Source organism: Lutra lutra, chromosome 2 (genome assembly GCF_902655055.1).
Source record: "Lutra lutra chromosome 2, mLutLut1.2, whole genome shotgun sequence".
Lineage (NCBI taxonomy): Eukaryota > Metazoa > Chordata > Mammalia > Carnivora > Mustelidae > Lutra > Lutra lutra.
Window position 1 is genome coordinate 73,777,058 of NC_062279.1, and position 72,089 is coordinate 73,849,146.

Below are 72,089 nucleotides of genomic sequence, written 5' to 3' on the forward strand. Positions count from 1 at the left end.
ATTCTTTCACCCCCAGCAACTTCCGTGTTACCTTTTAGTAAGCCAGATATTGTGGCTGATTTTATACTCTACATAACCCCAACAATTATACACACACACACACACACATATATATAATATACATCTTATTTTCAAGGGTACATCAATATTCATGATATAACCATTTGCTAAGCCACCAAAAAAGTCTAAATATAATTTATGGGTATATTAATTCTTACTTTTAATGCATTGATTACAATATATCAATTTATAAATTAAAGGTAAAATATTTATAAATGTTTAGAACTATTTCCCGATGAAGTAATTGAATTGAAGAAAAAAATCAAAGTATTTAGAAAAAAATGAAAATACTGAATAAATATAGTATATAAATACAGAATAAATAAATAAATAAATGCAGTTAAAACATTTTTACTAAAAATAATTTTTAAATTTACATTCTCTTATTATTTAATAGACAATTCAACCAAATTTATAGAAAACTTGTGGTTTAAAATTTTAAAATATGAACAAAAATGTAATAAATTTGAAAATCAAAATGAGAATGATAAGCTTCTGGTAAATTTTAATCTGAAATCTCCAGAATTAAGTTAGAAACCTTACAAAGAATTATTTCAGTAACAAAGTGAAAAAGTCATCCAAGAACTACTCTCAACCACACTTGTGGAAGGAGGTCAGTTAAACCTGACAAGCCCTTTGGAGAAAGCTTTCAAGCTTTCAAACTGATGATTTCCTTGTAATTCACACTTAAAAGCCCAGGAAAAATTCTGAAATTATTTAATTTATTTCACAAAATGAACGTGGTCTTTCCCACCCAAATCTGTTTAATGTCAAAACACTCTATCTCACTTATGAACATAGGTGTGAAAAATCTATTTTTAAAATGATGGACTACCATACAGAATTTAATTATACCATATAAAATAACCCACTATAACTAAGTGTGGTTATCTCAAAAATTCAAGAATTTCCCAATATGAGGAAGTCATTTTAAGTAGCATTTTAGTTCAACAAGAAAAAAATATAATAAATTTCATCAATGATGAAAAGACTTAAGGACAGACTGAGACTCGCCCAAACCCCATCAAGAAGCCCAGGAGAGGAGAAGACTGACGGGAGCGTTCCAAGAGCCTTGCAGAAGAGGTTGCGGACATGCGTTTGTTTCTGAGCACAGGGAACCAAGAAGAAACAATTGCAGAGTCTGTAAATAAAGGCGGCTGATTAGAGCTGGGATAACAGCCAATAGCAGATTGTGCTAAAGAAAGTTGTACCAAGAGGAACCAGAACATGAGAATTACTATTTATGAGATGGGTGGTGGAAATAAAGTAAGGGTGAGCAGACTGAGAGTCAGGAGCCAGATCTACAAACACAGGCCTAGATCACCCAGGTTCTTCCTCTCACACGGTCTTGCAGGCTTTACTTGGCTGGAAGGGGCTTCCTAAAATTACAGAACTACGCCAGAGAAGTTTTCTAATAAGTTCCAATACATCATTCCAATGTTCGGTAACATAATAAAGAATACCTATGTTAAATACTGAAATGGCATTTTTGAAAGCATTTCTTTTAAATAAAAATATAAGCTTAAGTTTATTAATACTGTGATTAAAATTCTAGTTTTGCAATAAATGAAGAAATGAAAGCTCTGGTTATAAAATAAAGAAAATGAAAAAAAAATCCTATAAATACGGAGAGAAAAGCAATCATTTTTATTATTATTTTATCTATAAAACCCCCAAAATCAACTAAAGCAAATTATTAGAGGGGCGCCTGGTTGGCTCAGCTGGTTAAGTGTTTGCCTTCAGCTCAGGCCATGATCCCAGAGTCCTGGGAATGAGTCCCTCATTGGGCTTTCTGCTCAGTGGGGAGTCTACTTCTCCCTCTCCCTCTGTCCCTTGTGGTTCTTTCATGTTCTCTCTCTCTCTCATATCTCTGTCTCTCTCGTGCTCTCTCTCTCTCTCAAATAAATAAATAAATATATTTTAAAATAAAATAAATTATTAGAATTATATTAAAAACTTAATAAAGTGTCCAGATTTTTAAAAAAACAAACACACATCAAACATGAGTCATATGATGGGAAATTTAGGGGATTTTTCTTTCTTGTTTGGAGAAGTAAAGAATTCATACTTTCTTTCTGGATATGAATGCAATGAATATGGATATGAATGAATGAAATATCAGCTAAGTTAATGTATAAGTTTAAAGCAAGGCCAATCAATCAAAAATAGATATGTAGATAGGGATACAGACATACACATAACTATAGACATGGATGTAGTCAAATAAAGATATAGCTATAGATGTAATTTATTTGATCAGAGAGAAGCCAGAAATATCAGATTATTATATAAAAAAATTAGAAGATATTTTAATAATATTTCAGAGCCTAAAAATAAATCTGATTAAATTTAATAATTTATTTATATGATAAAATATCTCCAGAAATTAATAAAAGAAGTCCTTTTTTTTCATTAATTAAGAAGCTAGAAGTTTGGGAGATTTTTTTTTATAATATATGTCATAAAGCAAAACAGAATTCTCTCTGACCACAAAATCCTAACTTCCCACACTTCCTGCTGTTGCTACAGAATATGCCCTTTAACCTCATATGATCTCTAGTCTCCTCATCCCACATACTGGCATGGTTTCATTGCTCCTCTGTGCATTTGGGGGCAACATTTTTAAGGCAGCCCACCCCAACATTACAGGAAAATTCCCACCCTGTCCATTGCCTGTCTTGATCAAGTCCAACTACCAGTTTATTCTGTATGAAAGGACGTGCAAATGAATTTTATAAACTGCAGATCACTCCATAAATGCTCAAGAATATTATTTCTTGAGCAAGGTCCCAGGCATCTGAGAACTGCCAAAGACACTGAGTAATCTGAAAGGGAAAATCGTGCTCTCCAAGATCACATGGGCACATTGTTACCTGGAAATTGTTCCATCTATCTCAGTGTAATGATCTGCATTGTCTTCCCGCAATGATTTTCACGCATCTTTTTTGCTATCCTTAAGTAACCAATCCCACCCATTATCTTTTATTCTAGACAGATGACCATATTTCCCATTTAACCAAGAAAATTGAGACCCTATGAAACAAGATTCCTCAATTTTCCTAATCTCTCACAGTATCTATAAAACCTCCCTGGGTATTTGCAATCCTGTTCTTGTTCTCTTTGCTATCTGAGGGGGAAAAGATACCTCTTCTTTTTGCCAAAGTAACTCACTCTACTCACTTTTGATCTCGTTCTGTATAACATCCCTTGGGAATTTTTCCAGCCGTTTTTGCCTTTCTCCCTCATACAACTTCTTTACTGCTGATTTATCTCCCTGTACCTCACACCCTTATCCTTTCACCATAGAAATAACCCTTCCCAGGCATCAAACCTCTTGAATAGTAGTTGCCTCTTAAACTTGATTCACATCCACACAGTCTAACAGTTTACAACCCAGCTTCTGCTGCCACCAAAGTTTTGAAACTGTAGATAAATCCTAAGCACCAAATCCAATTACCTTTTCTCACTCTTCACCCTCCTTGACCTCTCAACAGCATATCATGTTTTCCTTATTTTCTTGACTACAGTATCTTCCTTGCTCCCATGAAAGTTACTTTTGGGTTTCCTTCTCTGGCTCATTTTCCTTTTCATTTCCCCTAAACGCTGATGTTTTCATCAAGATGACATTTCTTTCTCATTCAGAGAGATTACACTCACTCACTACCTTTTAGCAATGACTTCAGTTGTGCCTCTTTATCAAAAGCTACTGTCACTCTATTTCCACTTTCCTTAAAAATATTATATATGTCATCCTGAAACCTCAAACCCGATATAAACAAAATAAAGTCATTTCTCTTTAACCTGATTAACTTCAGAGAAAATGACTCTTGTCTTTGAAAATATTTGCTAACTGAACTGTTTGTGCATAAACTTGATCAAGAAACTCAAAGCCACTTTGCCTCTACTTATGTGTTGATTGACTAACGCGAGACTCCGATTAGCCAGATACACCAGGGATGCCCAACTTTTCTGTGTTTTCCATGTTCTTTCCTGTCAGTCTCTCTATACTACCTCCTTTAAAAAGACTTTTCTATTATTTTGACCTATTCATAATTTTTCTTTTATCAAACTAATATATATCTATTGCATAAATTTGGAAAATACAAAATCATTTTAAACATAAGTAAACTTGGGGTGCCTCGGTGGCTCAGTAAGTTAAGTGTCTGACTCTTGATTTCGGCTCAGGTCGTGATCTCAGGATTGTGAAAGCGAGCATCACATCAGGCTCCACACTGGGCATGGAGTCTGCTTGGGATTCTTTCTCTCCCTCTGCTCCTCCCCAGCTCCCTCTCTCCGTCCTCAACGAGAAAACAAAAACAAAAAACAAAAACAAAAAACACTTGCCTGAAATCTTACCATCCAGAACTTTGTTCATACACACACATACACACACACACACACACACACACACACACACACACATATATGCATGTACATGGATACATACATATCTATACACATAAAGATATAAATATACATATCTATACATTTATAGATAAATACAGATATAAAATTCCAATCTGTTTTCTCTGTGAGTACAGTTCAACAATAAATTCTGCCAATTACCAACTATGTAATCTCAAAGGACTTAATTTCTTTAATTATAAATAGAGAAAATGTACCTATATTGTAGGTTTATTATGTAGATTTTTTAAAAATATTAAAACCAGCACAGGGTATCATATAGTAATCATTGGAACACATTAGCTTTTTTCCCCCTATTGGACATTTTTATGTCATTAAATATTCTTCAAAATATTATCATTAACTGCTCCATAGTTTTCCATAGCATGAATGACAAAATGTATTACCCTGTGCCCTACTACTTGGTATTTAGCTGGATTCTAATTTTCTGCAACTATAAGTAATACTGAAATTAATATCTCTGTGCACGTCTAACATAGTCATAACTACCATCATTTATTTACTCTTTACTTTGTGCCTGTCACTGGGCTAAATACCCGAGTTACCTCATTTAACCCTCATTGTCATGAGTCTCATTCCATATGTGAGGAGAGAACAGCCTTGAAAAGGTAAGTCACTTGCCTCCTGCCAACCAGTAAGTGCAGAAGGCAGGGCTCCGACTCAGTTCCTCTGACCTACAAAATCTCTGCTTATAACCATTTCACCACACTGCCTTCTCAGATTCCTGACAGACATTCCTGAAAAAGGAATTTCTAAAATGAAATGACATTTGATAAATGTTATAAAATGATACTTCTGAAACTCTAGGCCAAGTTATACTCCCACTAGGCAAGTGTGATGCTGTCTACTTGCTCTCATTTGGGCATTGTTAAAACAACCGTAGCCAGTTTGATCCTGAAAATCGTACCTGCTGTTGTGGGGGTTGCAGGTTGGAGGCTTTCACAACCAAGATGGTATCTCAGGCAGCACCGAGAAATGCCCACATCCTCTTCTGCTGGCAGCACCTTCCTCGCTGTAAGGTTTCTGAGGAGAATGTGCTTCAGGAAATACTGAGTAAGAAGCAAAGTATCATTTTATTACTTCTCAGGCCACTGCCCAAGAACCCTCTGTGCTCTTGTTCTGATAATTAGGGCTTAGAAAATGCCAGAGAGCTAAGCAAGAGTCCTTTCCCCACTAATTGGATGTCTGATCTTGAGATCTTATGATCTTTTGGCTCTCCGTGCGGAGGAAAAAAATTGAAGACTTGCTTTCAGTCATTTTTTCCTTTATTCCAGAAATTTATTAAGCATCTACCTTCTGCCAGGTTTGCTCCAGGAGCTAAGGATACAGCAGTGAATGGAATACATTGAAGTCCTTCCCCTTATTGTGCTCACATTTCACAGATTAGATAAACAGTATTTATTATTTCTTTGTTTATAGTTTATTTTATCTATGGAATAAACAAAATTGTATTTTATGTATTTTGTATTTAATATAAATTCTGTAAAATACCATATATTATATATGGTATACAAGTAGTACACCATGTATATAGTATATATATAGTATGTATGTATATGTAATTCTTTACAGTGTTAGAATTATGAAGGAAGTAATTCAGAGTAAGGGAAAAGAGAGTGATGTGGGCTCCTATCTTATATGGGTGGTCTAGGTAGATCTTACTGAGACATAAACCTGACATGGAGAGAGATAAATTTAAGCATTTAAAATAAATTCTTCCCACTACATTTGTTTTAATTCATATTCCTTCAATTATAAGTGAGGTTACATATGTTTCCATATGTTTTTTGACAATAATTATTTATATGTGTGTGAATCTGGAGGGGCAGGGAAGGGGGGCTTTGTCTATCACAAAGTCATTTTTGATCCCCAACAAAATTGATTTAATCTTACTTGGAAATTAAATAAAATTGTGTCTGTGTTTCTTGTGTGCTTATCATGTTCTACCTTGTATTTCAAATATTTTTTGCTTGGCTTATCTTCAAAGTGTAAATCTTTTGAAGTCTGCAATTACTTATTTAATCTGCATCACCCTTCCTGTGTAGCTTAACGTGTTGTATGTGGTAGGGGTTCAATAAACCTTTCTTGAATTAGGCTGAATCATGAGTGGACAGGGACTTGATCTCAGATAACCTTAGATTAGATTGTCTTTTCCAAGTCTTTAGGTGTTTTTGCTTTACTCTCTAACATGAGTTTACTGATGGTTTGTGTCCTGTGACTGTGTACAGAAAACAGTCACATTATTTTTAATTTTCTTGATATCATACACAAGTTTATTTCAATATAATAGAGTCCTCTGATCTCTAATTATTTCTGCACAAATATTTCTTCCTTTCTATGATTGGCTCTCTCTCTCTCTCTCTCTCTCTCTCGAATTGCATTTGCCCTTTGTCCTCGAACCGACGTTATCTATCTTGGCAGTGACTACAGTATTCAACGACCCAGTCCCAGAGTCACTACTAGGTAGCCCTTGTCTTCAGCAATTCCACCTTTCCCCGAATTTGTACAAAACCCCAAGGAGCCACTGAGAAACATGACTATATTAAAATACAATGTTATATTATTTTTTAACGTAATAATATTAACATCCAATACCCAAAATGAAATCAAGTTGCTTACCCTGGCATTATTCTAACTGCAGCTTCCCCCAGTCTCCGAAAGTAGAGTGTTCTCTGAAGCTTTCATAAGCCAAAACGACCTAGAGCAAAGCAGCAACAATCATTCATTTATATGGAAAATGTTTTGAGCGTTACCAGATTCAGAAGGTAACCTCTCTTATGCTTTTCTGATACCTTAGGAGACGTGTCGCTAACAGATGCACAAACTAAATTGAGATAAAGCACAGATGCTCACAGACACAATTTGAAGTTCTGGCGGTTTGGCACCCGAGTGTAATTCCCAGGGAAGGAGTTTGACGGCGACACTGTGGACACTCTCGGGGTGCGCGCTACCTCCCTAATGACTCACTGGGAAACAGACACCAAACGCTATTTTCACTCTCTGCCTTTTTCATAAAAGCAAAAATCCTCCTCAGATTTCTTTCAGTTAGTGAAAACAGGTACCAACATAGGTCTTTCACAAAAGCAAAAGGCCTAATGCGATCTCTGGAAATGTGAGGGATACCAGGTGTAAGACTAAATGTTAAAATGAAGGAAACATGTTCCTAAATAAAGCCAAGCTACTGTAGTATTAGAAATGGTGAGGTTAGAACCTGTTTGTCTTGTCATGGTGTAACATCATGTCTAGAGAATTTAGCTGTGGTAAGCTGTCATTCCTACTTATGATCCCATGATACAGTGATAATAGAACAGGAAAGAATAGTTGGCTTGAATGGACACAAACCAGTCCCATATATCCATGCTCAGGAAACCGCTGGACCTCAGCAGGAACAAGAGAACCACATTCACTGAGTGTCCCGAGAGTCCGACAAGTCTGTGCAAAGCTGGTTGCACAGTGGCTGCTGGAACAACACCGGCAGCCAAAGGATCCAGAAACAGGAGGTCAAAGGATGCCAAGTGGTGCAAAAGATGTGGCTGATACAGATCTCCTTCCAGCGCTGAACTGTCACTAGTGATGTAGGGTCTACATTCCAGGGTCAGGTTAGGCAAGCAAATCTGTTGCATAGAGAATGCAATATGAATGGGGTTTGTTCCTTTGTCTGTTACACAAGAAAGTCTATCATGAAGAAATTGTTCACTGTTCCTTGCCAGGTGGTCCATCCACCTCTTGTGAGGCAACAGAGGGCCTTTCATACTGCAAATGCAGCATCTCAGAAATGCAGAATCTATCTTGTTTCATGCCCCAAGATTTGACTTTCAGAAGTGAAACCGAAGCTCAGAACATTCACCTGTGGTTTGCTAAAAATCACAGCTACTGAATGGAAGGATTGGGGCGGTCGGTGCTATAGGTGTTCTGACGTCCTGCCCCGGGCTTTTAATAACACACACATAAATACGGTGTCCTCCTTAAGCCTGTCCGGTCCTGGCAGTGAGACAATTGCCTGGATTCTGGGCCTCTCCATCATGCACCCACACAAACTCTCCGGAACCCCAGACATGCCCTGACAACAAAGGCCCCAACAGTTGAAATGCAAAGATCATGCCATGTGTAAAGAACACAGCCAGCATCTGGACTCATCAGAGCTCGCTGCACAGAGTGTAAAGTTTTGGCTGGACCAGGAAGGACACCGGCTGCCCCGCTGCGGGAATAACAAGGGAGTGTGTGCATCATGCTCAGGTTAGCACAAGAGGGCTCCCCTCCAAGCCCCAATGGCAGGAGTGGGCTTCCAGTCTCTGAAGTGGGCTTTCTCCCCAAAGAAAACACCAAGAGGAAAGTTCATCCATGACCAGAAATCACCCTCTGACAAATACAAGTGCTTTTTCTGGGAGTTCAAGATGTCGTCCTCTAATTGGTGTAGGTTCCGGCAATCTTATTCCTGAAACAGAGCTCTGAGCCAACCACTGGCTTTTTCTTCGCTGCTTCCATTTAGGAGACCGAATGTGTGGTTTTCTTTCTCAGAGACTTCAAAGTCATCACTATCCATTGATGTCTAAAATGACATTTCTGATTTTCATTCATCAAGTATTGAAAGAATGTACATTTGTCATAGAGTTCTTATGCTGAGCACTGTGTAGGATACCAGAATATACAAAGCACACAGAGATCACCATTTCCTTCTATTCATAGATAGGTAGCAAAGCAGTTTGAAAGTTCTATAGAAATATAAAGATTTTAGTACACACCTGTACCCAAATTCAATATCTAGGAATGATTAATGTATTCAATTGAGCAAGCGCACAAGTAGGCAGAGCAGCAGGTAGAGGCAGAGAGAGAAGCAGGCTCCCTGCTGAGCAAGGAACCCAACGTGGGACTCGATCCCAGGACCCTGGGATCATGACCTGAGCCAAAGACAGCAGCTTAACCGACTGAGCCACCCAGGCATCCCTAATGTATTCAATTCTGATGTCTGAGAAATATTCTGACAATCTGAGAAACACAGTACGGATATGACCCATTTTTATACACATTCTCACATAAATAGCATATTAGAATTCACCAGAATAGAACTTGTAAAACAATTTTATGTTTTGTTAACTGTACAATTACCAATTATATAAAGACCATCCAATGTAGGTCAGTACTAATTTCAATGGAACCAAGTGAGATAGCAGGTAAGTGAAGAGATAAAAATATGTAAGAAAGTAAACTCTCAGATCAGATATTCTTGACCTCATAAAGATCTCAATGACATACACTGTCTGCACTAACTACAGGACTGAAGTTACCAACATTTTTCTTTGGAAAATATACTCATGGCTCTTTACACTGTGTAGTACACATATAATAAAGAACTATAAAATGTTTTTTAAATATCAATATTAGAAATTACTAGTGTGCTATTCAAACTGTATTAAGAAATAAAATACAGTATTTAAGAACTGTATTAATAGTCTACTTTGATAATTGTGTTGAAAATCATTCAGGTAGTCAGACATCATATAAGCTAAAATCTGCACTAGGTCATTTTTCTACTCTATCTACTTAAGTACAAAAAAAGGCTCAAACATCTGCTCCAAACTCTTCCTAAAATCAAAATTAAAAATTTACATGAAGATTCAGGAAAAAGTCAATAGAAAAGAAAATATGTATATGTGATCCCTTTATGAGTAAGTTCTGGCCTAATTTTAGATATTTGGTTGACCCAAATTTCTATTTCTATTTTTATTTCTTAAGGTAAACATTACTTTAGGGAATGTTTGCTTCTAATGTTTTTATTATTTGCAATTCAAAATTGATTTTCCTCCTGATCCCAAGAACCCCGTCAAGTATGATGGGGTACACATCTATTAAGCAGTGACCTGGAGTCCTGAAAATCTAGAGCACTCCAAAAGATTCTAATTTACCTTTTGGAAGATTTAATTTATAATCATTATGATGGGGTTGAATAATATCATCCCCAAAATTCTTGTCCACACAGAACATTACACTGTGACCTTATTTGGAATTGTGGTCTCTGCAGCTGTAATAGCTAAGGCTCAAGATGAAATCATACTGGATTAGGGTTAACCCTAATCCCAATGAAAATGTCCTTGCAAGAGTCAGAAAATGACACAGACAGAGGGAAAACGTCATGCAAAGACAGAGATTAGTTATGCTGCCACAGCCAAGGAAGGTCAGGAGCCACCAACAGCTGGAGAGGCAAGGAAGGATTCCTCCCTACAGCCTTTAGAGGAAGTGTGGCTCTGTCAATACCTTGATTTCAGACTTCTGGCCTCCAGAACTGTGAAGGAAGAAACTGCTGTTATGTTTGTGACAATTTGCAAGAGCGATCACAAGAAACTAATACAAGGGACATGAACTACTCCAGTGCCTAATTCCACTGAGGGAAGTTTAACCTATAGGCAGACAAACATATTCCCTTTACTACTGGATCTCAAATTAACACAGTGCTAAATCGATTGTAAATAGTGTGTAACAATGGTGCTAAAAAATTAATTATTCTCCTAAGAGTCTTAATTTGGGGAAAAAGTTAGTTCAATAATAAGATGCATAGAAGATGTCTTTATCCACCTCTATTTTATCATATGTTCTCCCATTTAACTATTTTTGAAGTTAAAATGAATATAAAAGTTATCTTAAAGTTCCAAGTTAAATAGACTATAAAATACCTTTTTTCAAAACACTGTGTGTTAGTCTCAATTTAGTCTTCACTTTTTACAAGATGTGATAATTAAATTAGTTTTTTAAAAATTTATATAACAGTATTTTATCTTCTCTTAAAAATCATCAAAAAATGAAGTGCAAATTCAACCTACACTTCCCATAAATGAGGTGATCTCAACTATCACTTTACAAGCTGGACTCAAGAGTGACTTTATTTATTCTTCTCTAATATTTCTTGTCATGTATGAAATGGCTCCTTCAGACTTTGCCATTCCTGCATTCTTTTCCTCCCCATGGGCCAATAAAGGTTGGCTCCATCTGGACTTCCTCAGGGTATCCTGCTCTGTCAGAATGTCAAGGCCAGTAGGGTTCCAGTATTACTTACCCTTTATGAGCTATTGTTCCCACAACTGTATTGTTGTTTTACATTGTCATCTAAAGGGCATGCAAGATTTATGGCTAATTCAATGGTCTTGAGCCACAGTAGCAAAAACCTTTTAAGAGGCAATCATATCCTTTTAAGGAAATTATAAAGATGGCCGTAATTTGCTGCCTCCAAAACCTACTGGATGAGATTACAAGTCCTATGAAAATTAAAAGTTAAAACCAAAGTGACACTGCTTAGCATTTTGAGATTGAGATAAACCAAAGGCATACGCATGGTTTAGCATCTCAGAAGTCAGAGAAATGTCTTTGTTCTTTAAAACAGCTCAGGTCATGATCCCAGGGTCCTGGGATCGAGCCCCGAGTCGGGCTCTCTGCTCAGCTGGAAGCCTGCTTCCCCCTCTCTCTCTGCCTGCCTCTCTGCCTACTTGTGATTTCTGTCTGTCAAATGAATAAATAAAATCTAAAAAAAAAAAAATAAAACAGAAACGTGACAAAGTTTCCAAAGATAATCCTATGGTTACTCTCATAGGGGAACCTAAAGTAGAGAAGGACAACTTTTCAGTTGCAATATTTTATATTGTATGAGACCAGGGAGCATTGTCATCATTCAGTGAAGTGGGTGTTTTAGCAGTGAGCCTCTGAGTGCAGATGCTTGTGTCCATACAAATGTGCTGACAGGGGCAAGGCCAAGGCAACCCTTAAGGTAAATAGTGCCCCTTGCCTTGGAGTCCCCCACTCCAGGAACATGCAGTGAAGAACAAAATGACAGGAGATGCTCTGCAGAGCAAGTACTCACCTCAGCACCACAATCTCTATCTCTCCATCACCTAAAGGCCCATTTTATGAGAAGGAATAACAGCTGGTCCTTGTCCCATAAAACGTCTAAGTATATGCCTAGAAAGGTAAACTGCCAGTAGAACTAAATTGGGGCCCCATGGGTTTCTAGTATCTGCTATAAAATATATTTTTAATCAATTGATTTTTTTATTTCTGCTTTGGCTAAATTACAACATGCTTTAGGATGTTGATGAGCTCTGCTTTACACTGAGTAGATGTTTGAACTAGAATCAAACTCTTTAAGTAAGTTTTTAAGAGGCTTCATAATTGGACCCCTTCGAAGAGCTTTCATGTTTCCCCTACTTCTCCCCCTTGACCCTGAGCTCCAGCAAATTTGAAGATTTCCAGATTTGGAGGCACTATGCTGGGTGTTAGCTTACAGTCATTCCTGTCTTCAAGGAGATCAACAAGGTCTGCAGTAAGTAGAATAAGAGCTACATAGATACAAGCACAGGACACTTGACCCAGTTTGGGGGGCACAGAAGGCTTTCTAGGAAAAATGTCCGGAGCAACATCTGAAAGGTAACTAAGTGTTAGGCAACTTAGGTTGTATGCACAAGTTTTCTTTACAGAAGGAACAGCTTGAGTGAATGCTAAGAGGTCAGAAACTCCTTGAAAACATGACAAACATTCTTTTGCTTATCCTCAGCTTCAATTTGCCAATGGTTTCTAAGTGCCAGTTATTGTGGGTGAATTCGAGATGAGTTCTCAACATGAGTTTTCCCCCCAAGTTCTCCTAAATTTCACAAGTTTCCTGTGCTCAAGCCAATTATGGGAAACAAGAAACAAGCTTACACAAATTAAGAGTGGGATGATATACATATCATTTTGTGAATGATAATGCTATTCCTAAGTACAGTATTCTTCACTAAACTATAGTGCCTGGCCCCCATGTGGCTCTGTTAATTGTTTTATTTCACTCACTGTTCAAATAGTTCTCACTCTTCATTAGACTGAAGGCCTGTGGTCTCCATGAAAGACGTCCTGAAAGCTTGGCTTTGAGTAGCTGTTTCTCTTCTGTAATCTCTTATATTTTATACAATTCAGGCTCATTGGTCTCCCTGATGATATCCTCATTTGAAAACACAAAAACAAAGCAGGAACAATGCTATCAACCATGCGTGCTAAAAGCATGACATCTTCCCACCTCCATTTTGCCCTAATCACTCTCATTTATCATCCCTTGGCCTCCTTCCCAAGTTCTTCCAGTCATCCCCTAAGCTACTAGAAAAATATGTTGGATGAGAATTTGGCAAAATATGGTCCTTCTTTAGCTAAATATACATGTGTAATACACATATATGTTCAGAAAAGAAGTAGGCAAAACTAATTTCACATACACTACAGTGGCACCACATCTGTTCTCCATAAATGCCAGTTAAAGGGGAGAATTAGCTTGGAGTTGGCCCAGAGACTAGAAACTCTTGTGTGTTCAATTCCTAGCACTTTCTTTTGACTGACAATGTGATGCTTCACAAATATTTTACTCTTTGGCACTCAATTTTCCCTTCCTGTAATGCCTACTGGTCTCTATTCTCCTTCCCACCGTGTGTACTTCCCAATTTCTGTGTATAGTTTTCACTGATTTTGATAGGTATTCAATTTAGAAGGAGAAGGGAGGTACATATGCATGAATAAAATAGAGCTCTTTCTGGTTTACAAAACTACTTGATTAAAGTTAAGACATGACGTACAAAATTGTCCATGTGAGTCTATTTTTAATGTCAAGTTCTGACGTTAAAATATGCTCACTTTTTTACCTATCACTTATGGCATGTACCTTTTACTCCAAAAGATAAAATGCTATAATTCTAGGAGTTTTCTAGGTAATATCAACATCCTTTAATTTTAAAATATATTTCCTTCTCTGAGGCTCAGACACAAAAACATAAACCAGTCCACTTTTTTAAACTCCAACAGTAAATAAATTGTAATTCTAATTATCTTTATGTGCTACCTGACTTTTTAAAAATTAAAGTAAAAATTTTAATAGAAATAAAAATGAAAATCTGTGGAAATGCTTGTCTTCAGAAGAGCTCAAAGAAACTTATAAATACTTCTTCAACCGTTTCTGGTTTTCTAATTTAAAATGATGCATCATGCAAGAGTTATAAACAATTGTTTCTTATAAAATTACTTTCCATACAAAGCTTGGTATCAGCTCTTATAAGTCATTTCCTATGATTTCTGAATCATTTGGCGAGTAGTTATGCATCTGTGCATAACTGAATGACCTAAATTACTTTAACTTCTGATTCATCACGCCCCCATCCTATTTTATATTTAGCTGTATTTGATCTCCAAATAGGAATGTCAACAAGGAGCAAGGTCATACAAAAATAGTCTCAACCTATAGTTTTATTGTTCACTTCCCCCAAAGACATTTTTGCATCTTCTGTTCTCCTAAGTTTTTCTTATTTTAAGTTTTAAGCCATATGGTTTTGTCAGGTAAATATATAAAATCTTAAAGCTGGAAAAAAATCTCAAGATTGACTAGTTTCAACCACCTAATAATGCAGAGATATCTTCTTAAACTCTCTCGGAGGTAATTCAGACACTAAACTTCTAGAATGGCAAATCCATAAAGTCACAAAGAAACCAATTTCTTATATTCCCAAATTAAGACTACTTGCCCTTCCCAATGTCTGGTGAGAACAACATCCTGCAGGCCTTTGCATGACTTGCTCCCTACCGACATTCAAGTGTCTGCTTGAATGTCACCTTCTCCAGAGAGGCTTGACATTTCTTCATAATACTTAACTGTCACCTCACATTAAACTATAAGTCTACTTGGGTTTTCATTGATTATCTGACACTGCACAGAAAATAAGCCCCAAGAAAGCAGGGACTGTATTTTATTACCACTGTATCCTCATCTGCTAGAATAATGCTTGGTATATAGTAGGTCCCAGAAATAGTTGCCAACTGACTGAATATTGAGCTTAAATGGGCATCCTTGTATCTTTCACCCACTGATCCAAGTTCTGCTTTTTGGAATCAAATGAGAGCAAACATTCTTCTAATGGCCAATATTCAGATATTTAAAAATACCTTTTATTAAAGATTTATTTATTTATTTTAGAGAGAGAGTGGGAGATCAGCAGAGGGAGCAGAAGAGAGAGAGAAGCTCAAGCAGACTCCCTGCTGAGCACAGAGCCAGGTGCCATGTGCCAATTCAATTTTACAACCCTGAGATCATGACCTGAGCAAAACCAAGAGTCTAATGCTTAACCAACTGAACCACCCAGGTGCCCCAAAAACATTTTTCAAACTCTTTCCTTTCAGAACTATATAGTACATGGCAGTAGAAATCATTTTCAAGAGCATGGTTTTAGAATGCAATTTTATCGTCCCAAAGCAAACAACCAGCAAAGTAAATTTGGGGAACAGGACTTGGGATTCAAGATTTTAGAGGTAATATTGTGATTTTTTATTATGAGGTGGAATTGGGAAACAGGGAAGAAATCTGGACTCTTGCTCTTTTCTCTATTTGAGGGTTAGTACAGAAAATGAATTACCAGGTCAATACAACAGCATTTAGATGGAGGGTCATAAATTCCAACAAGCTGTAGGAATGGCCACAACATTAATTATTTCTCAACAAATGTTTTCTATGTTACCTAGGGAATTAACTCATAGTTCCTTTATCTGTAAATTGAGGGGGTTGACAAGATTGTCTTCAACCTTTCTGATAGCTTTGAACTTATCCTTATAACCAACTTCCATCTAGTTAATAAATGATACCTGCAAGACTTCTGCTAAGATCAGCGATGTGGAGGTGGGGCTGAGAACCTGAGCAACACTGAGAGTTTGGGAATAGCCTTTCTCAGAACTGAGCTAGGGAACTTTAAAGATAAAAAAAAAAAAAAAAAAAAAAAAAAAAAAAAAAAAAAAAAAAACAACAACATTGTGCATCCATGAAGAACCTATTTAGAGATAAGGCATTAGAGTCAGCCAGCATCTCACAGATTGGGGTCTTTCTTTAGTAAGGTTTATGAAGTAGGAGGAAAAGAAGGGAAAGCACATTGTGGGAGTGACCCAGTCTGAGGCTGGTCAAAGTGGGAACCATGAAATTTTAAGATAATCATGAAGGTGGCATTCTGGTCATGGGAATACCTTGTGGGAGAGAAGTAAGTACAGCCAGGTAAGGACTAATGAGTCAATCAAACAGAAAGAATGAAGAAATGAGACAAAGTAACTGAATAAGTTTATTCAACAACACAATACATTATGGGAAGTTGAAATATGCCCTGTAACTATTTACATTCATGCGTATATGGAACACATAGTCGTCGTTCCTTTCCTCACCTCTTTTTTTTCATTGGTCCTGGCTTTCAAAGTACCTTAAATTCTTACAGTAGACTAATATTGTTTCCAAATTCCACTCTTCTTTGGAATGTCGTAACTTCTTATTATACTTTTTGATGATTTTATATTTGAAAAATTCTCTTTATCTCCTATCCAAGTGTCAAGAAAATGTCATCAGAATGACTAAAACTGGGTATTGTGTATTATCCTTTATATCTGATATGTACACCCCAGTCTGGTTTGAGTTTTCCTATGTATCTTTCTTTCTAAAGGAAGTCAGCTAATTTCCAATGATTATGATGGTGGTGGAGGATGATACTAACATGGATAAATTCTATCCACAAACCTCATTTTCAATAATCATTTTAATCTCCTCTTCAACAAGTCTTTTACATGAGTTTCTATGACTAACAAAATAATTTGGCTTTCAGTCTTATCTGCTCACTGAAAAGGCAAGGAGCCAGGAGTAGTGGAAGGCCAAATGTGCAGAGTTGGCCCCAAAGGCTCTCTTTCACACAAGTGTGCCCCACCTTCTTACCACCTATAAAAGCTGCACCCACGTTCTTTGTCCTTCTGAAGGTCAGCTAGTGAATATTATTTAAGCAACTTTCATACTGACCAAATTCTTTTCATTTACCTTGCTAATTTTCTTCTTAGATTACCTCCATTTTCTCTTTGGAAAATAGGCCCAACCTTAGGGTCTCAAACTTGTATTATCACAGCATATTTTTTCCATGATTCTAGTCCTCTTTGCAGATCTCCATTTATCATTACCACTTTCCTCTTTCCAAAACAAGAGTACACCTCTAATGACTAGGCTGTGGCCCAGGCTTCTTCACTTTTCCTTCCTTACAAATATCCACAGAAGGACCCTGTCACCAAAATATTTACTGATTGCAGCAATTCCTTCCTCATGTCCCCAGTGAGCCTTCTTCCCCTCTGCCAACACTACCTTCCACCAGATAAAGACATTGTTACCTGAAGGAAACCGGTTTCCTGTCTGTAATTTGCTGAGTCACATCTTGCCATTACTCTGCTCTAATCACCCAACATGTTTTCTATTCGCACCATATCCTACAAAAAGTTTGTCTTCTCATAAACTCTTTGTAGTTTTCTCAGCCAAAATCTAAAGCTCAACTTCTGCATCATGGATGCTTCCTTCAACTTCTCACTGTCCATCAATCAGATCAACTCTTTTCCCACCCATTTTTTGGCTATTTGCTCTAGGAGCTTTGAGAGTAACACAAGGAAGCATGATCGTCCCACACTTCACAGGTAGGAAAATGGCAGCCTTCTCAAGATAGTTAATTACCTAAGATGGTAGACTAGACAAGCATGGTGGTGACTCACTGCAGTCATGAAAGTATCATTGATGTGTTCAAAACAGAAACTGCTGGATAACATCTTGTGAATGTGTTTTACCAAGAATTTAGGTGCACATATACCTGATTTTCCACTGGTCTCTTCCCCATCTGAACACAGATGTTTATATAAGTTTAACTCCATCCCGAAAAGCCCAGGCCAGAGAATGATAAAAAAACCCGAGGGCACATTCACCAAGCCTCCCTCTCCAGAACTCAAACATCCAGCCTGTCCCCAGGTCCTTGTGAATGAAAATATCATCTTGTCTAGAGGTGCTTGAAAGGGACAACTTTACTATTATTTCATCTACAACATGAGGTGGTCTTCCTCTTCTTAATCTCCACTTCTCTCTTTTTCATTAAAAATAACTTGTAACAAAGTCAGAAATAAAGTATTTCACTTAGAGATCTCTCAAGTAGATGGAGACTATCAGGGTCCTGCCTTACAAAATGCTGAGCCGTGCTTCCATTGTTCTGCTTCAGGTATTCAATTTCATATTTCCTTAGATAAAATGATAATTAGTATCCAACAACATTTCGTTCAATCAAAATTTCATATGTGCATAAGTAATGTGAAAACTTTCAGAATATTTGAAAGAATCTGGATTTCTAGATAAGAACATTTTGTATTAGTTTTCCATTGCTGTGTAACAAATGATCACAAACTTAGCCACTTAAAAGAAGATGACTTTATTAACTCAGAGTTTCCTAGGGCCAGGAGTCCAGCACATTTCTGTTGGATGCTCTGTTTATGGTCTCACAAAGCTGCGAACTGTCAGCAAGTGAGACTTTATCTGAGACCTAGAGTCTTCTAGGCTTCTTGGTTGTTGGCAGAATTCAGCTCCCTGTGGTTATAGAACTGAGATACACTCTTATTTGTGATTTCAGTCTGAGGCCCAATTTCAGCTCCCAGAGACTACACGTGGTGTACTGATATGTTGCCTTCCCTACATTGTGGCAGATTACATCTTCAAGGCCAGTAGGACATAGCCATTCTCACTTTGAATCTCTCCATCCAGACTTCAAAAACAAAGTCTCATATAATATAATATAATCATGGACATGACTAGACCATCATATTCCCAGGTCCTGCCCACAATCAAGCAGAGGAGATTGTATAGGATATGTTCACCTGTTGGGGCAGAGCATGGAGGATGTGTCTCAAAGCCCACTTTAGAATTCTGCCCACCAAAGAGGTTCAGACAGGAGTTGCTTCCTGAAGAGACATGAGTCATCCATTTTTTTCTGAGATTATCAAAGAAGACGATTAATCGAGTCAGACTAGTCACAGACATAGCAATTACTGTTCTTGGTGGTCATTTTCCCAACACTGTGACCCTAGTAGGATGTTCAGCTGGCTCTGAGAATCTAAGGGACTGCTGTTCACAAATCTATCACCACTCTGGAGGTCTAAAAGATAAAGAAAATTCAATAACTTATGGATGGATTCTAAGTACTTTCATTTTAAAGCTTTTGACCATGGGGGATTCTTTCTGCTGATAATTCTAGACGAGCTTCAGGGAGAAAATTCTGAAGATCAACTTTCAAATACTCTAGTGCTTTTAAGGGTGTTTCAGGCATGAATTTTCAATAGCCTGCCATAAACACTTTCCCATAAAAATTTTAAGCTTAGCCTGAGAAATTATGAAGTTTAAAAGGAAGCAAAATAATAATAGTCCTCCTCATTAGTATTCTTAAAACTGCAGGTCAGCAAAGCTTACAATTATCCAGTCTATGATAGCATGCATGAACAAAAATTAATAAAATTGTGCCAGGACAACACATCCTATTTGCAATGTTTAACTTCACATTAAGTAAACTGTAGCATTGCTCCTGTTTAATTTTTTTTTTTTAGTTATTAGATAAAACTTTCCACAAACCTTACTAGATTAAAAGACTTTTTTTTTTCCCACAGTACTTCTATTCTGAGCGTTAAACATGTATGTTTTTGATAGTGCCAGCTGCGTCCTTTAAAACAGGGAGCTAATATTGTCTCCCTAAATTGTGAAGTTGTTTACCATCAATTGTAATGAGGTTTCCCCAGGGTATAGACCCATGGAATTTTCTTTCTGCCAACTGCCAGTCTACACCTACAACAACATGCACAGGAGCATGGTAAGAAGAGGCTGATTCAGCACAAATCCACTATGTACTACCAAGAAATAACTCAATGCATGTAATCAATAGATCCCAGAGCAGTTTCTTCATCTTTGAAAATGAAGGCACCACATTCATATTTGAACCTTAAATCAGATGTTACAGGTTTCTTTTCATTAGTGTTTTCTAGTTTGCACAACTTGTGCCAATTCAGTTAGAACTAAGAATTCTGGCAGTTTTTCTCTTCCTCTGCTTGGGTTTTGGAGGCCCTTTCTGCACTGTGGGGTCTTTCACTGTAAAGCATTTCATTCCAGGCAAGTTCAATGGGGAACACATGAGCCAGAGATGATGCTGGCTCTAACAAGAGCCTGACTTGCTGGCATTGCTCTTGGCTCTTTAGGAACTTCTCAGCAGTGTCCACCATTCTCAAGCAGCATCCAATTATATCCAGGCCTCCTAAGGATCTATGCAGCCTGTCTCACTGCTCTCACTGTATTCCCAGCATTCTCTAATGTCTGTGGCTCTGGATCATGGCAGATCCAAAACATGCCTTTAGATTGCTCTTAACAATTGTTTGGTTCTATGCAAATCCTCAGCATATGATCTTCATTTCATACCTATACAAATCACAAGCCTGGATCTTTACCTTTAAAAATGTGCTATCTGTTTTTTATCTAGTTTTTTGCTATTTTTCTAGTGTGCCTGTGGGAGGTGGGGGGATAAGAAGGGGCAGTTGGCAGTTCATGTTGAGAATTGAAGAGGGAAAGATCAGAGGACATAGAAAATAATATAAGCATATTTTATAGATATCAGAATATTCTGGAAGAATATATAAGAAACTGTCAACAATCATCACCTTTGGAGAAGACCAGAGAACTGAAGAGATTATTGATTATACACCATCAATTATTGACTGTATTCTATTTGAATGTGTTCTACTCATTCATTTTATAAATGTGCATTTAATTATTTCAATTAAAAATGAAAACGAGGGGCATCTGGATGGCTCAGTCAGTTAAGCACCTGCCTTCAGCTCAGGTCATGATCCCAGTGTTCTGGGATTGAACGCAAGTTCAGGCTCCCTGCTCAGTGAAGAGTCTGCTTCTCCCTCTCCCTCTGCTCCTCCCCCTGCTTGTGTGCTCTCTCTCTCTCTCTCTCTCAAATAAATGAATAAAATCTTTCTTCAAAAAATGAAAATGAAAGAAAAAAATGATGAATATTCCAGTGAATACTGTGTCAGTTTGATTTAAGAAGAGAAAAGACAAGCTCATCGATGAGAATTGACATCAATTAGAGCTAAAGTGACAAACCACCTCCCCTTTTGCAAAAAGGAGCATTTTTTCTTCATTCAAACAAAACCTTGCCAAGCACTATTCTGGGTGCCGTAAAAATTCACACAAAAGACACCATACCATTTTTGTCCCGCAGGAAGCAAAGATATGACAGACATGTCAACCAAAGAGTAGAAGTTAAAGCAGCTAATGGTTAAATGCCAGAGTCATTTTTGGCATGAAATGTATGATAGCTGAAATCATACTGTTATGAATTCAACTGTATCCCCCCCACCAAAAATATGTTGGCTTCCTAACCCCTAGTGCCTCAGAATGTGACCTTACTTGGAGATAGGGTCTTCACAGAGTGATTAAGTTAAAATGAGGTCATTAGTGTAGGCCCTGTCCAACATGCCATCATACCAACATCCTTATAAAAAGGGGAAATTTGTACACAGAGACCAGCACATATAAAAGGAAGAAAATGTGAAGACCCTGGGAGAACACCATCTCTGAGTAAGGGGTCCCTGAGGCTGCCAAAAGCTGGGAGAGAAGCCTACTCCAGACCCTCCCTCACAACACTCAGAGGAAACCAGCCCTGCCAACACCTTGATCTCAGTCTTCCAGCTTCCAGAGCAGTGAGACAGCACATTTCTGCTGTGGAAACCACCCAGTTTGTCAAATCTTATTACAGCCCTACGAAGCTTGTATATACACATTAAATCACTAATCATTAAAATGAACCCATCCTTCCTACGCAACCACAAATTAGCCTTGAAAAGAGAAATAGAAAACTATGTAGATAAATGTCAGTGGTGTTCATCGTAGCTTCCGTTCTCATTAGCGGTTCTCAACCAGAGCAGACATGCCATCCAGGGGACATTTGCCAATACATGGAGACATTTGGGGTTGTCACAACGGGGGGGATTGTTGCTGGCATCCGGTAGGACTAGGGGCCAAGGATACTGCCAAACACCCTATTAGACACAGCACAAGCCCCAACAACAAAGATTCATCTGGCCCAAAATATCAAAAGCACTGGTTGATAAACTATTTCTGATGACATTAAACCAAGTTTTTCTTTCTATGTAACATACTGTAACTGTACAGTATTATTACTGTACACATAAGATATTGCATTTTCGTTCAACAAATAGTTGAATGCCTACTATTTCCATGTGCACTTAAAGGACATTTATTATATATATTCATCCAGTATCATGAACAGCAAGTATAATGTGGCACATAGTACACGACAAAAAGTGACTCTTGTTCAAGTCCCTTGCCCCTGTCTGCTTATTGCCTCCTTATTTATTTACCTAATGTGAGGCTCATTGCTGTGTTTCAGTTTTGCAAACTGGTTAAAGTAAAAATCATCCCCTCCACGTTATAACTTCAAAATCATCTCTAATAAGTTAGCACGTGTCTCAAGAAACCAATTGCTCTGAAGGTGGTTTTAGATTCCCTGCTTTTGTAAAGCTTGTGGGAGGTGACTCAGGCTGAGAGAAAAGAAATTAACAGACGAGCTGCTGCTATGTTCTGATGTGATGGGACTGAGGCCACATACTCTGTGGTTTCTCTCCCAGTTTTCTGTGCAGTCTTCCCAGTATAGTACGTTTGTCTTCCTATTCCAAAAAGGACTAAAGGCTTTTTCCCCCATTTGAAATATGTCTAAACCCTTTCATTCAACTGTCAAAAAAGTAAAATACTGATTTTCTTCTTTAAAGAATGTGTAATGTGTTAATAGGTTGGGTTTTTTTTTATTTCCTTTGATGAGTTTGGATTTAAATCCCAAATTGAGATGGCTAGTGAAAAGATGTCTTGTAGTTTCCTATAAATGCCTGATGGCCTTTTATCCACACTAACCATTGTATATTTAAACTTGATGGACAGTTTTTCTCAAAAAGAAAAAAAAGAGCAGGTTCTAAATTACCCCAAAGATCAGAATGAAATGCACAGGCAGCTTTACTCCATGCATATTAGCATTTACTCATTTATTCATTTATTCACTATACCTTAGAACAGTTTCCTGTGGTTTTTGACTAAGAGGAATCTGTCTGAACAGTTCATGCTGTTAATGAAAGGCAACTATTTTTTCCACATAAATGTTTGAAAGCCATTGACCTGATTCGAAGTAACTCTAAATGGATAGGTTTAACTATAAAACTTCACAGGTAAATGGTTTGTCAAAGACAAAAGAAGTTGTGTACATTTAAAAAATAACTGAAGAACAAACATTGCCTACATTATGCACAACATAGCTGCATAAAAACGTAAGATATTACAACCTCATGTCACATTTTTGCTTGAATCTTATACCATTGGAAGAATTATTTTATAAGCCACACGAAGAGCCTCAAGGGAGCTTTGCAAGCCCCAGAAGAAGGAGGGCCACATCTTCTTTGTTTTACATGTTGATAATGGTTTTGTTGCAACCTTGGAATGCTGTAAATAAAGGAAAAGAAGAAACTTAAAACTCCACCTAGAAAAAAGTTTGCATGTGTCTGTTTATTTCCTTGTTTGCTTGGTTGCATGTCTCCTGGGAGCATGAGCTCCATGAGGTCTTCTGTCAAATACCAGTCTTGCTTCCCCCCCCAAAAAAAAAGGTTTCCTCAGGGGCCGGAGGGGTGCAGAAAAGAAGTAAATCTTCTCACCAGCAGAGCTGTGAGCAAACGGAAGGATGGCAGAGATGTGTGCAGTGCGCAGCTTCGAGATGAATGCTGTCAGCATAAATTAAGTGTGGCTCCTAGTAGACAAACGGCGGTAGCGGCAGAAAGAGTTATTTGCAGGCTTAGAACTGAAAAGGGACGAGAAAATAAAAAGACAAACAGTGTGCAGTGCAAAGCTTGGAGAGGGCAGCCCGTGGGGAAAAGAAACGCGAGGGGATTTTATTGTGGTGTGGGACACTGCGCATGAAGGGACTGTAAGAAAGGGAGCGCTCCAAAGAGAAAACGTCAACCAGAAATAAAAAGTATAGGACAAAGGGATCATGAATGTATGAGGAGTCACAGCAAAGACAGCAAAGCTGAGTTAAAGAACTGAGGTTGAATAGAGATTGAAGGAACCTCAAAAGGCGCCTGAAAGCACCCTCTAACACAGAGCAGGCAGCAACAATAGATAAAGATACACAAGTCACAAAAGCAACTTTGAAATATTGGCATAGCTCATGGGGTTTAGTCCATTAATAAATAATGGGAGCTGAAGAATTTGCTATAAATTCCCTGATGAGACAGGATCGATGCTTTAAAACGACACCAACACCCATAGTGTGCTTCTCATTTATTCTTATATTTAAGTGGAACTCTTAGCCAACCTGATAATTGTCTAATCATCCCCTTTAATTAAAGTATTGTTTAAAATCTCTGTTCAGTTTACCATCTCAAGCAGAAGTCTTTGGCTGGACCCGTCAGTGGAGGTGATGTCAGTACATAAACAACCTTCACTGATTCATTCTGTTTATGCTCCTACCTAATGATTAGAGAGAAAGGGACAGGTGGTAAATAACCAGTACCCCAAAATGGATGGTTATGCGGCAGTATTTTTTTTTCACTTGATAACCTCCCTTCTGTGGAAGGTAATGAATTCACAAGCATTCAGAGATGGAACTGGTTTGCTTATTCCTGCTTCACTCTGTTCCAGATTTCCCTTATCTTGTCTGTTAGAGTCAGTCAAGCATTGCTCACTGGTAGCTGACAGGCTGTGTATTATTTCTGGCATGACACTGAGAACAACATGGAAAAGTTCCATACTGGGTTCTGCACAGCCAATAGAAGCATTCTTGGGCAAATATTTTATAACCCTGTAGGGCTGGTTTTACAGCAATAATTTATTCATTCATTCGTCTCATATTTATTGAGTTAAAACCTATGACCTGGAAGATACTGAGCAGTTTACCCTGCCCACCTGGGCTCTGGGGTAAATTCTAAGTGCAGCTCCTCTGAGTTCCTGAAACTAAAGATTACCTAATCTAACTCCTACTGACAATTAGAGGGTGGAGTAACCACCTCCAAAATGGGAAGTTGGGGCAGGCATCATGGAAGAACTAGAGTCGCAACTGTTGAACATACCTCAACAGGTAGAGGTGTGAAAGAAACTGAAGCCTGCATATTACATGAAGAATGGCCGTAATTATCAGAAGTGCCATGTTTGGAAAGCAAATATTTAGGTAGGAGCCATTTAAGGTTGCCTAGAAGGCTGGACTTAGGGAAGAAAGCAGAAGAGATTACACTGTCCAAGTGGGTGGGGCCCCACAAAGGAGACCACGCCCTTCCCACTGGGGCGCTAATAGTTATGGGGAAAGAAAGAGCCCCCAAAGGCTCTTGAGCACAGAAGAGTGACCTCAGTATGATAAAGTTGTGTTTTTCTTTGTTTTGTTTTTGGTTATTTTTTTTTTAAGATTGTACTTATGTATGTGACAGAGACTCATAGCCAGAGAGAGAGAACACAAGCAGGGAGAGTGGGAGAGAGAGAAGCAGGCTTCCTGCTAAACAGGGAGCCCAATGCAAGGCTGGATCCTAAGACCCTGGGATCATGACCTGAGCCTGAGCCAAAGGCAGCAACTTAAGAACCGAGCCACCCAGGTGTCCCTCAGTAAAATAAAGTTTTAACAGTGTTTTGAATGGACTGGCACACATACACAGGTACAAAATTCAGCCAGCAGAATATTCTAGCTACCCAGGTATAAATTTTATTGGAAATGAGAAGTGAACAACTAGTTTAAAAGCTGCTGATGTCAAGATCAGTACTCTTGCTATCCATGGCACCTAGCACATTATACAAAGTCACAAAATGTTTTTCTAGTAGGAAAAGATTTAGGAAATCAATCAGGAACACCCACAGAACAATGAAAGCCAAAGGGCAATCAATGCCAGGTGCCATGGCATGGTAAAGAAGAACCAAGGCTAGAAATTGGCCAATGCGTTTTATAGCAAGAAGGTAACTGGTAACAATATATAGAAAAATAAGTGTTGAATCACTGGCTGGCAGGAAGAGGAGAAACAGAAAGTCTTTACTCCTATTTCAAGAAATCTGAAAGAAAAAGGGAAAAGAAAGACTCTTTGGTACAAGGTAAATAATGCATTTTTTTTTTCTTAAAAGGCTTTTTTTCTCAAAAAGGACACCTGAGAAGGATTTACTTAATGAGAGAAAACCTAGTGTTCAGGGACAATGAAGGCTCCCGCAAGAGAGCAATTAACTAGATAAAATTAAATACATATAACCTAGTAATGAATATTTGTTAAACACTATTATGAACTGAAATCTATGCTAAGCAATGGAGATATGAAGAAGAAAATAAACGGTTTCTGCCACCACAGAATTTATAATCACAGGGAGGATCAGATAGGACTAACACACAATTACAATGCAATAATGACTTTAATTAAGGCATGTACCAATTATAAGTAAGAGAGGAGAAGGAAACAAAGAGTGGCTGAGGGAGTTATAGAAGGCGTCATGGATCCACTGTCTCTTTCTTGTTTTAACTGAACTCTTATAATGCTTTTGCAAAATCACCCCACTCCTTCAAGTCCACGTGGTTTGATCAGATTGGCCAAGATCTCCAGCTCCAAGACAGGTGTAGGACTCTGGGCCAGACAATCAGAATAATACATCATCCAGTGATTAATCTGGGGATGGGCATGTTTCCCAGTCCAGGCCAATGAAAATCCTCCCCAGAATATTGTTTATGAGTAGCAAGAAGAGCTACTTTCTCTTTTATAAATGACATGTGGCAGCACCAAGCAAGCCTTGGCTGCAGGGGTTGTCTTTGCCAGCGTAAGAGAAGAGATAGCCTGATAATGAAGACAACCAAAAAATAAATTCATTCATTCATTACAGAGCCAACAGAAAAAGAAAAAAAAAGATAATAAAAAAGAAAGATTTCCTTCTTTTTTTTAAATTTTTTGTGGTGTTCCAAGATTCATTGTTTACGCACCACACCCAGTGCTCCATGCAATACATGCCCTCCTTAATACCCACCACCAGGTTCACCTAACCTCTCACCCCCTCCCCTCCAAAACCCTCAATTTGTTTCTCAGAGTCCATAGTCTTTCATGGTTCATCTCCCCCTCTGATTTCCCCCAATTCACTTTTCCTTTCCTTCTCCTAATGTCCTCCGTGTTATTCTTTATGCTTCACAAGTAAGTGAAATCATATGATAATTGACTCTCTCTGCTTGACTTGTGCTCTTCAACAGATGAATGGATAAAGAAGATATGATCCATATATATAATGGAGTATTATGCCTCCATCAGAAAGGATGAATACCCAACTTTTGTATCAACATGGACAGGACTGGAGGAGATTATGCTGAGTGAAATAAATCAAAAAGGAAAGATTTATAATAACATTTTAAGACCCTTAAGACTTTGTGCAGGTGGCATAATTAAGAACAACCATACAATCTTATTATACTAATTAGTTTGACAAATGTGTTCTAAAGTTCTTAAGGACTGAACATTTGTGTCCTACCCTTGCCCCCCCCCAAATCCATATATTGAAGCCCTAACCCTTCATGTAATGGTATTTGGAGATGGGGTTTGTGGGAAGTAATTAGGGTTAGTTGAGGTCATGAAGGCAGGACTCTGGTCTGATGGGATTAGTGCTCTTTTAAGAAGGAACATCAGTGAGTTGTTCTCTCTCTCTTTAGCTGTGTAAAGGAAAGGCCATGTGAGGACCCAGCAAGAAGGCAGTCATCTGCAACCTGAGGAAAGAGCTCTCAATAGACACCAAACCTGCTGGTAGTTTGATCTTGGACTTCCAGTCTCCAGACCTGTGAGAAATAAATTTCTGTTGCTTAAGCCACCAGTCTATGGTTTTTTGCTATGGCCGCCCTACCTAAATAAGATAAATTTCCAATACAAAGTCACCCAGAACCTTACCTATTGTTAGTATTTGATGAGTAATATCAGTGGTGATTTTTGTACATCTCTATTGCCAGATCATGCCATTGACTATCAGTGCTCTCCTTACTGCTGGAAATAGGATCATTAGTCCCTTTAAATCTAACAAAAGTAGAGAATCAATTCAAGAAACCTAAGAACCAATTCAGGAAAATACATCCATAAGATTCTGCTTCTCTAGAACCACTCTCCGTACTAAAATAGAGAGAAAGAGAGATTTATTTTAAGAAATTTTCTTGTGCCACTATGAGAGCTAACAAGTGAGAAACCTGTGTGGCAAGCTGGAAGGCTGGAAATTCAGGCAAGAGTTGAAGTTGCAGTCTTGAGTCTGATTCCATAGGACAAAGGGTGGAAACATGGGCAAGGTTTCTATGTTGCAGTTTTGATACAAATTCCTTCTTCAGGGACTTGTCTGTTCTCTTAAAGCCTTCAACCTGATTGCATGAGGCCCACCCACATTATAGAATGTAATCTGCTTTGCTTAAAGTCTGCTGACTTAAACGTTAACCTCATCTAAAAAGTACCTTCAAAATGACATCTAGAACTGCTATTTGACCAAACCTCGGGGAACCACATCCTAGCCAAACTGACACAGAAAATCAACCATCACCTGCACATAAAAATGTGTCCACAAACGTTCACATAAGCTTTATTCATAATCATTCCAAACTGGAAATGACTGAAAATATCCATCAGCAGATAAATGAATAGCTGTGGTATATTCACACAATGAAATGCTGCTCAGTAATAACAAGGACAAGCCATTGATATAAGCAATATGGATGAATCTCAAAATCATCATCCTGAATGAAAAGCCAAAAGAAAAAAGAATACACACTGTATAGTTCCATTTCAAGAAAATTCGAACTATAAAAGTTGAACAGTGCTTTTCAGAGACTGGAGGTGGAAGGAGAAATGAATTATAAAGGGACATAAGAAAAATTTGGGGGGATGATGGAAATGGCAATTATTTGATTGTGGTGATAGTTTCATGGTGTAAACGTAAGTCATAAGTCATTGTGGTAGGCAGCCTCTGAGATGGCCCCAACAAACTTCACCTCCTGATATTCATACCCTTGTAGACTTCCCTCTGCTTAAGTGTGGGCTGCATTTAGTGACTCACTTTTTTTTTTTAATTGATATACAACTTTGACCTTTGTCTTCATGGTTCTATATGGTTGGTCAAAGTATCACACACAAAGTATCACACACCTATCAATACGAAAAAAAAGTCAGTTGATACATTAAATACCAGAATATGTTGGGAGCATTTGGTAACTGTTTTATACCAAACTATTGGTCGGGGGGAATAGCTTTCTTAGTGATTCTGATAATGGTCTGACCTAGGTAAAGCAGGTGTTTCATAGAGGACTGGAGGAACTTATGGAGACAGAAAGGTCATTTTTCCCAACTGCTCAACTTCTCAGCAGCCCAACATCCCAGAAGGTGGTTTTGTTTTCTTTTCCTGAGGGAATTAAAGAAGAGATTATCTTTTTTATAAGTCAAATTCATTGCTTATTAATTTTGCTCTTTATTTGTTTAAATATATTTATTCATCCATCCGTGTGTTCACTCATAAACACATAGTATTCTTTTCCTCTTCCTAGTCTCACTCCCCGAGTAAGCTCATGCACACTCACTAATGTAAGCACCATCCTCTTATCCTCAGACTGTAGCCCTGACCCTCTCTTGAGTTTTAGAATTCTATACACACTAATTTATATTTCTTGGATATCTAATAAGCATCTCAAACTGAATATCCTCAAGAGAGAGAGCTCTTGTTGAAGGAAATGCTTCATATCAGCCCCAGTATTACAGTACCAACTGTCACCCAGGGGCTTGACCAAAAAGTTTAGGAATAATATCTGATCCTTTCTTTTTGCCCACCTCTAAACCCAATTTATTAGAAATTTCTATTAACTTCATTCTATCATACATGCCAGATCTCTCTGGTTCTCATCACCTCCTACTGTTACTAATGTTCTCTAGGTGCAACTAAAACCCATTCTCTATAGATCAGTTAGAGTGAGTTAAAAAGTAAAGAAAAAAAAGAAAAGGAAAGCAAGGAGAATAAATAAGACCCTGACAATCCTCTTCTTCCATTTAATAATGAAATCTAAAATCCTTACTCTGATATTCATCATAAACATTTTTTCCCATTTTATTTTATTTCTTTTCAGCGTTCCAAAATTCACTGTTTATGCACTACAACCAGTGCTCCATGCAACACATGCCCTCCTTAAGAGCCACCACCAGGGTCACCCAACCCTTCACCCTCTCACCTCCAAACCCCTCAGTTTGTTTCTCAGAGTCCACAGTGTCTCATGGTTTTTCTCCCCCTCTGATTTCCCTTCTCTCCATCTCCCAATGTCCTCAGTGTTATTCCTTATGCTCCACAAGTGAAACCATATGATAATTGACTCTCTCTGCTTGACTTAATTTCACTCAGCATAATCTCTTCTGATCCTGTCCATGTTGGTACAAAAGTTGGGTATTCATCCTTTCTAATAGAGGCATAATACTCCATTTTATATATGGACCATATTTTCTTTAACGATTTGTCCATTGAAAGGCATCTTGGTTCTTTACACAGTTTGGCCACAATGGCCACTGTGGCCATTGCTACTATGAACATTGGGGTACAGGTGGCCCTTCTTTTCACTACATCTGTATCTTTGGGATAAATACCCAGTAGTGCAATTGCAGGGTCATACGGTAGCTCTATTTTTAATTTCTTAAGGAATCTCCACACTGTTTTCCAAAGTGGCTGCACCAACTTGCACTCCCACCAACAGTGTAAGAGGGTTCCCCTTTCTCCACATCCTCTTCAACACTTGTTTACTGTCTTGTTAATTTTGGCCATTCTAACTGGTGTCCGGTGGTACCTCAATGTGGTTTTGAATTGAATCACCCTGATGGCTAATGATGATGAATGTTTCTTCATCTGTCTGTTAGCCATTTGTATGTCTACTTTGGAAAGGTGTCTGTTCATGTCTTCTGCCCATTTTTGACGTGATTATCTGTTTTGTGTGTGTTGAGTTTGAGGACTTCTTTCTAGATCTTGGATATCAGCCCTTTGTCTGTAGTGTCATTTGTGAATATCTTCTCCCATTCCGTGGGTTGCCTCTTTGTTTTGTTGACTGTTTCCTTTGCTGTGTAGAAGCTTTTGATCTTGGTGAGTCCCAAAAGTTCACTTTTGCTTTTGTTTCCTTTGCCTTTAGAGACATATCTTGAAAGAAGTTGCTGTGGCCATTGTCAAAAAGGTTACTGCCTATGTTCTCCTCTAGGATTTTGATAGATTCCTGCCTCACACTGAAGTCTTTTATCCACTTCGAGTTTATGTTTATGGTGTAAGAGAATGGTCGAGTTTCATTCTTCTACACACAGCTGTCCAATTTTCCCAGCACCATCTATTGAAGAGACTATCTTTTTTCCATGGTATATTTTTTCCTGCTTTGTCAAAGATTAGTTGACTATAGAGTTGAGGATCCATATCTGGGCACTCTACTCTGTTCCACTGGTCTATGTGTCTGTTTTTGTGCCAGTACCATGCTGTCTTGGTGATCACAGCTTTGTAGTAAAGCTTAAAATCAGACAACATGATGCCCCCAGTTTTGTTTTTCTTTTTCAATATTTCCTTAGCAATTCAGAGTCTCTTCTGGTTCCATACCAATTTTAGGATTGTTTGTTCCAGCTCTTTGAAAAACGCTGGTGGAATTTTGATTGGGATGTCATTGAAAGTATAGATTGCTCAGTATAGACATTTTAATAGTATAGACATTTTAATAATGTTTATTCTTCCAATCCATGAGCATGGAATGCTCTTCCATCTTTTTGTGTCTTCTTCAATTTCTTTCATGAGTGTTCTGTAGTCCCTCAAGTACAGATCCTTTACCTCTTTGGTTAGGTTTATTCCCAGGTATCTTATGGTTCTTGGTGCTATAGTAAATGGAATCGATTCTCTAATTTCCCTTTCTCTATTTTCATTATTGGTGTATAAGAAAGCAACTGATTTCTGTACACTTATTTTGTATCCTGTCACATTACTGAATTGTATGAGTTCTAGTAGTTTGGGGGTGGAGTCTTTTGGGTTTTCCATATAAAGTATCATTTCAGTTCCATGGTGTAATGGTTAGCACTCTGGACTCTGGGTTTTCCATGTAAAGTATCATGTCATCTGTGAAGAAAGAGAGTTTGACTTCATCCTTGCCAATTCAAATACCTTTTATTTCTTTTTGTTGTCTGATTGCTGTTTCTAGGACTTCTAGTACTATATTGAACAAGAGTGGTGGGAGTGGGCATCCTTGTTGTGTTCTTGATCTCAATGGGAAGGCTGTCAGCTTTTCCCCATAGAGGATGATATTTGCTGTGGGTTTTTCATAGATAGATTTTATGAAGTTGAGGAATGTTCCCTCTAGCCCTATACATTGAATCATTTTAATCAGGAATGGATGCTATATCTTATCAAATGCTTTTTCTGCATCAATTGAGAGGACCATGTGGTTCTTATCCCTTCTCTTACTTATTTGTTTGATCACATTGATTGATTTGCAATTATTGAACGTCCCTTGCATCTCAGGGATAAATCCCACCTGGTCATGGTGGATAATCTTTTTAATGTACTGTTGGATCCTATTAGCTGGATCTTGTTGAGAATCTTGGCATCCATATTCCTCAGGGATATTGGTCTGAAATTATCCTTTTTGATGGGGTCTTTCCCTGGTTTGGGGACAGGGTAATGCTGGCTTCATAAAAAGAGTCTGGAAGTTTTCCTTCTGTTTCTATTTTTTGAAACAGCTTCGGGAGAATAAGTATTATTTCTTCTTTGAATGTTTGGTAGGATTCTCCAGGGAATCCGTTAGGTCCTGGTCTCTTGTTTTTTGGGGGGGAGGTTTTTGATCACTGCTTCAATCTTGTTACTAGATATCGGTCTATTCAGGTTGTCAATTTCTTCCTGATACAGTTTTGGAAGTTTATAAGTTTCCAGGAATATATCCATTTCGTCCAGTTTACTTAACTTATTGGCATATAACTGTTGATAATAATTTCTGATGATTTTTTTCTATTTCCTCAGTGTTAGTCATGATCTCTCCCTCTTCATTCATAATTTTATTAATTTGGGTCCTCTCTCTTTTCTTTTGGATTAGTTTGGCCAATGGTTTATCGATCTTATTCATTCTTTCAAAAACCAGCTTGTACTTCGTTGATGTGTTCTACTGTATCTCTAGTTTCTATCTCATTGATCTCTGCTCTAATCTTAATTATTTTCCTTCTTGGTGTGGGGTTGGCTTACTTTGTTGTTGATTCTCCAGTTCTTTAAGGTGTAAAGAGAGCTGGTGTATTCTGGATTTTTCAGTTTTTTTGAGGGAGGCTCAGATGGTTATATATTTCCTCCTTTGGGCTGTCTTTGCTGTATCCCATAAGATTTGGAACAAAATGTCTTCATTCTCATTGGTTTCCATGAATTGTTTAAGTTCTTCTTTGATTTCCTGGTTGATCCAAACATACTTTTTTAAGATTTATTTATTTGACAGAGATCACAAGTAGGCAGAGAGGCAGGCAGAGAGAGGAGGGAAGCAGACTCCCCACTGAGCAGAGAGCCTGATGCAGGGCTCAATCCCAGGACCCTGGAATCATGACCTGAGCTGAAGGCAGAGGCTTAACCCACTGAGACACCCAGGCACCCCATGATCCAAACATTCTTAAGCTGGGTGTTCTTTAGCTTCCAAGTGTTTGAATTCCTTCCAAACTTTTTATTGTGGTTGAGTTCCAGTTTCAAAGTATTGTGGTCTGAGAATATGCAGGGAATAATCTCAATCTTTTGGTATCAATTGAGCTCTGATTTGTGACCCAGTAAGGGTCTCTATTCTGGTCTATTCAGGTCTCTCTATTCTGGAGAAAGTTCCATGTGCCCTCAAGAAGAATGTATTCTGTTGTTTTAGGGTAGAATGTTCTGTATATATCTATGAGGTCCATCTGGTCCAATGTGTCATTCAATGCTCTTGTTTCTTTATTGATTTTTCTGCTTGGATGATCTGTCTATTACTGAGAGTGGCATGTTAAGATCCCCTACTATTAATGTATTCATATCAATATGACTCTTTATCTAGATTAACAGTTGTCTTATGTAGTTGGCTGCTCCTGTATTGGGGGCATAGATATTTACGATTGTTAGATCTTCTTGGAGGATAGACCCTTTAAAAATGATGTAGTGTCCTTCTTTATCTCTGACTAAAGTCTTTAGTTTAAAATCTAATTTATCTGATATGAGAATCACTACCCCAGCTTTCTTTTGAGGCCCATTGGCATGAAAGATGCTTCACCATCCCTTCATTTTCAGTCTGAATGTAACTTTAGGTTCCAAATGGGTCTCTTGTAGACAACATATGGACAGGTCCAGTCATTTTATCCAATCTGCAACCCTGTGCCATTTTATGGAAGCATTTAGGCCATTCACGTTGAGTGTGATTATTGAAAGATACATTTTTGACATCATGTTGTCTGTGAAGTCCTTGTTTCTATAGATTGTTTCTGTAATTTTCTGTTCTATGATACTCTTGGGCTCTTTCTTTCTTTATAGAACGCCCCTTAATATTTCTTGTAGTCCCAGCTTGGTAGTCACTTACTCTTTTAAACCCTGCCAGTCTTGGAAGCCCTTTATCTCTCCAACCATTTTGAATGTCAGTCTTGCTGGATAAGTATTCTTGGCTGCATGTTCTTCTCATTTAATGCCCTGAATATGTCTTTCCAGCCCTTTCTGGCTTGCCAGGTTTCTGTGGACAGGTTTGATGTTATTCTGATGGGCCTTCCTCTATACATAAGGAATCTCTTCCCCCTAGCTGCTCTCAAAAGCTCTTGTCTAAAATTATGTTTCATCAGTCTCACAATCAAGTGCCTCAAGGTCTGTCTAGATTCACTGATCTTGGGGTATCCTTTCTACCTCTAGGACATGAATGCTGGTTCCATTACCCAGATTGGGAAAATTTTCATGGAGAATTTGTTCAATTATATCTTCTAGTCTTCTTTCTTTCTCCTCCCCTTCAAGGATCCCAATAATTCTGACACTGGAATGTTTCATGGCATCATTTATTTCCCTAATTCTGTTTTCATGGCTTCTAATCTATTTGTTCCAGGCCTCCTCCTGATCCTTTTTCTCTATCAGTTTGTCCTTTAGATCACTAATTCCATCTTCTCCCTTGGTTACCCTTGGTTACCTTAGCTGTTAGAGAATTTAAATTAGAATGGATCTCATTGGCAGAATTTTTAACTTCTTCCTGGGTGGCTTTCACTGATGCCCTTAGCGATTCCATGTTGTCACTAAAGGTTTTCTCCAACCTAGCCATTGCCTGGATAATTGTTACCCTGAATTCCCTTTCTAACATACTCTTTATGTCCATATCCAATAGTTCTGATGGAGAGGGCACAGTCTCTGAATTTTTCCTTGGTTGGGTGTTCCTCCTCCTAGTCATTTTGGCGAGAGGTGGTTGAGGGGATGTGTAGCTGAATATATCAACCACGATCCAAGCAAGGTGCACCATGGAATGGCTTCTGAGCAATCGCAAGTCACCACCAAAAGGAAATAAAAAAGAAAAAGAGAGAGAGAGAAAGAGACAGACAGAAAAAAAAAAGAGAAGACCCAGCCAGAATGGGCCCCAAAGGTAAGATTACAAAGTATACAAACAAAAATGGCAAACAAAAAGACAGACAAAAGTAAATGACAAAAAAAAAAAAAAAAAGGAACCCAGCCAAAATGAACCCCAAGGATAAGATTTATATAATACCAGAACAAAAACAAATACACAGAAACACTAACAGAAGAAAAAGATGGGAGGGTGGTTATAAATCCTCAACGTAGGCAAGGAAGGTTATTTTGATTCTTCCTGGGTGTATCTTGATTTCTTTGTTAAAGGACTCAACTTTCCAGAGATAAAGGGAGATTAAAACTGGTTTATATATAGGGATAGTATTGATTAGGGAAAGAGGATTACCTTGAAGTTTATATCTATATGTATATTCATAAAATAGAAAAGAAAAAGAAAAACACAGGTAAATGTATGAAAAAGTTCAAGTTAAAAAGTTATTATGAAATATGTTGTATTAAACCCCTAATTGTAATGGTAAGTAGGTTAAGAAATTAAACAGAACAAGAATAGTGAGAATGAATTAAAGATAAAAGTTGTATGTATGAAATATACAGGTTTTAGGGCAATACCAGGAGCTTAATGTATTGTTTATCCCTGATATTGGGGTTTTACAGTTTTATGGGGACCCTCTCATTCTTTTGGCTGGCTTTCTGGGGGAGGGGCCTGCGGTGTTGTTTTTTCAGGCAGTCTTGCTTGGGTTGAGTCCTCCTGCCCCCTATCAAGGGGTTGGGCTCTGTGGAAACCGGTTTTTTAGGCTTTTGTTCTCTGGAGGTTTTTTTCCTTTGGTGGCTTTTTGCGGCTTTTTGGAGGTTTAGTGGAAAGCAAACTGCACCCAGACATCTGTCTCAGAGAGAAGCCTCAGTCTGCTCTCCTCTGGGTGGTCCAGAACACACAGACTCCCCCTCTGCAAACTCCACTAAGCCGTGCAAACTCCCGCAGGCAGAGCAAGTCCCCAGCCCCTGACTCAGGGGTCGCGCAAAGTGCCCTCTTGTCTCTGCACCCTTGTGTTACTAAAACCGCAAGTGATATTGGTCTAGGGAGCCTGCTTCTAGTGGCTGCGTTTCCTGGGACTGCTGACTGGGTTCCAGACTTCTGGTTGCCACCAACACAGGAGACCGGAGATCACACTGAGTTCCTTTAGGCCCTGACTGGGAGAGTCCAGGCCCTCCACCAGTCCTAGAGACCACCGGCTAGCTCAAGGACAGGGCTTTCTCAGGCTCGGGCAGGGAATGGGCCAGACCCCAGTCATGCAGTGCGCAAAAGTTCTAAGGAGTGCAGGCTGGAGCCCTCACCAGACTCTCTCATGTGGGGGAGGGAGTGTGCCCAGCCAAGCAGTGATGCAAGTCGCACAACCCTGGTGTGCACTCTCTCTGGTATGGGTGGTTGCCAGAGGTGGCTGTCCTGGGACCGTGGGTTTAGGCCCATGCCCGTGACTACCCAATTCCACCAGTTACCCCTTAAGCTCTTTTGCTCTTTTTGAGTGCTTTTAACCAGACTCCAAGTTAATGCTGGTCCCCAATCCCAGGGCACTTTCGTATTGGGGTATTACTTTCCAATGGGTCACTTCTGGTGGCTCCCTCCCCCTTCTGTTTACCCTCTGATACAGTCTGATTGTTCCCACTCCATTTTACCTCTTCACTGGTGTCTTCTGCCCCCGTAGAGCTCCAAAAGTGTATAATCCTACATCTCAGGCTGATTTCATGGGTGTTCAGAGTGTCCTGGTAGATAATTAGCTCACTTTAGGGGACCAGTTGAAACAGGGTCTCCTACTTCTCTACCATCTTATCCCTCCTCCCCTCATAAAAATTTAAATCACCACCAATTACCACTATTTCTAGCTAAGTCCCTCTATTTCTCAGCTCTGCTAATTTTTGACCCACCATGGTCTACAACCCAAAGACCTTGGCATCTTTCACTGGCCTTTCCCTTCATCATCTCCTCATCCACTTCTTTGGCCAGTTTGAAACCTATGATCAATCAGTCTTTTGGGGATTACTTCCATATCCCTTTTTCTTCTCTTACTACTTCATATTTACTTGGCAAACTTCTACTCTTGATTAAGTCTGACTCAACTCTCATACCATATCTGCATCTATACAAACAAATGCGACCAGAGAAAAGTACAATGCTCAAACTGATGATTCCTCTAGCATTGAGAAGACTGTTAGCTCTGCCTGGCAACCCTGCTGTGTTTCTTTGGCCCGTTCCCTTTCTCACTCCTCCAATATCTCAAATAAGACCCAGGCATCCTATTTCTCTGAGAAAAGAGAAGCAATCAGAAAATCTTCATAACTTTCCATCATTATATCCACCAAGTGACCTGTATCTATGCCCTTATGTTCTGCCTTTTCTAATAACTTTGGATAAACTGTCCATGATTTCAGCAAAGTAAACTCCATTTATGCATTAGATCCCACTTCCTCTGATCTACTTGAAAACATTGCTTCATGACTTTCCCACTTCTTTCCAGTACCATCACATTTTCCTTCTGTACTGGATCTTTTCCAATAGCACATAAACGTGTAATTATTTCCCCCATCTTAAACAAAAAATTTTGCTTCATCTCACATGCTCCTCTAGTTACTGCTCTTTTTCTTCTCTTCCTTTTACAACAAAATACCTCAAAAGAGTTCAGTCTTCAATATTCTTCTTTCAAGCTTTGAGCCCACTCTGATAAGCCTTTGTAACTACTGAGTAGGGAAAACACACCCCTGTGTGCTTCTCTCACTCTCACATGATCCTCACATTCACAACACTTCACAACACAACACAACTCCAGATGAGAGGTGTTTTATTCCCAAGCAATACCTCAACACTGGCCAAGTGTCCTACAATCTAAATCAATTCTGACACTATCTACCTTAATTAAATTAAATTAATTAAATTAAGTTAAATTAAATTAAATTAAATGCCACAGGTTAAGGACTCAGTCCCACAAGACTGCCTTCCCCTTCTTCAGATACCAATCACAAGTCTCCAGATGTTCACCTGTGTTTCTGACAATTACAATCGGCTTTACCATAACCCCCTCCTTGGGCTCCATTACTTGCTAGAATAGCTCACAGAACTCAAGAAAACACTTCCTTACATTTACCACTTAATTAAGGGTATGATAAAGAATACAGATGAACAGCTAAATGAAGAGATACATAGGGCAAGGTCTGGAAAGTTCCCAAGTACATGAACTTTTGTTCTCATGGAGCTGGGGTGTGCCATATGCTCAGCATTTAAATGTTGTACCAACCCAGAAACTCTCTGAACCCCATGATTTGGGAATTTTTATGGAGGCTTCCTCACATAGGCATCATTGATCACTAACTCTACTTCTATCCCCTTTCTCCTTCTTAAAGGAAATGGGGCAGAGGTAGGGATGGCTGAAAGTTCCAAGCTTTAATCATGACCTAGTCTTTCTAGTGATGAGGCTCCATCCAGGAGCTATTCAAGGGGTCACCCAGAATTACCCAGAATTACCTCTTGGCTCATAAGAGACATTCCTATCATCCAGAAAAATCCAACAGTATTTAGGGGCTCTGTGTCAGGAACCAAGGTTGAAGACCAAATATTAAAACAAAGGATGACCCTTGTGCTCTTAGAATTTAGGAGATTACAAAGTGTTTAGGAGCTCTGCGCCAGGAACCCATGTATTTTTTTTCTATTATTTCACAACTACAGTCCCCACAAAACTAATCTTACCTCATTCACAAATTACCTCCAAGTTGTAAAAACCCACTGCTCGGTTCTCAGCTGTCTTTCACCTGACTTCAGCAGCATTTGCGACAGTTCTTTACTCCATCCCCACATTAACATTTGATTTACTTAATATCTGGCAAACCTGACTCACTGACTTCTCTTCTTACCTCTCTGGCCCTCAGTCTCAGTCTCCCTTACCTGTTCTTCCTCTTCTCTCCAATCTATTAATATTGACATACTCTAGGGTTGAGTCCTGAGACCATTTCTCTTCTCTGACCTTCTCTGCAATGATCTCATCTGGCTTCATGGTTTTACATATCATCTATCTACTGATAATTCTCAGATTTATAACCTTAGGCAGGACATCTCTGATCTCCAGAATCATGCACCCAAACACACCTAGTCAATAGCTTCACTTAGATATCTGACAGGCATTTAAAACCTAACATGTCCAAACCCACACTCTTGATCTTCCCTCTCAAACCTTCTCCTCCTAAAGACTTCTGCAATTCAGTACATATCAACTTCATCTTTCCAGGAGCCTAGGCTGAAATCTTTCTTTCTCTCATACCACACATTTGGTCTCAGCATGTCATGCTGCTACCAACTGAGTAGAAACTGCTAGCCTTCCTCTTTACAACCTACTATCATCTCCAGTACAGATTATTGTAATAGCATTCTTTGGGTCTTTTTGTCCTTATCTTTGCAGCTTCATGGTTTTTTTCTTAATGTAGCGGCCCAAATGACCCTGTTAAAACAAAACTTAAGTGGTCCCATTAAACTCTCTAATAGCATACCATTTCAATACTAGGGAAAACTGGGGCACCTGGGTGGCTCAGTGGGTTAAAACCTCTGCCTTCGTCTCAGGTCATGATTTCAGGGTCCTGGGATCGAGCCCCGCATTGGGCTCTCTGCTCTGCAGGGAGCCTGCTTCCTCCTCTCTGCCTGCTTCTCTACCTATTTGTAATCTCTGTCAAATAAACAAATAAAATCTTTAAAAAATAATAATAATAGGGAAAACCAAAATCCATAGAATGGCCTGCAAGGTCTTAGGCTTTGTGGTCCTTTTAGTGCTCTGATCTCATAACTTCTATGTCCAAAGTCTTGTCTTGTTCACTCCGTTCCAACGTATGGGTCCCTTGTTGTTTCTGAATCAAGCCAAGGACCAAAGGACCTTTGTACATGCAATTCCTTCTCCTACTTCACCATTTCCCCACATAAGCACATGGCTCAATCCATTATCTTCTTTAGGATTTTTTTCAAATGCTATTTAAAGTTATAACCTCTTTTCCCTGACACTACTCCCTACTCTTTCCTGCACTATTTTTCTCCATAGCACTTATAAACTTCAATCATTTCTGAATTCACTTCTCAGGAATTTCTTCAACTCCTTTATATCTGTCATGTATGTATATGTGTGTGCAACGGTGTGTGTGAGCGTGCACATGTGTGAGAAGGGAATAGACCACAATGGATACAGTTCTCTAATCTGAACACAAGCAGAATAGAGTAAGAGATTTACTTCTGGGTCTCTCATGATTCCCTAAACAATGACATAAATTAAAATCCGGAAGTCTAAGAAATAGTCTGTAACAATAATTGTTGCCACTGTTTTTGCAGATGAGACTGTCTCACAGAAACTCTAAGTGACTTGACTAAGGTCATTCAGACAGTAAAGAAGGCTGGGCCACAATTTCAACCCAGGACTTTGTGACCCCAATGCTCACAGACAAAAGCACTTTTCTAAGGCCATAGTGTCCTAAAACTGTGTTAATTATGTAACATATAACATCCATGGAAAGGCAATATAACTAAGAGTTATTTTGCCTATACCTGCTTTCATACATGGTCTGTCATGCAACCTCTTTGTCTTTTTCCCATAATATGCAATCCGTTGTCATTATAATCTGAAAATTTCAACCACTCTAGATGGAACAGCTGTTTACACCTTCAACACAACAAATTTTTATTTACCTTAACAACCTGCTTTATTCTTTCTACTGTGCTGATGATACTCATAATTAATTGAGGCTGAGGTTCATCCTTCACAACCAGCCAAGGTTGAATGGCAGACACAGCCTTGCACTTTGTGACAGGGAACTGTGATTCATACCATCATAAATTTCTCCAGATTTTATTTGAGAAATAGCTAAAGATATCTAAAGATGTGTCCCAAAAATATTCCAACCCCCTCACCTCCCTTCACCCACCCCCAGATTGATGACATTGAGTTTTGCTTCTCAGCAGGAAGGCAACAATACACAATGTTGCTGACACCTCATATGAGATGCACTGCAAACCCCCGTGGGGAAGGCCAGGGCCAGTTCTGTCTCTTCTGATCAGGTCCTTTCCTTCCCTTCTTCGCACTTGGCACCTATTCCCGGACAGCTGGCTAACACTGAGCTGCTCCTGAGCACAACTGCCTAAACAAACACCTTCCATTTCATGGAAAAAGAAAACTTTTGCAATAATAGGGATTCCTGTGGTCTGGAATAGATAACAGTCATTTTGTAGGTACTTCATTCCCCATCTCAGCATGTACATAAACGTTGAGCTTTGTTCAATTGACCCAAGAAGGCTGAAAGTTTGCTATTGCCTCCCTTTCTTTAATTTTAGTATTAAAATTTTCCTGGATTATTTTAAATGTAAATATTTCTGAAAGAAATACAATTCTGTTAGTATCCACTACGGACTAGTTTATCAGACGTTTTCTTATGACAGAAGGCATAACGATGGCATTAGGACACCTTAAGAGAGAGAGGTTTATACCTAAAAAAGAGTGGAAGTGCTAACCCAGAAAAGGGAAATCAGGAAGGCAAAAAATAAATTTAATCTTCCTCCAAAGCTCCTACCACTGTTAATTGGAGGAAGGAAGGAAGAAAGGAAGTAAGAAAGTAGGGAGGGAGGAAGGGAGGAAGGGGAAGGAAGGGAGAAGAAGGAAGGAAGGAAGAGAAAGATCCAAGACAATTTAAACTTAACCCAACCTAGTAGTTTTAATAGACTCCTCGCTAGTGCTTATTATCTTTTAGGAAAACACACGTGCACACATGTACATACACACACACACAGGATCCCAAGTAGCTAGCATCTAAGTGTGTCAACAGGAAGGGTGTAGCTCATGTAACCTCCTGGTGGGATGGAGAGGATTGAGCATTAGTATCCTCTTGCTTCTGTGTCCTCTACAGCAAGGCTCTCAAATACCATGCTGGCTTCCAGTCATGGACATCACATGATCCTCTTTTTGTCCCTGAAATGCTTCTGAAGAGCTCCTGCATTAAGACCATCTTGGCTCCCACTGTCATTAGGCATCTCTAAAGGCTAAGCCTTGCATTCAGACCAGGCCAAGGCAGTCTGCTCTGCAGCCTTCACTTACAGCTACTTCTCCTAGAAAGAGTAATGTCCCAGAAATGTCCCCATCCATACCCTCAGCTATTTCTAAGATCCACTATGTCACCCAAAAACCAATTATAGTTGGCTATCCCACAAGAAGCAACCTCTTTGCCAGAGTCCTTAGGTAAGATGACCACAGCAGCTCCATCCCCTTGGAATCTCTCATAACACACTACACATGGGGAGAAAAATCAGGACACACAGACCTAAAAACCATACATTCTTCCCTCTTTTCCTCCCCCATTTTCACCATGCCCAGGCCTACGAGAGATAGACTTTCCCCTGCATTATATTCTCCTCTTATTGAATCCAACCTCTTGGCCTATAGGAGTATTTTCTCTACATAGTTGGAGAACTCGATGCAATTACTCTTTAAGGATTAGATGTTGATATTCTAAAGGGAAAAATAAAGAAGTTCAAAAAAAAATTCAAGAAAATGATCTGATTGGAAATCACAACATAATGTTATTTTGCAGGTCAAAATCTTAATGGTTTCACATCCATGCTATTTACATTTTTCCCATCATAAATCCCCTTAAGTGAATAGATATTGAAGACAATTAGGGCAAAAATCAATATTCAGAATAGAAAAAGTCAATCAAGTTAATGATTTTCAAAGTTATTACAAATGTGAACAGAATTTCAGAGAAGGCAAAAATATTACCTAATAAATACACTTTAATAAATATATTCTGTTGACTAAGTTAAAGTTTTGAGAAACATAAGAAAATTATCTAATATTTGGGCGCCTGGGTGGCTCAGTGGGTTAAGCCGCTGCCTTCGGCTCAGGTCATGATCTCAGGGTCCTGGGATCGAGTCCCGCATCGGGCTCTCTGCTCAGCAGGGAGCCTGCTTCCTCCTCTCTCTCTCTCTGCCTGCCTCTCTGTCTACTTGTGATCTCTGTCTGTCAAATAAATAAATAAAATCTTTAAAAAAAAAAAAAAGAAAATTATCTAATATTTTCATGGAAATGCAATGAATCCAAAGATGCTTTTCTTGAGTCTTCTAAGGGTTAAGTTTCAGCAAAACTTAAAATTACATTTATATCCCAATTTCAAGGGGTCAGTTGTCAGTTTCCATTCCCACCTAAACCCTTCCCAGGACTAAGCTACTCTACAGAACTTTCTGGAGCCTTGCCTAAAGAAAGACCTGGGGGTTAATCTGCATGCTTTGTACTTCTCCTATGTGCAAAGGGCATAGCAATGCCTTGAATTCTAGAAATTTATTCAGATTCCCTGACATCAAGGGAATTACCTCAAGCAGCTGTCTGGAGGTTACACAAGCCCAATCCCTCCCTATGGAACATTAGAAAAGACTTCAACCATCTTAACCTCTATTCATCCAACCCTTATCTGCAGTTTACTTTGCTCTCACTGAAATTGTCTAAGGATTCACAAGCAGTTGACTGTAAAGAGAAAAGATCCTATATAAATACCCACGTTGTTTTTTCTATTTCCTTCTTGCAAGTACATTGGAAAGGACAGGATTTCACATAGGAAACACTGAATGATAATATTTGGGAAAAACCTGCTGACTTTGTAAGACACAGTTGGCCAAAATTCAGGTCAGAAATACCCAGGGAAGTAAAAGGCTCCTAGAATTACGGGGATGAGGTTTCTGCAGGCAGTGAAGCCTTCTGTAAAGGACAAGGGATATTTATGCTTACAAAAAAAAAAGGAAACATTAGCAAGACTGCAAGCAGCCTATGAGTGTGGTGCACAGGTGTGCCAAAAAGTAACTACAGTGTGACTTTCCAATGAGTAAAAGGAATAAGGGCCCTCAGACTTAATAATAGGAGAAGAGAAGAAGAAGGGACAAGACAAGGGGAAGGGAAAGAAGGAGATGAAGGCAAGAAAAGATAACTATCAAGGGGGAAATTCAACAAAATAAGATCCACACGTTCTGGTTGAAAGGATAATTTTCAAAGATGCCATTTAAAAGAATTCTAAAAGAAAATCCTTTACTAAAGGACTTTGGAGAGTGTCCTTTAGTCATTAACATTATTGATAATTACAAACTGCTGAGCCCATGGAGTAAAATCATTGCTTCTTTTGTTTCCTAAGGGTGTAAGTACTACAGGGGAAGTTCATTTATTTCCTTCTCAAGGAATATGAAGAAAAATGTGTTTTTGTCCTATTAAACTCACTGGAGAACAAGTCCCAGTTGGCTAATATTGGAATATATGGAAGGACATGTTAGACATTTCGATGATTTGCCTTTTAAAGCCAACGAGTAACTTAAATATGATAGGTTATGAAACAAAGACTAAATGCCAACCTAAGGTCATACCTAGTCAGGTAGACAGATGAAATTTTAATATCCAATTTTTGTGAGTGGTGGTAGGGGCTATTTCCAAGAGTGTTATGGAGAGTAAATGAAAAAAAAGAAAAAAAAAAAAAGTCCCACTATCTTCTCAGTCCCATCTGCACTTGGTGCCAGACTCTGGGCTAAGGATTAGGGACATTAAGGTGACGCCTCATGAAGTTCATGACCCAAAGGAGAAGACAAGCATGAGACAAGTGCTTACAAATAACGACAAACTCTGAAGACAGATACATGATGATACAATAGCGCCCAGCTGGGGCATCTATTCCGAGGGTACTGTAGGGTGATGATAAAGAACTGAGTGCCTCAAAAGCAAATAGATATGTTAGGAATAGAAATGCCATCTATAAAGATCAAATCCTAGCCTACAATCAAACAGAAATAGTGTTTGCCTCTTCAGCTCCTCAGGTTGAACAGAAGAAAGAGGTATGGCCTTTGGGTTTGGAATGTCCCTGTCTGGACCCAGTGGATCTGTGATCCAGCATTTAAAACTGGAACAGAGCCCAGGCTTACAGCTGACAGGTGTGTGTCCAGAAGGGCGAAAGGAAAGCCTGTTTTGTGTGATATTTTACACGCTTCACTCCTAAATCTCTTTCCTTAATGCAAATTTCAGATGTAAAATCATCACTTCCACTAACTCCTTGCCAGGAGAATTAATTATGCTGGTAAGTGCTGGTCACACAGCAGGATGTGATCTCAGAAGCTTCTGAAAATCAAAGACATTCTCTAAAGCTTCATTAGAGAGCTTCATTTTCAGTAATTTTATTACTGAGCTTTTGGGTCTTGCTAAGTGACCTGGTCTTGGGCCTACTCTGTTTAGTCTCAGTGGGCACTGGAGATAGGCCTAAAAAGAGAAGGTATGTTCCTTTATTCTTCTGAAGGTATGTCAAGAGTATTGGATACATGATATGGTTGAGCTAGAAGAACCAGAACAGAAATTGCCACTAGGCTTGGAGGTCCTGAACTTCCTTTAGTTTAATATCTAGGACAAGGAAGTCTTTTCTCCCTGGGGCTGCTTAGTTCTGAGACAAATATATAGCACATCATCAAGGCTACTTGATAGGGGCTAAAGTGGGAGCTAGATCAGGAAGGAAGTAATGATGCAGCGATGTGATATAGAAGGTAATAGAGTTAACACCTTCTGTATAAGGAGTTGGAGGCAGGGGGTGTTGTTTACATTGTCCTATCAGACATACACCATTAAATACTTCTGAGGATTTCATCTGTGGTTACTCTTACTAATAGTTCTACACTCAATAGGAAAAGGCAGAACCCAGAACCTAAAATAGAAATGTTCATCTTTGGGATTTACAAAACAAGCTCTAAAAGCCCAATTTAGGGGCGCCTGGGGGGCTCAGTGGGTTCAAGCCCCTGCCTTTGGCTCAGGTCATGATCCCAGGGTCCTGGGATCGAGCCCTACATCAGGCTCTGTGCTCAGCTTCCTCCTCTCTCTCTCTTTCTCTCTGCCTGCCTCTCTGCCTACTTGTGATCTCTATCTGTCAAATAAATAAATTTAAAAAAAAAAAAAGCCCAATTTAGAAACAAGGCTTTCACTTGGGAAAGCTAAGTTTTGCTCCAAAAAGAATTTGTGTAAACCAAGGAACCAAGATGAAAGACTAGAACATGAAGATTTAAAAAGTTAACCAGAGGGGCACCTGGGTGGCTCAGTGGGTTAAATCCTCTGCCTTTAGCTCAGGTCATGATCCCAGGGTTCTGGGATCGAGCCCTGCATCAGGCTCTCTGCTCAGCAGGGAGCCTGCTTCCCCTCTTTCTCTGCCTGCCTCTCTGCCTACTTGTGATCTCTGTCAAATAAATAAAATCTTTTAAAAAAAAAAGTTAACCAGAGCACATGGAAAAATGCTGGATAATACAAAATAGCATTTTACTACACCACTGGGAGGGGAAAACGCCCTTCTTGGATTAGAGAAAGATGCTAAAGAGGAGCTCGAGAGAATTGAGACATTAGTACAGGGCCTGTTCCCTTACTCCAGATTGGGTTCAAAGTTTCCAGAAGATGATAGAAACGCCAAGATAGGTTTATGATTCTCATGCCAGAAAATATGAGAGGAGACTGCTCTCCCTCCATCTGCACCAAGGCAGAACTCAGAAAGGAGAGGATAAAGGAACTGGGGGAAAATCTTGATTATTCTCGCTTTGGACAAGCTACCTACCAAGCACATCATCATCATCATATTAATGTTCTTTTTCTTTTTCTGCCTTGCTTTTAAACATTGGTCATTGGAGGGCACACTTGCTCTGTCTTCAAGATTCTAAGTGAAGGAACTCCACCTAGAGCCACACTCTCAGTTTCTCTTCAGTCTCTCCTTACCTCCTCCCTATTCCCCCAGGAGAAGCATGGACTATTTTATTGCTGAGCTTGGGAGAGGGACAAAGCTCTGTGAACTCTGGATATTTTTTTTTTTAAGATTACATTTATTTGAGAGAGAGAAAAAAAGAACACAGGCACAGGGGTGAGGGTGGGCAGGAAGGAGAGAGGGAGAGGCAGACTCCCCACTGAGCAGGGAGCCCAAGGCAGGGCTCCACTCCAGGACCCTGGGATCATGACCTGAGCTGAAGGTAGACGCTTAAGCAACTGAGGCACCCAGGCACACTGACCTCTGGATTTTTATCCAGAAAGTCTGCCTCTGGACCACAATAACCATGGTGGTGGACTGCATGAGAATGTGAGGTGGGGGGTACATATGTACATATAAGTATTCTCCGGAACTTGGGAGCCAAAAGCAGGCTGATCATGATCATGATGACAGTTAGCATTTTTCTGACATTGGGCCATTTAAAACTAGATAGTGTTCTTTCTTAAGGGGTTTTTGAATTCAGAAACAACCCTTTTTTTGTAAACATGCATGTGGTTGAGCACTATTGCTATGCAGGAGGCCTGTTGCATTTAGATTGTGTTGACTAGTGAACAAACACTTAATGGTATTATGTAGTTAATGACAAATCAAATGCCATCCAATAAAAGCCAAGTGCTCTGTTGTGTTCACCTGGGAGCAGAGAGTGGTAGAGAGCACATAAAATGGATAAGTTAGCAGTTTTTCCCCTTATTTCATTACCAGAGCCATCGACACTTTTTTGGGCATATTCTTGAAAACCTAGATGGCATACTGTTGCTAATTTTCATAGTCACAAGCATCTCCTGCCTGTGAATTAAAATCTGGCAGGTCAGAGAAATGACGGAAATTTCAAAATTTACAGATGTTGGTATTGAAGATCTTCAGAGTTGCAGGATGCTATAAATTACGAATGCCTACAGGACCATTTTTGCCTGTTCTGGGAGACCAGAGCCTGCTGCGGTATTCTTAACTTGTCTGTCAAGAAACAATTAAGGAGATATACACCATCTTGAAATCTCCAAATGAAACTAGCAGAAGAAACTGCAGACAGATGGCCCAGGTGCAGCGTCCTAAGAGCAGCACATGCTGCATCACAATGAAGGAAACTATTACCTCACTGAGTATAATTTAGAACTGTGTTTTCAATAAGTCAAGAGATTTCAACATGTTTGCCTTAGCACAAAGTTCACTGTGAAGATGTCTAGATCTCACACTGAAGCCCTATAATTTAAGCAGCAGGGTTCTTCAGAACAGGTATTTCACAAAAGTAATAGGGGCATCTGACTGATTTCCCAATTTCTCACAGCAGAAAGATCCAAGAATTCTCATTCACGAGATGGTGTTTTTACTGGCATCCCCAGCTGACAATGACAGCAAAGATGAAACTCAGGGAGCCTCCAAACCTAGTTCAAAGGTTCATGATCTATTGCATTCTTCCAATAGCACTGCAGGGTACCATGGGGGATGTATACATCATTCGCCCCATGACAGAAGAACTAGGGTTACAAATGCTATTTAATTCTTTACAGCAAAGGCAGGAGCCAAATCCCAACCTCTTGATATCTAAGTATCAACTCACGTTCTCACACTGGTTGCACAAAGCACAGTGGAAAACAGGGCTATACAGTTCATTTGATCTTTGTATGCAACCAAATTAGATTTTTTTTTCTTTTTTACTTGAATGTCCATTTAATACCATCCAGGTCAAACTGACTGTTAAAGGCTATGTCTACACAGAAGAAACCACTGCACTTAGACTTAAATGATAATAATAATAATAATCTAAAATATAAAAAATTGATTGATTCAAGCTGTTTTCCTTAATGCTCCCATTAATTTGCTCTCCATGTTGAAGTCTCAGGATAAACCACATTTTGTTTTGTTTTGTTTTGCTTTGTTTCCTTACATTTTGAAGCTCATCCTGTTAACAGTATGTAAGTCGCAACATGGAGCTGAAGCTTTGCAGTTATATCCCGGAGGGCACTTGATGCTGATCTCATGACCTCCTCCTGTCTTGGCTCATGCCACCCCGCTCTTCTATTCATTATTCTCCTCCTCCGCCTTCTCTGAACATTACTTATCAAGAGACCAATTTCTGAACCATGCTGCCTGGATTTAAATATTGGATCACTTACTTGTGTTTCCATTTCCTGACCTATGTCTCACACGTGTAGTCAGGATTTAAGTCAATGCTTATAAAGACTTGGAACCATGCCTGGCACATGGTAACTACTCAGTGTATGTCAGCAATTTTCATATAGTCATCATCTTCATCATCATCATCATCATCATCACCATCATGCCAGGCTCTCCTCTCAAAAGTAGGCATTTATCCTGACCTCAAGTTTTCATGTGAAGGAGCATCACCTAGAGCAACACCTCCAGTTCTTTCCAGCCCTTCTTCACCCTTCCCCATAAAAAGAGAGAGAACGAGAGAGAGAGAAGCTTATTTGACAGTGAGCTTTGGAGAGAGGGACCCTCCTTTTATCTAATCCACCTGCATGCAGATAGCCTATGTTCGGATTTGCTCTCCTTTCCAAAGCCAGAGGAAAGTAAGTATGTCTAACTACTGGGTGAAATTCCCACAAAGGCTTTTGGCCTCGGAAGTAGAGCCATGCTCTCTAATCAACTTTATCAGCAGTCAATGTAATATCTAAGCATCTCTAAGCATCTGACCCCTGTGTCCCGCTCCATGTTAGTTTCAGACTCTGCAGAGGAAGATCATTCTGCAACGATCTACCCTGATCAGCTATAGCTTCAGCACTAGCATGTACCCAAGTTCTGTCCTTTCTCCTGCTTGCTTAATCCACTACATCAAATTCCATCTCTCTTCTAAGGACACAACTACACAGGTACTTCTGGGACAGATCTGCCCAGCACTTCAAACATTGTCCAGAACCGAATTCACATCTTTGTCCTGGCTATGATCCCCTATTTCCAACTTTAATGTCTCTGGCATTCACCTTGTCTCTCAAGCCAAAATTCCTGGTGTTTTCACTCTCTTTTGCTCACCTCATGTGCAATTATACCCCCATTATGTAACCCATATTCTTCCTCTCCTCTTCATTTACTGTCCCATGTCCTTAATTTGGACTCTCCTCATTTCACATACATGATAATCGTCTGCTCTTTAGCACTACCACCAATCTCTCTCCTTCCTCTCCATTTATCAAATCCTATGAAAATGAGCTTCCTCAAACAACAGCAAAAACAAAAACCATCAATGTAACATCTTTCCTAAGTTAAATCTGAGCTCCTTGTGGTAACAGCTTCCATTATTTGAACACTGTCTCACTCTCTGGCCCAACTCCTCATGACTAATTTCCTCTAGGAGATATACCCTATATATCTCATATACCCTATGTCTTGGCCATACCTTACCTTTTTAAGAATACTGATATTTATTCACATAACTTATTTGGAAGTTTAAGTAGAAAAATAATATATGTGATCAAGATAAAATTTTATTATTACTAAAAATTTAATTCTACTTAATATGAATAAAGATCTTTGAGTACCTCAAATATGCTTTCAAATCATGATACCTTATCAAATCACTTTCCCTTATGTCACATCAATTTTAATGTCTCTTTTGTAAGTGAAAAAAATATAACATATTACTATGAGATCCCATGTCACACTGTCCTCAACATGGAGCTCACCAGGCTCAAAACTTAATCTCCCAGGCTTCTAGGCATTCCATGGTTTCCCCCTTTCTCTGACATCTTATTCACTTCTTTTGTCCTCCTAACATTCTGACCTCAAGTTATAGATATCAGTCCCTTCAAGGAGTCTTTCTAATCTCTACCATCCCTCAACCATAATCCTCACAGCACCCATTACTGGCTCTATTTGGCCCCTAAATTCATGCTCTTGAAATGGCTTCTTTATTTTGCTTGTCTTCCCCCTCCAAAGTCATTTAAGTCAGTATGTCATTGACCAGTAAGTCACCAGCACTTATCATTACACTTGTATGTAGTAGGTGTTCAGTAACAGCTTATTTTAAAAATTAATGAATAAAGTAATTACATTATCCCACACATTGTGGTAAATATAGGAGATAGAAGAATGAGGTAGAGGGACACAAACAAAGCAAAAGATACTATACTGACTTTAAGAAGCTTACAATATACTTTGGAGAACAAAATTAAGTGTTACAGGCCAGTTCTTTCAATGGTTTTTATTTATTCTTCAAAAAATAAATATCAGTAATACTTCTTCAATGCATTTGGATGCAACAACAACCAAAACAAAACAAAACAAAAAACCTGAAGAGTTACATCTATTCATAACAGGGAATTCAAAGGAAAGTCAATCACTGAGTTTTTGACCATTTATTTCAAAATTGTTTACTGCCTCTACTGACTCCTAATTGGGAAAAACTGACCATTCCCTTCAGCAGCCATAGCTACCATTGTCTTTATTTTATGTGAGCCGTACATGTCTGCCAAAGCTAATTTTATGTGCAATGGGGCTTACTTTTCATTAACTTGGACAATAGCTGTTGATCTTTTTCCCCATGCTCTTAAAATTTCACTGTTGCAAATACCTATAAATAATGTTGCCCTGTCTTGGAACATGGACTCTGAAACACATCATTTTGAAGCTAATCATAGATCATGCTGCTGTCACTGATTCCAGGCTTCAACTCTTAACAGCTTGATAAAGCTATGGCTCTGGCTTACAGAGTTTAGTATATTACTGGTTTAATACACTACTAGGGCAATGTCACTGATTTTATCCACACTAAAAAGTCATCTTTGAGTCATTTCTCTTTCTGAACAGCATATCGTGAGCATTTTCCATCAAAACTTAACTAATCACATTTTAATCAGGGCCCTGCTACAACATGCATGCCAGACTGCTCTAGGAAAAACAGTAGGTTAGTCAGCCAGCTAATAAAGCTCAACTGGTAAATTGCTGAGTTTACTTCTTGCTGCATGGATGATACAGTCAGACATTTCTGGGTCCACAGACATGACTCAGAGGCTGCAAATGTCCTGCAGGCACATTCATAGACAACTTACCAAGGACCACTGAGACACCGAGACTCCTTTTTCTCCCGCCCCCCCCCCTTTTTTAACCTATATCTCTAAACAAGCTTAAGGATTGGAGGAAACCAGTTGCAAGGCCGTTTTACCTGACGACAGCATGATTGCCTTGTACTGGTCGTGAGCCAGGAAAGAGGAGCGTGGCCATGATCAACCAGACATGCGGTCCCTAGAGGTTTGTGCCTGGACTCACAATCAACCCATTAAGTTAACTCAGCATATCCGACATAACTGTTTAGGTTTTGCAAGTACCAAATATAACAAGAGAATAGAAGGGTAAACAACATCTCAAGGTTGCTGACTATATTTTCTTACTAAGCATGTCTCCAACTTGTGAGGGTTGCCAGTTGATTTTCTATCCTCTCAGAACTTCGAATCAAGGTAATAATGTATCTTCTAGGCAGACATGACTAACATGCCACAATTTCAAGGTCTTCACTGTGCTATGTGTAAGGAGACAGCAAAGAAAGAAGAAAATGGGAAGATTCTGAATATTTATCAGACTAACACACTCTGCAAATTTGAAATGCATATATAAAGCTTAAAAATTGTTATAGGGCCTATTTGGGAAACCACTGTGTGAAAGACCAGTCCTTTGTTACTCAGATAGGGTTTCCTAAATGTATCAAAATGTCTCAACAAGACATGCTACCTGACTAGGTGTGTCTGGAGGAAACATACAGGCTAAGTCAAGAGGCAATTTAAAAAGAGCAATTAAATGTCTTAATAGAGCCAAGTAATATTTGCTATAAGGATTATGTCTGGGGAATGGAAAAGGTTAGTAAACGTTCTTTAAAAGAAGTGGTGTTGGGGACCCTGTGTGGCTCACTCAGTTAAGCATCTGCCTTGGGCTCAGGTCATGATCCCAGAGTCCTGGGTTCAGCCCCAAGTCTCTTCTCCCTCTCTCCAGCCTGCTTCTTCCTTTCCTTACTTCTCCCTTACCCTGCCCCCAGCTCATGCACTCTCTCACTATCTCTCTCTCAAATAAACAAATAAATAAAAAAGGAAGTAATGTCTATCTCAAAACCAGAAGGTCAAGAGGACTGTGAAGGTGAAAATTTCAGGGAAAAGAGACAGGCTGTGAAATTCCTAGAAGCCAGAAAGATGGTGTTTTGAGCCTAGAGATCTCCAGGTTTCTCAAACAGGGTCCCAAAAAAGTCTGTTAACTATATTGACTAAATATATTGGGGCTCTGTTGGAGAAACGTGTCTTTTTAAGTCATTGGACTACACAGGAGACCTTGATTAAACTGATTAACCAATCTCTAAAACAATGCCTTAGAAGCAGGTGTCAGTATCGCCAGATTTTTAGAAAATTTTTAACCTAGAACGAAAATCCAGCCATTTTACATTTTAAGCAAAATACCAAACATTTTTTTTTAAAGATTTTGTTTATTTGACAGAGAGAGAGAGATCACAAGTAGGCAGAGAGGCATGTAGAGAGAGGGGGGAGAAGCAGGCTCCCTTATGAGCAGAGAGCCCAATGCGGGGCTGGATCCCAGGACCCTGGAACATGACCTGAGCCAAAGACAGAGGCTTTAACCCACCGAGCCATCCAGGTGCCCCTCAAACTTCTTTTTTAATCCTCCATCTTAAGGTATGATGTTCTACACTGAGTGCCTTTTCCTCTGACATAATTATAAATCCACTTTACAAAATGAAATGATTATCTCATTACTGGCCACCTTCTAAACTGGAAATTAAGCGTATTCTTTCTAGTGGCATTTCTATAATTGCTTTTAATTTGATACATTTGCTTTTCTTCTCTTTGATCATGAACTCAATAAGACTTAAACACTTCTCTTAAACTTCTTTGTCTTTCTCATGGGCATAATAAAATTTCTTAAAAACAACAAGTAACAAATGAATATTGTTGATTGAAAAGACATACGATATAACTGTAATGGGTTTTATTCAGAGCCCAAAGCTGGAAAATCAGCTTTCCAACCAGAAAGGATAGGAAAGCTTTGAGAATAATAGATATCCTCACACCTTCATTTTGTATCTCAGCAAAAAAAAAAATAGTTTTTAAACCAAAATGATAACCAAAACTATTTCAAATATTTCAACACTAGATCTCAAAGCAAAACTAAGGATTTATAATGAAGTGTAAAGAATCTTGCCTGTGTTAAAAACACTATTAAAGTCAGATTGTAAAAATGAAAAGTTTGGACATCCATATTACCTAAGCAAACACTTGGTTATGCCAAGAAAACTACATTGTACTCCTAATAGATACATCCCAGATTAGTATTCTTACTTTAAATGTATACATAAGGTTCATGAAGACACAGGAATCACTACTAAGCTTAAATTAAAAATTAGCCTGTAGCTCTCTGCTATAGGAAGCCTGCTTCCTCCTCTCTCTCTGCCTGTCTCTCTGCTTACTTGTGATCTCTGTCAAATAAATAAATAAAATCTTTAAAAAATATATTTTTTAAAAAGTAGCCTGTAATAACAATCAAAATTAGCATTTATAGAGAGTGTACTACATGCCAGGTACTATTCTAAAACTTGACATACATACAGCAACCCATAAGTTAGTTGCCATTCAAATCTTCACTTTACAGATGAAGAAGCAGAAGCACAGGAGAGATCAGTTCTCTTTCCCAAGTCACACAGCAAATACATGGCATGGTGAGAATCTAACCTAGCCAGTCTCCACCTTTCACTTAACCACTACACGAAAATATTCTAAAAAAGAAGGACACAATTTTTGAGAAAGTGAACTAACCTCTTTGTCCAAATTATCATGTGGTTATCTCACAGCATTCGAAGAGATGACCGGATGGATGATGTGATCTTGATAAAGATGGGATTGGGAGGGAGACAAACCATAAGTGACTCTTAATCTCACAAAACAAACTGAGGGTTGATGGGGGGAGGGGGGTTGGGAGAGCGGGGGTGGGGTTATGGATATTGGGGAGGGTATGTGCTATGGTGAGTGCTGTGAAGTGTGTAAACCTGGCGATTCGCAGACCTGTACCCCTGGGGATAAAAATATATGTTTATAAAAAATAAAATTAAAAAAAAATTTTAAAAAAAGGGGGTTAGTGAAGAAAATATTTTAAATGGGTCGAAAAGTTTAAATTTAATGAAACAAAATGTTTATTAAAAAGGAATCAATTTGGGGCGCCTGGATGGCTCAGTGGGTTGGGCCTCTGCCTTTGGCTCGGGTCATGATGTCGGGGTCCTGGGATCAAGCCCCATGTCGGGCTCTCTGCTCAGCAGTGAGCCTCCTTCCTCCTCTCTCTGCCTGCCTCTCTGCCTACTTGTGATCTCTCTCTCTCTCTCTGTCAAATGAAAAAAAAAAAAAATCTTAAAAAGGAATCAATTTGGGAAGAAATCTCTCATATTGTTCTTTTTTATAGTTTAATCTTTACCACAGTAACACATATCTATAGTTTGACCAGTAACAAGGCAGTTCTCAGAACTGTCTTCTCTTTTCCTACCTCTGAGTCCACTGTCTCAGGCAACCATGGGCAAATCTACTCTTGCATTGCTTACTTCTGTGTTTCTAATGCTATATTATTATTATTTTATATTCTTGACTGTATCGACTGACTTTCTACTGTATAATATTGTCTTCATAGTGAATGATCACCCAGTATTGCTGTTGAGAAAACCAAAGTCATTTTGACTCCTGGTCCTTCGTATTTAACCTTTCTCTCTGAGTCTCTCTCTTTTTCTTTTCCTCTGAAAGCTTTTAGAACACTCTCTTTTTCCTCAGGTTCAAACATTTTATAATAATGTCACTTTAGGTGGGCTTTCTTTGAAATGGCACTCCACACACTCTTTCAAACTGGAAAACAAACAAACACACACATTATTAGGTCCTAGGAAATTTTCTTTTATTATTTCTTTGAAGATTTTCTCCTTTCCATTTTCTACTTTTCATTGTGGCTCTATTTTAAATGTTCAGCCTCATGGACTGATTCTTGAATATTCTTATCCCTTCCCTCGATTTCCAATTCTTTGCCTGTATTGTGGAAGATTTCCTCAAGTTCTGCTTCTAAATTTGCTAAATTATTGTTCTGTTCTCATTCATGAATGCTATACTCTTTTATCTCTCTGAGAATAGCTTCTTTGTTTTGTGTTGTTTTTCTCAGTTTTAGTTCCATTCTATTATTTGCATTATCTCCCTTTTCTGTAAGGCCTGGTGTTTTTTTCTGTTGTTTTGGTTCCTATCTCTCTGTAAGAACCTTTACTTAGATCCCTGGTACCACTGACAGTCTAGTGAGAATTTCTGTTTGACATGAGATGCTAAAACTCAATAGAAGCTCTTTGGTTTATCAACAGGTAGAAGTCATTGAAGGGTTTTCAGGCTAAAATCCCTCTCTTAGTGGGGGTTCCTGAATATCAGTACTACCAAGACTTTTCCCTTAGGCCAAGTGAATTCTCCCAAGAAATTATCTAATCTCTAGCCTGAGGGGGGAGGGGGAGGTCAAGGCGGGTGTCTCTGTACTCTTTCTCTAATTCTTTGCCTAAGAAGGGAAGGCATCAAATAAGTATGTATAGCCCTCCATGTTTAAATGGAAGATTCACATGTGAGACTTAATTCTTCATTTCAGGAGAGAAGATAATTTAAAGGGAAAAGAAAAAGCTTTTTATTTATCCTCTTTTTCTTAGGCAAAGATTATTTATGATGTTGAGTCATCATGTGAGCTATTCAGACCAATGTTTTTTAAGATACAAACTTAACAAACCCAGTTAGGAGTGATGGTTAGGTTTGGCAACTCAAAGAACATAGGAATGACAAAGATTTATCAGTAGCCACTTTTAATTACTGCTGTCCCAAAATATGAAAGTGAAAAGTTTGTTGTTGTTGTTTTTTTAAATGAATAAATACATAAGTTTGCTTTCCTTGGATTTGTGCTGCATTGCCTTCTTTAATTTAGAGTGAAATGTCACCACAGCATTTTGCATATTCCTTTCAAATGTTTTAATAACTGTTTTATATATTTTTTATAATTAACCAATCTTTCTTTCACTTCTATGTCTCTTTTTTGCCCCATAGTTGTCTTTCTTATGAAACAAAGGAATAATTGTTAGTTTTGGAGACACAATGTTCAAATAAATCCCCAGAGGTAGTTTTATCTTTAGGAGAATCCTAATCCATGGTTCAAATCATGCTGGGGAGGACACAATTTTCTTGATCTCTCTACTCATTTTCTACCATATTAACAGTCTCCTAGGTCTTATGCAAGGCTTCTCTCTACATCCACACCTGGACAAGCTCTTTAATGCACAGTGATTTCCCATCCCAGAGCTCACATTCTGAAATCAGACAATCCAAGAGAATATTGATCTTGTCAGGAAATATCTCTTTGCATCTCTTTACCTTTGATTGAGTTACAGGTTCATTCCTGACCGAATCAAATCCTGGGTTCAAGGACTATGGGAAATGCTGATTAATGAGCTGGTAGGAACACACCTGAGCTGAAATGGTGGGTTAGTGTCACACAAACCACACAGCTGAGAATGGGGAAAGTGGTTCTCCCAAAGGAAATTCAAAATACTATTAGGAAGAGGAATACTGAACAGCAAAAAAAGGCAACAAATGTCTACTGAAATCTGAGTTTAAATGTGTTCTTTTCACTTAGATACTTGATATTTCAAAATGATAGGCCTTCCCAGATTGTGTTTTTAATATTATCCTCCATAAATCTGAATATCGATGGAACCCTTAAAAGCAGGGGTAAAGGAAAATCTGTGCTTACAGAGTAATTTAGAATGTGATTTGGCTACTTGTTCTTTGAGTATCAGGGGGCCAATTTTACAGAACCATGTAAAAATAAGAACATAACTGTTAAGTGTAACATTTTAATAAAATTCAAAGGGAAAAGATACATTAGAATACACTTTCCTTTATGTATAACAATCTTCTCCCATCTGTCCTGCCCATCTTTCCAAACAGCACTCATCAACTTCTTTCACAAATTCCCAAGATGTAGGTCAGTGGTAAAGTCTTTATTAAATAGTTGCCTCTATTCTGAGTGTCTTTCTAGATTATTTAAGTCATTTCTCCTTTCCAGCTAGGAGTTGAGTACAAAAAGAGTTTTTTAAAAAGATGATGTATCATTCAACCTTAAAAAGGAAGAAAATCCTGTCATATGCTACAACATGGATGAAACTTGAGGACATTGTGCTAAGGGCAATAAGCCAGTCACAAAAAGACAAATACTGCATGATTCCACTTAAATGATGTATCTAGAGTGGTCAAACTCATAGAAACAGGAAGTAAAATTATGGTTGCGGGGGGAGGGGGAAAGTGGAGTTGTTTAATGGATGCAGTTTCAATTTTGCAAGACAAAATAACTTCCAGAAACTGATTACACAACAGTGTGAATATACTTAACCCTACAGAACTGTACACATAAAAATGGTTAAGTTGGTAAATTTTGTTATGTGTATCTTACCAGATTTTTAAAAAAGAGTTTGAAGCATTGAGAAATTAAGCACCCAAGACTGGAAACTAACTAAAACATGTTCTTGGGAAAGTAAAGCAATAATCATTCTTTTCTATGAGCTCCTAGAGCAATGGATAAAAAGAAAAAAATTAATAAGACAGGATAAAAATTTTAATGTAATAGATCTGTCAAAATTGCAAATATTGATAGCAAAGCTACTGTCAGGTTAGATTCAGGCTAGAATCATATATTTCATTGATCATTCACTCAGACTGCAGGCCGGTTCAGAGAAAACAATGAAGGCAGGAGAGGGAATTTTGTGGCTTACAACAGCCAACCCGGTGCCAAACTAATATTAAAAACAAAATTAGTGACTTTTGAAGAGCTGAAGGAAAAGAAGTTGATGAAGCTGGGATCCAACCACTTGTCACCATTTCACGGCTGCTATCATGACCCAAGCCCCTGTCGCTTTCATCTAGAATATTGCAGTATTTAACTCATCTCCTTGCTTCTGCCCTTGACCCCCTAAAGAATATTCTTAAGAGAAAACCCATAAAGATCCTGGTAAAAATGAATCCAACCATATTACTATTCCACTCAAACCCTTCATGACCTTCCACTCAGAGTAAAAGCCAAAATCTTACCAGGACCTACAAATTCCTATAGAGTTTAAACCTTTATCACTCTCTCATGTTGTCTCCAACCACTCTTCTCCTTGTTCATTCCATCCAACCACACTGGCCTCTTCACCGTTTCTTAAATATATAAGCTCATTCTATAGCTTTTACCATATAAATTATGGCACCCCAATTTGTGGTTGATTTCCAGATTGGTGTACAATCACTTGGGAATAACATTAATGCATGAGATAAAGTATATATACGGATAACCATTAGTTTATTTTTTTAAGTAAACTCCATGCCCAATGCAGCCCTCTAACTCACAATCCCAAGATCAAGACTTGCATGCTCCACTGGCTGAGCCAGCCAGGCACCCAACCATTATTTTATGAAAATTGAATGCTTTATTTTTAAATTATATAAATGACTGGTGGTGGCTATTGAGGACACGTATTGCATGGAGAACTGGGTGTGGTGCATAAACGATGAATCTTAAAACACTGGAAAAATAAAATTAAATTTTTAAAAAATTATATAAATGATTACTTTTTTAAATGTTTACCTTTGTTTCACAAACTAAACATAGAACTAGATTTAAAGATGTAAAAATATACATAGATTTTTGTTGTTAAGAGTTTTGTTTGTATTTAAGTTTTAAATTCCACATATCTTGAAAAGTACTAGATGTTGGGAGTAAGAAGGAGGCTTTAAAATCTTAGTTTGCATACCTCTATATTGTGTGAGGTTAAAATATTAAAGAAAATTTCAGTACCATCATATTTAATTGGATCAGTTGTACCTACACATGCACCAGTACACAAGACCACACACACATGCACACACGCACACACACACAAACTAAAGTACCTTATGGAGTAAACAATGCAAAGTACAACAATTAAGGAAAAACACCTATTTGAAAGAATCAGAAAGAAAAGGTTATTTTTAAGCACTCTGCCTAACTAGAGAATCCATAGGAAATGATTTTTTATTAAAGGTAAAACTGGAGAAATGGTAATTTTTTTTTAAATTTTCAGAGATTTGCAACATCTCACTTAAAGCCACAGCTATTAATTTAGTTTTCCTCTGGATTAGTTTGCCAGTCTGAGAACAGGACCATGCTTACTTCTTTTCTTAAGGTCAGAAAGGACTGTGATCACTCTGGTCTGAGGGCAGCTGCATTTTAGCTTGGTGATGAAAATTTATTGCATCAGCAGGCTTTTCTGCTTCAGCTTGTTAGAAACCCAAGCAATATCAAGAGCAATTCTATTTATTTGACTGAACTAAAAATAGGCATTTGCTCTTGGCTGTAATTTTTAATTCAGTTTTTACCAGATGGATTAAGACTCTTGTTCTGTCACCCCACCCCCCACTGTGTGGTTTGAATCATCAAGACATAACCTAATATGCCCTTCTTTCCAGAAAATTCCCCTAGTCAAAGTCAGGTGTGTTTCTTTCTACGTGATCTTTTGTCCCAAATCATGGGCATTGATTCCTTTAGGAACTCTGTCACCAGCTATCTTGCTCCTCCCAAGGGAAACTGGGTCTTAAGTTATTTTCACAAGGATACAAATGATATTTGTGTTAGCCATGGAAGTCTTCTGCTCTGATGTCCCTTCAAGAGAACCTTCTGGGATGGAGGTAATTGGGCAAACAACCTCCAGCTGCCCCATCCTCCAACCAGCTGGAATTGTCACGGGAAGCCACCTTCTCCTCAGGCTGCTATCTGCCAATGATTGAATACAGCTGGCCCAGTAGAGTTGGATCCTTACTCTTCAACTCGGGACTCTCCTGACAGTCTTGACTCCGGAGCTGCCCATCAACCCAGCTAACACTCTGACAGCTACACTTCAGTCTGAAACCCCACCTACCCAAATTTTCTTCCTTTCTTCCTCTTGTTATTGGTGTCACATTAGCATTGTGGTCCACAGACTTCCTCTCCTATTCCTTTGGCTTCCTCTTACCTTTATCCTATAACATCAATGAGCTCAGAAACATTTGGTAAATTGGGCAATGATATTAGTGTAACTTGGACATCATCATGATTTATATGCAATTTTTCCTGAGAGATTGGATAACCTTCAACTGGAAAAGAAAGAGCCATCCACTCTGTTACTGTCTGAATTCCTCTCCAGCTCTACCATAAGGAACTTTAAAAGGAGTAAGTATCTTCAGAGTTACCTTGCTACAGAGCCTCATCCCATCTCTGCACCCCACAGTTAGGCCAGATTTACCCTTTCTCCTGGGTGCACCTTCCCAGCAGCTCTGCTCTGTGGAACTCCACTTCCATCTCTAGTATCTCGGCACCACAAGCAAGTGTTTACATTTTGCCAGTTTTTACCTTCTGAGTACCCGTAAAGCAGCCTCTAATCACACTGAATCAGCCATCTCTGTTCAGGTTAATGTCTGAAATACCAACTTTTTGGTGGTTCTCAGTTTGTTGGTTACAAGCTGAAGAGGTGTGCGGGTCATTTCTTTCAGCTCCAGACCCATCTGCATTTGTTTCCTAGAACAGTGTAACAAATAACCACAAGCTCAGTGCCTTAAAACATTCCTCATTTATTATTTCACATTTTCCACATGCCAGGTGTCTGTGCAGAACTAGACCCTCTGCTCAGGATTTTGCAAGGTTGTTACCAAGGTGTCAGGCCTGCTAGGGTTCTCATTGGAAACTCAGAGCCTTCTCCGGATCTCATTCAGGGTGTTGGCAGGTTGCTGTCAAGGGACTGAAACCCCTGTTTTTTTTCTAGCTGTTGGCCAGGGAACATTCTCAGCTCCTGGTTCTTTACTATGTGGCCCCTTCAGGCAGCTCACAACATGAATAACTTGCTTTCTTCCAGGCCCACAGGAGAGCACCTCTCTGACTTCTGGTCCCTCTCCAGTTGGCTCTGACAGAGTCCTATATAGTTGTACCGCACTCAGAGGAGTGACTATCCCATCATTATTTGCCATATAACCTAATCAAGGTGCCACTTCCTGCCATGTTCCCAGGTTTTGTCCACACTCTAAGGCATTGTTGTATATGGGTTGTGTACACCAGGACGTGGGAATCTTGGATCCTGTCTTAGAAATCTGCTGATCGCACTGTTCTTCTGTATTCTGCTTTGTGATACTGGAGCTGAAACTCTACAGACTACATTTCTGCCTTGCCATCTGGCTCTGTTAGTTTCTGCCAGTGACAGGCATGAAGGGGGACTAGAAAGGCTGAGGAAGAGAAAGGTCTTCTTTGTTTGCTCGATGTTCCTGTCAGCATTGCCTCAGCAACAGACTTCTTCTCTGAGACAGCAGTTGGGTTCAGTCTTCACTTTCTCAGCAAAAACAACCTCACCATATCCCTCCAGAGATCTGAAACCCTGTTTCATGGGACACTTCCTCTGAGCACCTGAGCTCCCACCACAAGTGAGCTAAGAACCAAACTCCAAAGTTTTAGTACCAGCCTCACGTCGTTCTGTCTTGTTTCTGAAGAACCCATTTTCCTTTCTTTTACCCCCAACCTAGGGTCAGAGCAGTGTCTTTCTGTTACTTCTTTGTATCACCTCAATTTCCCTTTTTTACATTTTCAGTTCTTTAATACTTGTTTAAACAATTGCTCATAGTAAATTCTTCCTGTAAAATAGCTGGTGTGGTTTCTGTATTCCTGATTTGACCCCAGCTGACATAACAGGCTTTGAATAGTCTGCCCTGCGGCTACTCTTTCTACCCCTCTTATTTTGGAAGAGATACTGTAAAATATGTTATTCAGAAATATATCTACTGAATAATAGCAAAATTGTTTGTAATTTTTAATGACATATAAGTTTTAAAACTTACATTTTTTAATTAAGTTTAAAAACATTTTTAATGACTAAGTTTCTTCTATTATGTGTATATACAATAATTTATTCATCCAGTTCCCTATCTTAGTTAGATTATTTCAAACATTTTGCTATTACCTATAACCCATCATAAACACCCAAAAATGCAAATATTTGCCCACATATCAGCTTCTTCCTTAGGATGAATTCTGAGAAGTGAAACTATGAAACAAAGTGATAAAAGCATTTTTAGAGTTTTTGATACCAAATTTTCCATCAGAAAGGTTATAATAATTTAAACTCTATCAGTCATGAATGAGAATGTCCATCCCTCTGTGCTCTTACCAATCCATTACTTTCCTCATCTGGTAAAATATTTGACATATTTCATAGATGGACAATGGCATCTCTTTTTTTTTTTTTTTAAGATTTTATTTATTTATTTGACAGACCGAGATCACAAGTAGGCAGAGAGGCAGAGAAGCAGGCAGAGAGAGAGGAAGCAGGCTCCCTGTTGAGCAGAGAGCCCAATGCGGGGCTCCATCCCAGGACCCTGGGATCATGACATGAGCCGAAGGCAGAAGCTTCAACCCACTGAGCCACCCAGGCACCTCATGGCATCTCATTTTAACTCATCATCAATTATCAAAATTTTTCTATATGTGCATTTGGACTGTTCACTTCTTTTGTGAATTGACAGTCATTGTGCCTTTCCTAACCCCTTCAACCAGAATTCATATTATGCTCCTTTCAGCCTTGATAATACTTTCTTTGCATTTCCCATTTACCATAGTCAACTACTAGCCCACCATTGTTTATGGGAACATTTCCTTTTCTTTCAGTCATTATAACAGTCTATTATTCTTCACCAATGGCTTACTCTTCATACTCCTCACTCTTTCCTACACTTTCTATGGATATAAATCTACATGGCAGAATTTATCCTATACAAGTAACCCCTTCTTATGTCAGGACAAATTGAGAAATTGACCAATAGTTGTTAGACTAGAAGATCCCTTAGACTTCCTCCAGCACTTACATTTTATGTTTGTCTGGTGATACTTCAAGCTGTGCTCTGATAAGCTGCTTTCTTCAAACAACTGGAAGTTTCTAAATTCTAAATATTATACATAATTTTTAGAGATGAGATCATTCTGATAAATTTGGATGAAGTTAAGAGATAGTCTTATAGATGGATCCTATAATACTGAATTACTTCCATGAGATGATAATAAAAGTCAAATATTTAGTAATATTTAGTAATAACACTCTGATGCAAGATATACTTATAATCAAAGAGAGTTTTTGTTGCTTACTAGCTTCATGATTATAGATAAATCATTTAACAGGTTTAATCCTCAATTTTCCCATCTAAGAGGTAGCTATAACAATACTTAATCAATATTAATTGAATAAACAAAATACTATTCAGAAAAGTAAATGATGAAATGTATGTCAGACCTTTAGCACAGTTCCAACATCAGTCAACAAACATTTATTGAGTCCCTATTATGCTTCAGATACTCTACTAGACTATGGGGATATAAAACTTAATAAAGCATAGGAAGTATTTGCCCTCATTGAGCTCAAATTCTAATGAGAAGAGATAAACAATTAAAAAACATAATTAAAAAATACATAATGTACTCAATAGAATAAATAAAATGAAGAAAGACAAAGCAGTTATCAAGTTCTATTATAAAACTATAGCAATTGGGATAGGCAAACTGGCCACATTAAAGGGTTATATAATGCAGAAACAGTCCCACAAGTAGAAGTAAATTTAACTTATGAAAGAGCATACTTTGCAGATTAGTACAGAAAGGATTGACTTTTCAATAAAGATTCTAGATTAATTGGTTATTACATGGAAAAGAACGAAATTTGATCTATACTTCCCAACATTCACAAAAATTTATTTGAGCCAGGTTAAATCTTTTGTTTAAAAGGAAAAACTATAAAACTTTTAGAAGGCAATATAGAAAACTATCTCCAAGACCCTGAGAGAACAAATAATTTCTTAAAACAAAACAAAGGTTAATTGCATTAGTCAGTGTTCTCCAGAGAAACAGAACCAATAGGATGGATGGATGTCTACAAAGAGAAAGAGAAAAAATTTATTATAAGGAATTGGCTTACCCAATTAAGGAGGCCAGCAAGTTCCAAGACCTACAATCAGCAAACTGGATCCCCAGGAGAACTCATCATGTAAATTCCAATCAGAATGTCAGTAGGCATCAGACCCAGAAAGAGCTAATGTTTCAGTTCAAGTTGATAGGCAGGAAAGAACCAATGTGCCATCTCGAGGCAATCAAGCAGGAGTCCTTCCTTCTTACTTATAGGAGCGTCAAACTTTTGTTCTATTCAAACCTTCAACTAATTAGATAAAGTCCATTAACATTAGAGAGGGCAATCTACTTTACTCAGTCTACTTAGTCAAATGTTCAGGCCATCCAAAGACTTCCATAGACATATCCAGAATAATCCTTGGTCACATGTTTGGGCACCCTCTTGCCAGTCAAACTGATACATAAACTTAACTATTACAAGTCCACCCCTTTTCACCCTGGCACCTATATATATCTCCTTAACTCATACTTAATCTCCAAATACAGACAATAACAAAGTTCTAATTCAACTTAACATAATACAACTGGCCTGCCGTCCACCAAAAATACACGAACCTCTTCCCCAAAAGAGGAGGTAAAGTCCTTGAATGACGTTTACTCTTTTTGATATTCCAGGATGTAGATACTACGATATAAAATTAACAGTGCTGGGATGCCTGGGTGGCTCAATCATTAAGTGTCTGCCTTCAGCTTGGGTCATGATCCCAGGGTCCTGGGAATCGAGCCCCACATCGGGCTGCCTGCTCGGCGGGAAGCCTGCTTCTCCCTCTCCCACTTCCTCTGCTTGTGTTCCCACTCTCACTGTCTCTGTCTAATAAATAAATAAAATCTTTTTAAAAAATTAATTAAATTAAATTAACAGTGCTTAAATACTATGATATAAAGTCAATACATCTTATGTTACATGATGAGGGAATAAGACAGGAAACAAAACAAATATCACATGCATATTATATATATATATATATTAATGTATCATATGTAGTACACACACACATAAACATATTCATAAGAAAATAAGGAGGAAATATTCTTACAGTCTTAGTTTCTGTAAATGGACACATGGTCATAGCCGGTATTAATAGCAACTTTCTTCCACTACTCATCCCATTTTTCCATTTGACCTCAGAGCAAGCATCTCAGCTGTTTATGGTTCTTTACCTGGTGGGATTCTTTACCCAAACCTTCATTCCTGAGAGTCTGAGCCACAAGCAGTCCTACCTGGACTGGGTTGGTGTACTTTTCCATGACCTTAATCACAGGGCAAGATAATACAAACAGATATTTGAGGGAATCTCTGTATTCTAGACATAGTCTTCCTATAGGCCAACAGAGCATAAGGTCACTAGGGGTAATAATAAGTGATTTTCACCATCCCTGGACCTATGAATCCTGGCTATAAGAGAAAAATGTCATGCATTGGTTGCTGATTGAGAACATATACAGCCTTCTGGGGAAACCTTGCCCCCACCTTAACAGTAAACCCTCTATAAAGCTGTGATTTCATCCTGTGTTATAATTCAACCAGCTGCAAGATGAGATTGTAGGTTTGATTTTCAGCAGTCCCAGCCCTGTGGCTACAGAAAATAAGGATCTCTTTCAAGGGACACATAGAAACCTTCAAGTCATTTATGTGATTCTAGAGCTGAGACTTCAAATCTCTAAGCTCATCTTTTTTTTTTCACTATATATCCAGTGACATTAGGAACAATGAGCCAATCTTGTTATATTCCTTAGTTTGACAAAAACGAAAGTTTTATATACACAGTCACTCAGTTCCTTACTTTTTATAAGTGTCTGATTAGGGGCATCCAATGGCGATATTTTGAGTATCTCTATTGCCAGATTATGTCTATCTATCTGCACTCTCTTTACTGCTGGAAATAGAGCCATTAACATCTTTAAATCTAATCAAATTAGAGAGCCAATTCCATAAACCAGTTCAAGAAAACTTGAATTTTTACCAGAACCAATTCAGGAAACTCATCCTTAAAATTCCATTCCTCTAGAACTACTCTTGGTACCAACATCTCTATTACTTCAGGACATCCCACGGTCCAGTCAAGTTGACATATAAAATTAACCATCACATAACCACAGATAAAAAGCTTTTAACCATATTAAAATTAAGAACTTCTGTTCATCAAAAGATACCATAAACAATTTGAGGAACAAGCCACAAATTAGGAAAGGACAATTGCAACATAAGTGACACATAAGGATTACTATCCAGAATGTGCAAACAACTCCTATGAATCAATCTCACTTATAATCAAAGGAATGAAATGGAAACCAAAAAGAGACAGCATTTCACACCAGGGATTGGTAAAAAAAATTCCAAGTATTGGTAGAGATATGAAGCAATTCTTACACACTCTAGTGGGAGGGTAAATTGCTATGATTGCTTCTGAAAATTATTTCACATCATCTAGTAAAGCTGAATGTGCACATATCCTATGACCTTCCAATTCTTTTAGAAATACATCCTAAAATCCTAGAGCAACTCTTGCTCTTGTGTAATAAGCCCTGAACAGAAATATGCCTACCAGTAATAGTCATAACAGCTAAAATCTGGAAATAGCCCAAATGTCCATCAGCATTAAAATGAACACATCAATTATGGTATATATATAATGGAGTAGTGTATGTCCGTGATGATAAATAAACTATAGCTACATGCACCGTCATGACATGGGGCATTGAGTTACTGGAGAATATAATAACAGTAGTAATAATAATGATAGTGGCTGGTATATAAGTTTCTTATTATTACCAAGTTTTTCTCTAGGAGCCATTTATCTAGGCATACCTCAAAGACATTATGGGTTTGGTTCCAGACCACTGAAATAAAGTAAATATTGCAATAAAGTGAGTCAAATGAATTTTTTAGTTTCAGTGCATGTAAAAGTTATGTTTACAATCTGCTATATCAAATGTGCAACAGCCTTATGTCTGATGTGCAACAGACTTATGTCTGAAAAACAATGTATGTACCTTCATTAAAAAATACTTTACTGCTAAGAAATGCTAACAATCCTCTGAAGTTTCCGTGGGTCACAGTCTGCATGCTGGTGGAGGGTCTTGTTTCCCTATCGATGGCTCCTGACTCCTCAGGGTAGTGGTGCTAAAGATTAAGGGGGCTGGGGCGACTTCCTCAAATAAGACAACAATGAAGTTTGCCACATTAATTGACTTTTCCTTTCCCAAATGATTTCTCTATAGCTTGCAATACTGTGAGATAGCATTTCACACACAGTAGAACTTCTCTCCAAATTGGAATTAATCTTCTCAATCCCTGCTGTGCTTCAACAACTAAGGTTATGTCATATTCTAAATCCCTTGTTGTCATTCCAACAATCTTCACAGCATCTTCACCAGGAGTAGATTCCATCTCGAGAAACCACTTTCTTTGCTCAGCCATAATGAATGACTTCTCTTCCGTTCAAGTCTGATCATGAGATTGCAGCAATTCAGCTACTTCAGGCTCCACTTCTAATTGTAGTTCTCTCGCTATTCCCACCACATCTGCAGCTGCTTCCTCCACTGAAGTTTTGAACCCCCCAAAGTATCTGTGAGGATTAGAATCAACTTCCCCTAAACTTCTATTCATGTTGATATTTTGACCTTTTCTCATGAGTCATGAATGTTCTTAATGGCATCTAGAATGGTGTGATCCTTCCAGAAGGTTTTTTATTTACTTTGCCCAGGTCCATCAGAGGATTCAACCATCTATGGCAGCTACAGCCTTATGAAATGTATGTCTTAAGTAAGATTTGAAAATAAAAGCAAATCCTTAACCCATGGGCTGCAGAATAGACACTGTCTTAGCAGGCATGAAAACATTAGTCTCATTGTCCATCTCCATCAGAGCTCTTGGGTGACCAGGTTCATTGTCAACAACCAGTAATATTGTGAAGGAATCTTTTTTTCTGAGCAGTAGAACTCAACAGTGGGCCAAAAATGTTCAGTAAACATGTTATAAACAGATGTGCTCTCATCCAGTCTTTGCTATTCTACTGATAGAGCATAGGCAGAAGATACAGCATACTTGTTAAGGTCCCTAGGATTGGGGGAATGGTAAATGAGTGTTAGCTTTATCTTAAAGTCAACAGCTGCATTAGCCCCTAACAAGAAGGTCAACTTGTCTTTTAAAGCTTTGAAACCAGGAATTGACTTTCTCTCTAGCTATGAAAGTCTTCCAACAGAAGACTTTTTTTCATCTACACTGAAAATCTGTTGCTTAATGTAGCAACCTTCATTAATTCTCTGAGCTGGATCTTCTGAGTAATTTGCTGCAGCTTCTACATCAGCACTCAAGCTCCACCTTCCACCCTTCTGTGAATGCAACCAGCTTCTTCCCATCTTTAAACCTCATAACCCAACCTCTGCTAGCTTCCTGCTTTTCTTCTGCAGCTTCCTCACCTCTCCCAGCCTTCAGAGAATTGAAGGGAGTTAGGGCCTTGCTCTGGATCAGGCTTTAGCTTAAGGGAATGTTGTGGCTGGTTTGATCTTCTATCCAGACCACTCAAACTTTCTCCACATCAGCAGAAAGACTGTTTTGCTTTTCTATTGTTTGTGTGTTCCCTGGAATAGCAGTCTTAGCTTCCTTCAAGAACTTTTCCTTTGCATTTATAACTTGGCTCTTTGGTGCAAGAGGCCTTTCAGCCTATCTTGATTTCAGCACACCTTCTTCACTAACTCTAACCATTTCTAGCTCTTGATTTAAAGTTAGAGATGTGTGACTCTTCCTTCCACCTGAATGTGTAGATAACATTATAGCATTCCTAATTGGCCTAATTTCAATATTGTGTCTCGGGGAATAGAAAGGCCTGAGGAAAGGTACAGAGACTGGGAAACAGCTAGTCAGTGGAGCAGTCAGAAAACATACATTTCTCAATTAAGTTTGCATCTTCTGTGGACATGGTTCTTGGCACTCCAAAACTACTACAATAGTAACATGAAAGATCATTGATTACAGATCACCATAACAAATATAATAATAATGACAAAGTCTCAAACGTTGCTAGAATTACCAAAATGTGATACAAGAGACATGAGGTGAACAAATGTTATTGGGAAAATGGGGCCAAAAATTTGCTCAACGTAAGGTTGTCACAAACCCTCAATTTGTTTAAAAGAAAATGCAATTTCTGTGGAGCACAATAAAATGAGGTATTCCTGTATAATTTAACCCCACAAGAATGCTGTGAGCTATGTACAATTATTGTTCTCATTTTACAGATGATGAAATTTCAATCAGAAGGACAAAATAATTCTCTCAAGTTGACTCAACTACTTGGTGAGGAGGTGAAGCAGGATTTCAAGCTTAACTGATATGAATACCACCCATTGAGTATAGTTAGGTATGTTCAAAAATTGGCATTACTAAGCACTGCATTTGGAGATACACATATACATGTTTATTATATGAAGAAATATATGAGGGGATGCTTCTGGGTGGCTCAGTTGGTTAGGTATCCAACTCTTGGTTTAGGCTCAGGTCATAATCTCAGGTTTGTGAGATTGAGCCCCACATAGGGCTCCATGTTCAGCAGGGAATCTGCTTGAGATTCTCTCTCCCTCTACCTCTGCCCCTCCCCCTACTCGTTCTTGCTCTCTCTCTCTCTCTCTCTGCCTCCCTCTCTCAAATAAATAAGTAAATCTTAAAATATATAAATATATGGGAATGATTCACATAATCTTTTTCTCTATGTGAGGTAGAAGGGGGGATATTTTGATAGTTTCAAAATTACTAGAATTCTTTCATTTCTTAAGCTGAGTGATGACTATGTTGTTGTTCATTTTATTATAATTCTTTCATCTATACCTCTATATTTAATCTATACTTATAATTCCTACATTTGTGTGTGGGGGTTTGTGCAGGCACATGCACACTCTATGTGATGACTGATTTTACTTTCCTGCTACTCATCTACTTTTTCTCAGATCTAAACAAGATTTCTCCTTAACACCTGTCTGAAACTCAAAGCCAGGAGGAGACTCCTTTCTTACCACATCCCTTCCCAACTGAAGTGAGTCAAAATTACTTTGTCCATAAATGGGGATAGAAGAAAAGCAAAAGAAAAACAAGGAGGGAAGATTAGTTAGTTTTTGAACAATTATATTATCACTATCATAACATTGAAAAATGGAAAGGAATGTCCAACTACATGGGATTAAGTGGTGGCACACTTATTGAGTGGAATGATACTCTTTTAAACGATAATAAAGAATAGAAAGTAACATCAAAAATTAAAATGCTATAAGTGGAAAAATAAATATATTTTTTTAAATCCATGCATACAAGTTGTCGTATAGTTGGCTTAAAATAAAGGTTTGAAGCAAGAAGGAAATAAGACTTGAAATACAGTTG

General features: G+C 38.5%; 2 long non-coding RNA genes across 2 annotated transcripts; both read right to left on the reverse strand.

The window, feature by feature from the left end:
* Window positions 1-1,063: 1,063 nt before the first annotated feature.
* Window positions 1,064-7,177, reverse strand: LOC125094231 (uncharacterized). The gene is made up of 3 exons (XR_007125426.1): window positions 7,105-7,177; window positions 5,393-5,534; window positions 1,064-1,201 (listed from the first exon to the last, which is right to left on the reverse strand). It is a non-coding gene; the product is annotated as an uncharacterized LOC125094231 (long non-coding RNA).
* A 787-nt stretch (window positions 7,178-7,964) lies between these two features.
* LOC125094233 (uncharacterized) lies at window positions 7,965-48,763 on the reverse strand. The gene is made up of 3 exons (XR_007125427.1): window positions 48,574-48,763; window positions 23,698-23,854; window positions 7,965-8,099 (listed from the first exon to the last, which is right to left on the reverse strand). It is a non-coding gene; the product is annotated as an uncharacterized LOC125094233 (long non-coding RNA).
* Between the last annotated feature and the right edge of the window lie 23,326 nt (window positions 48,764-72,089).